Genomic DNA, 72,089 nt, shown 5'->3' with positions numbered 1-72,089 from the left:
AAGGGATGGGTGAAATGCAGCGGTGCGTGACTTTGCTGCCAGGAAGCACTGCCTGTGCCCAAAGCCATCTCATAATTTCTTTTCTCCCAGAAAACGGTATGAGGACCACCTAATGAGATTACAGAGAGTGCATGCGGATGGCCCCGGGCACTTCACCATCTTCTGCCAAGTGTCAGCTTTGATAACAGCACCAGATTGCCATGGCTCCTAAAATAAAGAAAATGAAATGAAATAAAATACACTGGTCTCAACAGGCAGGGCGCAAAGGAAGATAAGCAGCGTGGGTTCTCCCAGCACATCTTTGAAGTGACTGTGACCACGTTACTGCTTGTCACTTCCGATTGGGACTCCACCGTTTATTCTCTAGTGTTCCATCCAGGGCCCCACCTCGGCTCCAATGCTTCCATTTAGTGCTCAGAGTTTTCTTTCCAAAGCATACAGGGTTTTCTGTCATTTCTGAGACATGAAAATAATTTGGGGCTTTTTTTCCCCTTTGTAATTATTACATGAAGACAGGAATAACAGTAATGAATTATTTATTTCCAGGGGAGGGGTGGATAAAGAGAAGCCAAAAGTCACACTGGTGCCTGTGGCTTCAGCTGAACCCAGAGAAAAGATGGAGGTGGGGGAGGGAATGCAAAGCTTCCTCCATCCCTGTCTGCTCTCAGACCCAGACCTAACTGCAGATATCCCCTGCTTTCCAGAGACATCTGTCCTTCTGTCTTCCCTTGGATATGGGAACTTTAACCAACACAAATAAAGGGATTTAATGCATTTTCCAGAGCTTTCAGGCTCACTGCTGTCTGAAAGACAGTGGAGTAAATGCTTGGCAATCATTAAAACCTTTGGGAAAGCCGGGCGGTGGTGGCACATGCCTTTAATCCCAGCACTCGGGAGGCAGAGGCAGGCAGATCTCTGTGAGTTCGAGGCCAGGCTGGACCGACAGCATCCAAAACAATACAGAGAAACCCTGTCTCGTAAAACTAAAAAAAAAAAAAAACCTTTGGGAAGACCAGCACATTGCTAAAGGGGCAAATATTTTGACACAAGCGTCTACAGACCCATCTACTTACTATCTCAGCAACACCAATGTGAGCAATTTCATTTCTGTAGGCTCGAGCTTTCTCCTTGACTTCTTATGGTCTAAAGTCTTACATAGCATCCACTTTAGCATTGTGACTTTTCCCATCCTAAACATAAAGGGCTCGTTGTCCTGCAGAAAGTGTGTACACAGGACTCTGCAGAGTCATGCATCTGACAGGTAAGAAGAGCTACCACAGAAGTTAGCCTGTTCCACTGAGAGCCCCCGATCTTATCAGACAGGGCATTGTCTCCATTTGTGAGATGCATGGTGGCAAAAGCTGCAGCACAGGGGGCTCAGGAGGAGGGTGGAGGCTGGAGGCACATGCATCACTCTGAACATCTCAAACCCACCCCGCCAGCACAAATGAATCTTTCTGGGTTGGAGAATGTAGCAGTTGGTAAAGTGCTTGCTTGGCATGCACAAAGACCTGGATTTGATCCCCAGCACTGCATAAATTTAGTGTGGTACTGCATGTCTGTAATTCCAGCTCTGAGAAGGTAGATGACAGACCAGAAATTCAGGGTCATTCTTGGATTCCCAGGAGGCAGTAGAAGATGAGATGCACATAGGTATGCATAGCTGTCTGCTAGATTTATTAGCTTAGAAAGAAGTAAAAGAAGAAAAGAAAAACCAAAATGACACCATGGGATATGCTTCTACAAGAAAAGCACTCATTGCTTCTCTGAGGTTCGGGTTCATCTGAGCATCCTGCGACTGTTCCGGGCACTCCAGTTCACGCTTCCCTCTACCAAATTGTTTTAACAGGAGTTGTGATGCCTTGAAAACATTTTTAAATGAGGGGGATATCGCAATATGCTTTTATATAGTAGCTGATGTCTATTGCATCTGTGTGTATGTGACAAGAAAAGATGACTTATCTTTATCACTGTCCTGCAGAAAAAGTGGGGAGTCACACTTCTGAAAGTTGTGAAATGTATTATTAATGAGAACCTTAAAAATATTTTATTGTCACTTGATACATTCAAAAATAATCTACATGTCGTCTGTTGAACTTTTGGTTTCAATTCTTTGTCCTCTTCTGTATCCATACAAATTTGTCCTGTGGTGTTAGAGTTCTTCCTACCGTCGCAGTTTAGGAGCTGGAGAGATAACTCGGTGGTTAAGAGTGCTAGCTGCTGTTGCAGAGAATCTGAGTACAATTTCTAGCACCCGCATTTGTTGGGGGGTAGAGTCTCACAACCATTTTTAACTTCATCTGCAGGAAATCTGTCACCTCTGGCTTCCATGAGCACCTGTACACACACACACACACACACACACACACACACACACACACACACACACACACACACAATTTAAAACAAAACTTAAACTTTTGAAAGGCAGATTATATTTTACTGGCCAGTTTGGTTAATGCACCTGTTTGCCTGGACCAATAACTTACCACCTGCAGTATTTCATGATCAGGCTTAGCCCCTTGCTCCTTGACATCAATAAGAAAATAACATGAACAACAGGGGAGAGGTTCTCATTTGTCTCAGAAAAATAAGATAACAGTAAACAGGTATCTATGCTCATCGTTTGGAATCAAGTCTAGCTGAGGACAAGCCTATTCACATATCTATAACACAGAGATAGGTCTTTCCTTTAAATGACTGTCTTGGTGTTTCTATTGCTGTGAAGGGATACCATGACCTTAGCAACTTTTATAAAGAAAACATTTAACTGGGGCTGGCTTACAGTTTCAGAGGTTCAGGCTATTGTCATCATGACAGACAGCATGGTGGCATTCAGGCAGATGTGGAGCTGAAGCTGAGACTGCTACATTTGCAGGCAACAGAAAGTCAACTGATTATCACATCGAGTGAAGCTTGAGAATAGAGACCCCAAAGCCTACTCCCCACCCCATGACACACTTCCTCCAACAAAGCCTCTCCTTCTAATAGTGCCACTCATTTTGGGGGCATTTTCTTTCAAACCAATTCAGTGACTTAGAGATTAGGGGCATTTATTACAATAGCATCACTGTGACAAACACAGACTGGTACCTCTACTTTATCACCCTCAAGGATGCCAGATGCTTCAAACACACAGATTTACATGAGTGTGCATGACACAGACTTACCAACTTATCTCAGAAATTGTGAGCAGAATGCCAGGTAGACAACAAATTCCCAGGATTACCCCAGAAGCACAGAGAAACCATCTATGAAATGAAAGTGAACATCCAGCTTGCTAATGGGATTATCAGTGATCTACTCAACTTAAAGACCAAATGTTCTTCCTACGAGTTCCAAAAAGCATTTCAAAGATGCAAATGAGAATTAGCGACCATGAGAAGTAGTGGCACCAAACAGCTGTGTAGCAATTCATTCACCAGACTCAACATTTAGTCAGGCAAGAGTTGGTTGATATTTTCATGCAAAATATATGTTTCATTAAACTTGATATTTGTGGGATGAATCCAGCATGTAGCAGATGGGAAAGTTGGAGAATTGGTTTTAAATTTTAAGTTAGCAGCAATCCCCAGAAATGCCTGCCCTCTACCTTGCATAAGTATTTTGAGATTAATTTCTATGCTGTGTGCCTCCTACATCACCACCTTTAAATGTGATAAAGCCAAATATTTGGACAAATATTGCTAAACTACAAAAGAACGATGGTGTCTTGGTTAGGATTTCTGTTGCTGCAACAAAATACCATGAGCAAAAAGCAAGTTGGAGAGGAAAGAGTTTATTTGGCTTATACTTCCAGATCATAGTCCGTCATTGGAGGAAGCCAGGACAGGAAATCAAGCAGGACTGGAGCATAGAGATACAACCCAAGGAGGGTTACTGCTTACTGACTTCCTGTCCATTACTTGCCCAACCTGAGCTCTTATAGAGCCTAGGACCACTGGCCCAGGGATGGCACCACCCACAAGAGGCTGGGCCCTCCCCCCATTGATCACTAATGGAGAATATGCCTTACAGCTGGGTCTCATGGAGGCATTTCCTCAATTGAGGCTCCCTCCTCTGATGACTCTAGCCCGTGTCAAGTTATCACACAAATCAAGACAGTACAGATGGGAACTCTTTGAAAAGCATACTGTACCTAGCACTGTTAGATTTGCACATACTTGAAAACCATTCCAGTGGGGTGGTATCAGAGGCCACAAGCAAGCAGCTATGAAAATCCAGGAGATCTGATTTTTTTAAAAATCTGGACTGTAAAAATTAATCACTAGGCATCCCAGTTTGCTTCCCTGTTGTGATAAAACACTGACCAAAAACAACTCTGGGAGGAAAGGGTTTATCTGACGTACAGCTCTTCATCAAGGGAAGCCAAGAACTGAAGCAGAGACCATGGAGAAGCCACGCTTACCGCCCTGCTCCCTCTGGCTCGCTCTACCGTCTCTTATGCAGTCTAGACACATCTGCCTAGCGCTGGGGTTGGGCCCTCTCGCATCAATCAGCATTTTTTAAACTGCCTGACAGACACTCCCACAGGCCAATTGGATAGAGGCAAGTTCTCAGTTGAGACTCTCTCTTCCCAGATATGTCTAGGTTTTTATCAAGTTGACAGAAACTGTGACTCTAGGAAAACGCACCAAGAGATCTCAGGGAAAAGAAACAAAAACTCAATATGCAGTATGTAATCTGTAGGTGTTAATTTAGACAAGCTCAAAAATCTTCCTAAAACTAACATTCAGCTTCGGCTATGATGTCAAATCACAGATGGAAGTTGGCTGAATCCGAATGATGTTCCCCAAACACTTCTGGCAAAAATACAGTTTTCAGGTCGAGGGAGAAAAGACCTCAATAGATCTGACACCAGTATAGATGGCAATGGCTTACAGCAAGTTAGGTATCTTCTCCCCTTCAGAGTGCACAGTGTGTGTGTTCTTTTTCACAATGTGAATGTGTGGTTTGACATTAAACAATGTTTCTCACCACTAACAGACAAAGCTAGTTTCCTTTCAATACCCATCGGTCAATAACAAGACACAGAACATCTGTGTATTTCCTGGAAGCTGTGCAGGGGTGAACTCACGAGGCTCATGCCATTGGTGTCTGGCTTTCCTCACTTAGTCCTGTGTGCCTGAGGTTCACTCATGCTGTGATGTGTAACAGTGCTTCACTCTTTTATATGGACAAATGATATTTCACCAGACCTACTGGCAGACGTTTGGGTTGTATCCATTATGCTATGAATATTAGTGTACAAGCTTCACGTGAAGAAAGGAATAGTTGGTACCATGCGGTAACTTCATATTCCACTTTCTGAAAAACTTTTCTACATGACATGCTATTTATGTTCAGATTGAATTTGGGTTTTTGCTTTCCAACCAACAGTGCTTAAAGCTTCAGATTTCTCCAGTTTCTCATCAACTCTAATCTGTTCTTCTAGCTTCAGACACCATCATGGTTTGAGGTGTACCTCAGTGTGGTTTTGAGTTGCATTTCCCAATGACTAATGCTATTGAACATTTTAGTGTACTTATTTTCTATTTTGGATGTTGGTTCCTAAACTGGTTTCCTTACATTTTAATTGGGTCCTATGTCATTTTTTTTAATTATTGAGATGTAAGAGGTTTTTGTTTATTTGTTTTTGTTTTTTGCCAGTTTTTTCTACAATAACTTTTTATTTAATAATTTTTATTTAAATTAGAAACAATCCTATTTTGCATGCCAATCCCAGTTCCCTCTCCCTCCCATCCTCCCATACCCCCTACCAATCCCCCCATCCCATCCTCTATCCACTACCCAGGGAGGGTGAGGCCTTCCATGAGGTAACATCAAAATCTGTCAAGTCATTTGGGGCAGGACCTAGGCCCTCCTCTATGTATCTAGGCTAAGAGAGTATCCCTCCACAGGAAATGGGCTCTCGAAATCCATTCTTACACTAGGGATACTTCCTAGTTCTACTACGAGAGGACCCACAGACTGCTGAGTTCTCCTAGGTGACATCTATGTTCAGGGGGCCTGGTTTGGTCCCATGTTGGTTCCCTGGCTGTCAGACTGGGATCCATGAGTTCCACTTGCTCAGGACAGCTGTTTCTGTGGGTTTTCCCAGCATGGTCTTGACCCCTTTGTTCATCACTCCTCCCTCTCTGAAACTGGATTCCAGAAGTTCTGCTCAGTGCTTAGCTATGGATCTTTGCTTCTGCTTTCATCAGCTACCAGATGAAGGCTCTAGGATGGCATTTAAGGTAGTCACCATTCTCATTATAGGGGAAGGGCATTTAAGGAAGCCTCTCCACTATTGTTTAGATTCCTAGTTGAGGTCATCCTTGTGGATCTCTATACATTTCCCTAGTGCCAGATTTCTCTTTAAACCTATAGTGGCTCCCTCTATTGATGTGTCTCTTTTCTTGCTCTCCTCTATTCCTCTCCCCAGTCAGTCTTCCTGATTCCTCATGTTCTCCTCCTCCCTCCTCATTTCCCCTCCTCTTTCTCTTACCTCCCTCCCCACTCCCCCTATGCTCCCAGTTTTTTCAGGAGCTTTTGTCCCTTTCTGCTTCACTGGAGCACTGTGTATGTCTCTCTTACAGTCCTCCTTGTTTCCTAGCTTCTCTGTAGGTGTGGATTGTAGGCTGGTAATCCTTTTCTCTATGTCTAATATCCATATATAAGTGGGTACATAACATGTTTGTCATTCTGTGACTGGGTTACCTAACTTAGGATGGTTTCTTCTAGTTCTATCCATTTGCCTGCAAATTTCAAGATTCCATTGGGTTTTTTTTTCTGCTGAGTAATACTGCAATGTGTAAATGTGCCACATTTTCTGAATCCATTCTTCAGTTGAGGGGCATTTAGGTTGCTTACAGGTTCTGGCTATTACAAATAATGCTGCTAAGAACAGAGTTGAACAGATGTCCTTATTGTATGAATTTGCATCATTTGGGTATATGCCTCAGTGGAATTGCTGGATCCTGAGGGAGACTGGTTCCCATTTTCCAGAGAAACCGACATACTGATTTCCAAAGTGGCTGTACGAGTTTGCACTCCCACCAGCAATGGAGAAGCGTTCCCCTTTCTCTACATCCTCTCCAGCATAAATTGTCATTGGTGTGATTGATTTTAGCTGTTCTGATTGGTGTAAGATGAAGCATAATATTAATTATAGATGTTTGGCCTATAGCTCAGGCTTGTTACTAACCAGCTCTTACAACTTAAATTAACCCACATTTCTTATCCAAGTTCTCCCACATGGATCATAGCTTGTTACCTCATTTTGTACACATCCTGCTTTCTGTGTGTGTAGCTGGTGACTCTCAGGACTCTACCCTTCTTCTCAACATCCTCCTAATAAGGCTTTCCTGCCCAATCTCTTCTCCCTCGGCTACAGGCCAATCAGCTCTTTATTAACCAACGAGAATAATATATATTCACAGTATACACAGATTGTTTCACATCATAAGGTAGTACGCTCACATTGAGTGGAGTATCATTGTATTAAGCTACAATAATAAAAAGTATGTCTTTCAACTTTGATCTTTTTTTCTCAGCATGATTATGACTTCTTTTTCAAGGATTGATGGGGTTTTATATTTTCACTCAAGATTATCTTGTTTATTTCTGCAAAAAAAGTCACATCAGAGCTGCATATTAATGTAAGGAATGTTGTATTCTTAATCATTAGTTTTTACTCCATGAATTTAGTGAGCTCTGTCTGCTTTAACTTAGGTACTTAATTTATCTGAGTGATGTGTTTTAGTATTTCATTTCTTGGTTGAATTCCCTCTTATGAAGTTTATTACTTCTGATATTTAGTGTGCATGCTTTTTCTTAATTTGTACATCATCCATTTCTAACCCTACAAATATTATTGTCTTTGTGAGTTGGGGAGATTGAACAGGTAAGAGAGCTGCAAAAGAATGAGGACCTAAGTTAAAAAACCCCAGTACCCATATAAAAGGCTGGTGTGGTCTCATGTACATGAAACCAGCTCTGGAGGTGGGGTGGGAACTGAAGAGTCCATGTTAGCGTTTGTTTGCTGCCCTACACCTTAGCTGCAGGCTCAGTGTGAGATTCTGTCTCAAGAGAATGAGGCAGAGTGAGAGAGCAAGACATTTGATGTTCTCCTTCAGCCTCCGCATAGCATGCATCCTCAAGATGCATAACACACACACATACACCTCTGACACACACACACACTATATATATATATATACATATATATATATAAAACCTTCACTTCTGTATGTTGGTGGTCATTCCTGCAAGATTACTGAGCTTATTTATTTTTCTAACAAGTTTTTGTTCATATTTCCTATTCATGTGATCATGTCATCTGCAAATAGAGACTTCTTTCATTCAAGTTTTGAGCCCTTCCACTCAGGTTTGTTTCTGAGATGTGCTGGTTATAACCTCCAGCAAAGCGCTGGTGGGAAGTGGTGATAACCGACACCATTGTCCTACTCTGTGCATGTGAGGAGTATCATATGGTCACTGAGATGAGTGTAGCTGTTTGGCATATCATTTCTAGCCATGGACTCTGCTCCACTGACATCCCGGATGCCGTCTAGAGAGGATGGAAGTCATAGACACAGTTTTAGCCATTTCTGACCCTGTCTAGAAAGAACTTGGAACGGGTTCTAGCATTCCAAGAGAGTCTAGGTATATCACTCCGCCCTTTCAGGAGTGGATAAGGATGAGAATTTGGGTTAGTTTTTACTTTTGTCTCCACCCCCACCCTGTGGTTTTTGACTAGCCTAGAATAGTTATTGTCTAAAAGGTTTGGCTTGTTGCATCTCATCTTTCCTACTCTTAAAGAAAACAGGCTGCTGTTCTGGCTGTATGTCCATGCCCATGGGCATCTACACAGTTAGTGAATTTTTAGCTTTAGGGGTGGGATGTATTAAGCAAAGAGAAAACCTGAGGCGTGTACCACCACACCATTCTTTCGATGACAATCTGCACCTCCTGTGCTGCAGCACCTCCCTCTGCCCTCAGTGGAATGTCCAATGATAGTGGAAGGACTCAGGTGAAGGAATAATGGAAACAATAGCAACTCCATAGTCCTTTAGTAAGTTGATTTCTTTAGAAAAAATAGCAGAAGTGAGAACAAATTTCATCTCTCTCTCTCTGTCTCTCTCTCTGTCTCTCTCTGTCTCTGTCTCTCTCTCTGTCTCTCTGTCTCTGTCTCTGTCTCTCTCTCTGTCTCTGTCTCTCTCTGTGTGTCTCTGTCTCTGTCTCTCTGTCTCTGTCTCTCTCTCTCTCTCTCTCTCTCTCTCTCTCTCTCTCTCTCTCTCTCTCTCTCTCTCTCTCAGCCCAGTATTGATTTGCTAACAAAATCAAAGATATTACAAGAAAACTAGAGAGGGTATTTTTGTGAATGTAGACATAAAAATTCACCAACAAAATGCCATCACACCGAATCCAGTGATAAATAAAAAGAATTAGACTAGGGAAAAATGGAATTAATTCCCACAATGCTAAGGTGTTCTGTAATCTCTTAGTTAGGGTTTCCATTGCTGTAATGAAATGCCATGATCAAAAAGCAAAGCAAGTTGGCTAATACTTCCACAATGTAGATCGTCCTTGAAGGAATCCAGGACAGGAGGGATCAAACAGGGCAGGAAACGAGGGAAGAACTGATGCAGAGGCCATGGAGGATGCTTCTTACTGACTTGCTCCTCATGGCTTATAAGGCCTGCTTTCTAGTAGAACCCAGTACCACCCGCCCAGGGGTGGTATAGCCCACATTTAAGAAAAGGCTCTAAAGGTTTGCCTACAGCCTAATATTATATAGACATTTTCTTAAGTGAGATTCCCTCCTTTCTGATGACTTTAGCTTGTGTCAAGTTGACATAGAACTAACTTGTACATATAGTATGGGATATCACTAGGGCAAAGAGCAAACGTCACACACAGCAATCTCAGTATACATAGAAAGAACAGTTGTTGAAAACCAGACATGATTTCAAGTTAGAAATGCTCAAAATGCTGGGAAGAAAAGTTACTTTCTCAGCTGTGACAAACAGGCAGAGAACACACTTCCCAGTGAGAGGTTGATAAAAGCTCAACACCCATCCTGTCTCAACCAACAGCAGTAGGGGCATCATCCTGAGAATGTCCTTAGGGACTGAATGAGTAGGGCCCAACAATCGCGCCATCCAGCAGCAACAAGGCGTGGCTCTCAGTCCCCCACAAGAGTAACTCTAGAAGCAACCAGCTACAACAGAAAGGTTAATTAATGTCCAGTTTCACAGCACCCAGACATTGGAGTTTCATTTGGAAGCCATTTATCAAACCAAAAGCCAGGAAGCTCTCAACTAGATATATTTGTTTTTTTTTCCATGCTGGAGATTACACCAAGAACCTTCTATATGCCAGGCAAGAATCTCACTACTGAGTTAGAGCCCTAGTCTTTTTGTATTGTTCTGTTACAAGTGCTAATTAAATGGCCCAGGCTGGCCTTGACCCTGCAATTCTTCTGGTTCAAACTTCTGAATAGCTAGGATTATAGGACTAGACTACTAGGCCTAGCTTTAACCAGGGTTTTTGTTTGGTTTGGATTTTGAGACAGGATCTAGTTCTGTAACCCAGGATGGTCTTGAACACTCAGCAGTGATCCTCTTGCCTAAAACCCCTGAATATTGGAATTACAAGGATGAACTACCAAAACAATGCTGACATTGGGATGACAGAAAGATGTTGGGATTATCTGACAAGGGCTGGAGGCATGAATTACCATACTTGGCTTCAACCAAGTTTTAGAAGATATGCATATGTATGCATTTTATGTCAAAGTACCCCAAAACCTCAGGATGTGGTAGAGTAATCAGGGCAACCAGTTGAAGAAAAGCATGCTGGCAGATACAGGCTATTAACTTCCATTCCCATAGTGGGTGGTGAGTTCATAGGTATCCGTCCTATAATCAATAAGAGTTCTTAACTAAAGAACATAAAATTGGTTTATGGGTAAATTAAAGATAACAAGATGACATGAGGTATGGTGATGACTCACCAATATTACACTCCTGAGGTCCATTTAGGGAAAATAAATTCTGATAAACACTTGCCTCTGCCTAAGACAGCTTTCAAAGGCCTTTCAGTGGTTCTGACAATTTTTTTTCCTTAAAAGATTATAATTGCAAGCAAGTGTTTTTAGAGAAACTGTGATCTGGTTCTCACACTTCCAAATGAACACACCAAGAATGTGGGAAGCTTTCTCTCCCAGGGGAGGAGTCTTGGTCAAAGGTGTGATGGGGTCTGCTTTCTTGGATGGGCTGCCAGTCTGGGTGTGGGATGACCTGGCCCTCAACTCACTCCTTCAGACTCGGTTCCATCTGTGAGCATGGCCATGCATTTCTCTCATCATATAGTGCCTGCTAAATGCCCCATGCATCTTGTTGAACATGTCTTCAGCAGTTATTTTGCCAAAAATCCTCTGGAAGATAACATCTTTCCAGACAGCATTGTTATAAGTACAGCAACCTAAAACAAATCAAGCAAGCATATTTGTGCATCCCTGTGCCTTCCACCATTTGTAATGGAAAGGTTAACTCTAGCCTGTCAACCAGCTGTTTAGATGTGGGTGTTGAATATGTTAATATGTATCCTATAAATGAGTCAGTTACTAATTGTCTGCCATGCTGGTAGGCATGTGACATCCAAAACAGATGCAGAGTTTCATGCAGGACTCTCCTGTTAGAGGCCTGATGTGACTGAGCTGCCAACTGCTGTCCCTGAGGTTGTGACACACTCTCACAATTGTTTACTTAGAGATGGTGTTTTTTATTGTATTATTCTGACCCAGATCCATCTGGTTTTGACTAGACATTTACTATTCCAAATTAATATTACTGAGTTTTAAGTCATAGTTACAAAATGATATTAAGCGGTTTCTCTCATGCTTTTGACCTCTGTGCATCCTGACCAAGACTCTGAAGCACATCTTCTGCTTTGAGAACAGCTGTCAACCTGGCCCTGATTCACAGTTATCATGATTTGAATGAGAAATGTCTCCTCAACACGGACACCAGTTTGAACTCCTATTCCCCAGAAGGAAGTGCTGATTTGGGAGATTACAGACCATTTAGGAGGTAGATCCTGGTTGGAAGAAGTAGATTATTGTGTACTGTCCTCTGGAGGTTAAGACTAGTCTTCTTTCCAGTTCCACTCTTGGTTTCCTGGGGATTTAATGCATGCCCTCCCCATCATGATAAACTAAGCCCCCTGAAACAGTGAACCAACATAGAGCTGACCTCCTTAAGTTGTTTATGCTACAGCAATGATGCACACTATAGTAACAAGTGTTCTAATTAAAGAACCAATCCCTCTCCTGCCATCTGACCCAGTATGACTTTGAATACAGCCTCTGAAAAAAAATTTTTAAAAAGGTTTCTAACTTTCTGCCTGAGCCATAATGTGTCTCCTTTCAAAAACAGAATTTAATTTTTTGATGGGGTGGGGAGATAAGGAAATATGCTTCTGGCAAAATCAGTGCAGTAAGAAAAAGTGTATATTTGAAAGTCTGTCAGTTAAACAGTTTACCATCAGTAAGGCAAAACATTTGGAATGATTGATAGTAGCTAACTCTTTCGTTTGGCTATATGCATTAACATTCCCTTGTGTATACAAAGTGTGTGAAATCTACAAGCAAGTGAGAGCTGGTAGGTAACTGCCCATGTCTTTGAGAATGCAGGCATGGCCCTCTCTCCTTGGCAGTCCATACACACCCACATGAGCCAAGCATCATTTGTCATCATAATTCCTCTGTGACATAATTATAAGCATTATGAATGTTTCCTGAGAGTTCACAATCACTCCCTCCCCACGAGTTGTCTGACATATACACGTTGTGATGTCCTCAAGTGCACATGCATCATGAAGATATCTGAGAATCATCAGAACTCCAATCTTCACTTCTATAAATTGTCAAACAAAATTCATTTTCCAGGATTGTGGATTATTTAGGAACTTTTTTGTTACCTTTGGCTAAACTAGTATGAAATATACAACAGTATTAAAATATCAAGCAGAACCTCATGACCTTCAACAATGATAAAATACAAAGCAGAAAAGGAAATAATGCATGCATTTCCAAAGAAATGTTGTTTTGTAAGCCCTACAAGCCCTGAAGTGTAGATCTTAAGGGGAACAGACCTCACTTCATGTCATATGAGTTATGCTGGTGTGCCCACCATTTAAATATACTGAAGACCGTCTCTTCAATACAACAACAACATCCTTCAGTGACACAGAACTGCACTGGACAGCCTCTAGACTGGGTATCTAGTTATTGCTGCCAGAGACTTAGTAGTGATTTATCATCTCCTGGTTCCTATGCTCAGGAGTCTGGGCTTGGCTTAGCTAGGCCTCTGCTGTAGGATTCTATAAAGCTTGGCAGGATGATGCCACCGGGCTTAAGTCTCTCAGAGAGCTGGATAAAGGCCAAGATATTATTTATATGTCTCTAAAACAGCATGGCTGAGATCCAACTCCTGTCTTGCCCCAAGTAAGCTGCCCTCATCCAACTTCCCAACACAATGACACCTCCTCAATCTTTCCAGCTAGTCAAAAAAAATATTGGAGTTGTCGTATATTGTTGGGGTCTCTGAGATCAACAGGGCCCACAGAGAGTCAATGTTAGTATTCAGGCATCTCTAGTGGCCTGTCCTTGAGATTCTGATAGGATATACCCTCAACTGCAGCCATCAAGAGCACCACCTATGCATATTCACTGTTGCCTTTTAAAGAGACCTGCCCACCTTCCATCTCTGTCTCTGTCTCTGTCTCTGTCTGTCTGTCTGTCTGTCTGTCTGTCTCTCTCTCTCTCTCTCTCTCTCTCTCTCTGTCATCCCCCTCTTTTCTCTCTTTCTACCTGCTTTCCTCTCTCCTGATGCTCCCATCCCCAGAGGCCAGTCTTCCCCTCCCCTTTCCCTAATTAAAATAAAACCCTCTGCTTGAACCCTGTCTCATGGCATCTTTCTCTCATGTGCTGCTTTTCTTAAATTACAGCAGTCAATGAATATGAAGCAATGAGAAAATCCAGTTCAACAAGTCTTAGTAGCTGGTGCTGGTTCAAACTTCTATCGTCAGATACTGGGCAGTTTATTTTAGGCATATTGAACACACACAATTTGGGGTAGAAGTTTCCTGATGATAATTAACTCAAGCCCATATGTACAACAAAACTTAGGACGTGATTACATTGAAACTTTACAAAGCAATATTACCTCTCCCATAAAGATGGGTTCTATTGACTCAAAAACAATGCTCAAGATAAAGATCTAGGGAGAATGACTGAGATAAACGTAAGAGTCTAGGGGAGTCAGGCAAGGTCTGGCCCTACAGATAGCACAGAGGACACTGGGTTATTAACCACATGCATTGCCATCCTTCTGGGTGGAAAAGAGGTTAAATATCTCTTTCTTTGAAGAGACAGCCCTGCGTGTTTAATATTCCTGGTTTCTATGATGCTTTTCGGTGAACACAAGGACCTTTTGCCCTCTACACTATACCCCTCCCTTCCTCTCCAACACTACTTTAAATCTGTCAGCAAATTCCCACTCTACCTTCAATATGTACCAGCAACCACCATTCTCAACATCTCCACTGCTACTACCATCCCAGCCACCACAGCCTCTCCAGCTAGATTCTGACCCTGTAATAACCTTCTAATTGAGATCTCTGCTTTACTCCTTTAGATAATTCTTAACACAGGGACCCAGAGGGAGTATGTCAAAATGTTAGTTATTTCTACAAAAAATATTCTGTCACAGCATTCCTTCTGATTATAAAGCAGATTATAAAGGTTCTATATTGGTGACAGAACCCTTTATGTCCTATTTCCCATTCCTCCTTTGGTTTTGTCATATTCCAAACTTAGTTCCTTGATTTTGTCTGTTTGTTTGTTTTGGTTTCGAGACAGGGTTTCCCTGTATTGTTTTAGAACCTGTCCTGGAACTCACTCTATAGACCAGGCTGATCTCAAACTCACAGAGATCCTGCTGCCTCTGCCTCCCGAGTGCTGGGATTAAAGGCATGTTCCACCAATGCCTGGCTTCTTGTTCCTTGATTTTTGACATGCTCTTAGGTGGAGACCAGCACATTGTGGAGCCTCAGGAGGGATTGCAAAGAGAACAAGAGTGCTCAGTCCTATGAGTCACATCCAGGAGATGAAGAATAAGGAAATGGCTAAGGGGTTCTGTTGAGATGAACCTCACCAGAGACTTTGGTACTTGATACTTCAATGATGTGTGGCTAGAATCAAGTCTCAAAGAGAAATGAGGTAGGACTATGAAAAGGTACAAGCGAAATTCAAATTTCACAGAAGTCTTGCTCTAATGTGAGTGGAAAAATAGAGAAGAATCTGGGGAAATCAAGATGAAATATGTAAACTGTGTAGGGCTGTATATGCTTGTATTTACAGGTATGCTCATATGTGTGTATATTCAAGTGTATAAGCACTGGAGGCCAGATAGCAATAAAAGGTGTCATACTCCACTCTGCCTACCTCCTCTCTCCCTCCCCCTTCTCTTTGAGGCAGGGTCTTTCACTGATACAGTGAGGTTGGAAGATCCAGGACCCTCCTATATCTTCCCTCTGAGCACTGGGATTGCAGATGACACTACCAAGCCAGCTTTTTACATAAGTGCCTGAGAGGGCTGTTCTCCACCCATACGAAGTCATGATAACAAATTAAATCTGACTTGTGGGCACATTTTGTGATCCAAATTATTCTGCTCTGAATGCAGAAGTGTCTAGTAGGGAGGTGCATAGATTCAGAATTAGCATTCTTCTGAGAGGTTTATGTGTAGGGAGAAAGAGACAATGTGATAGAGAACAGATGTCAGGAGTTGATATTGCCAAGTTCCATAAGCAGGGATCAAAACAAAGCAAGGACAAGAGGGGAGACAGAATTGAAGGAGAAAGTGGATGGACTGGAAGCCATTTTGCTTGGAAACTTGTTGGTATTTCAGGGGAACCCCATTATGGTGGAGAAGACCCAAGTATAATAGGAAGCAGGAGCCCCAGAGACCAATGGATAGTACTGAGATGCCTCACCCCCACAGACCTGGTGAAACACAAAGCCCGTATCAAGCCTTAGAGAAACTGATGGATAACCCTGAGGTGTCACCAGGGTGGCCACTGTGATTCTGACATAGTCTATCCAAGGAAAGGAACTGGGAACCCTAGGAGATCATACTAATGAATGTGCCACTCTGAGGGTCTGACCTCTGAGGCTCAGGCAATGAAAAGCCACTCAGAAGAACTGAGATTGTGGATAGCAAGGACATACCACTGTCTGGCTGTCACTCCAGGGCAATCCAGGGTTGCCTGACTTCCCTGGAAATAAGCTGATAGGCTATTGGAGACATACATTTCTTTGGGGATAGAGAGAAGAATATTCACAATAACACAAAAGGAAAAAATAAAGCAAGTGCTCTACCCAGGTCTCCTAATAGAGCTGAAAATGACCACATAAACATCATTCCAAATTAGTAGCCTGGAGACAGAGCATCTCTGTGGGCCCTGGAGTCCTGACAAACACCATCCTGTCTAAAGCACTTACCACCCTCTGTGGTCAGAGACCATGAAGCCCTCTCCAAGCCTGTGGCTATCCTGTCTTGGTGCTGGAGCCCATGCAGGATCTGACGAACGAGAAAAGATGTGCTAGATTACGTTATATCAGTGGAACTTAGCGAGTGCATGTGTGTGTGTGCGTGTGTGTGTGTGTCTGTGTGTGTGTGTCTGTGTGTGTGTATTTGGTTTTTCAAGGCAGGGTTTCTTTGTGTAGGCTTGGCTGTCCTGGAACTCACTCTGTAGACCAGGCTGGCCTTAAACTCACAGAGATCTTCCTGCCTTTGCCTTCCAAGTGATGGGGTTAAAGGTATGTGCCACCACCATGTAGGTATTTTATGGAATTTTTATTGTTTATTTCATTTACATTTATTTACTGGGTTCCTGTGTATATATCTGCATACACATGTGCCATGGCATGCCTGTGGAGGTTAGAAGATAGCCTGTGGAACTCAGTTTTCTCCTCCCATCTTGTAGGTTACAGGGACTGAACTCACATCTTCAGGCTTAATGACACACTGTTACTTACTGAGTTATCTTGCTGACCCCAGTGAGTGTTTTGTGTGTTTGCTTGCTTGCTTGCTTGCTTTTGAGACAGAATCTCTTACATGGGGACATAGGGCTTCATCTTTCTTTCCTATCCCAGCTCTGGAATGGCAACCATGAGCCATCATAACCAACTCCTTCATATGGGTGCTGGGGTTTGAACTCAGGTCCTCATGCTTGCATGCAAGGATTTTACTAACTGAATTAGCTCTCTAGCCCCAGGAAATACCTTTTCTGACTTTATGTACATGTTCCACAAGGACTGCCTGTTTGTCTGAAGGGCAAGTTCAGTCTGTATGTGATACAAAATGTTAAATGAAGAGTGCAGAGAAGATAAATATGCATGAGCATGGTTCAAAAGGGATGTGCTGCAGTTGATGCCGCAGGAAATGCATTGTCTGGAGTTATCCACATGGGTCATGGCAGGCTACTATGAATGTGTGAGTGAAATTCTAGAGTGAGAGACAGGAAAAAATAAACACGCCATCCAGAAATATGTATACATCCACATTCTCCCTCCTGGGACAAGTGCACAGTTTTATTCAGCAATCACAGTGGTGGTTATTGCACAAAAGGCAGCACATGTGGGAAAGACTGGGTTCTCAGTTCTACCCAGTCTCTGGAACTTACTAGATTTGCAATTTATCACCTACTCTTCACTGTCCACAGAAAGTTTCCAGAAATATCTAGCCCCTGAGAGTGAAATCATAGAAGACAAGTATGGATCCTGGCTCATTGTAAATGCTGAATAAATGCTAGCTATTATGAATTAACAATCAGTCTAGTAACAGCCTCATACATAATCCCAAACACAGCAAAGCAAAGGTTTATATAACACAGCACACTAAGGAAAACAAGGTTAAATGAATGGTCCACCCAAGGCTCTAAGAAAGAAAACTTGTTTGAGTCAGAAGCTGGCAGGACCAAGACAGGGTGTTACCAGTACACAGTATAGGACAAGGCTTATTAATAAGGGAAATGAGAATACACTATACTTCAGACTTTCTACCTGGCAAGCATCTGGCTCACTATCTCCACGACACTGAGTTCCCACCAGACACACACCCACCTCATCTAATTCAGTCTGGCAGCCATTTGCCCACTCTTCCTGTGACGGTGCTGAAGACTGGAAAGTACAACATGATAAAGAGGAGGTAGACTGTGACAAGAATACCACGGTCAAGAGCGCAGCCTGCGGTGCCAAGAGCAGCCTGCAGGGCAGGTCGTGTTGAAACCCAGTGTCTCAACAAAGCTCTACTTCCTCACCCACAAGTGAGAGAAACCTCCTGCTTGTCTCCATGGAGTTGCTGTAGTGACAAAAGGGGATGAGAAGCTAATGGTTTCCTGTGGTGTGGTGAGGGCAATGCATGCACGTTCCCCTTGTTTTTTGTTTGTTATCGTTTTATTTTTTCCTGATCACCACGCTCCTCCCTCATTCTTTTTTGTGGCAAAGCTACGAATGCTTTCCCAGGTTCTCAGTTCACTATCTACTCTTCCATCAGCAACAGTGGGTCTTCCTGGTTCCCTCTCCTCTCCCAAACACAAGCCAGATGCTGTTCTTCCAGGGCATCCCCATGAGCGCCATACAAGCAGCTATCTGCTGTGCTTGAAAATAATACACACACCTTCTTCTACATCTGTCCAGTCAGCCCCACAGTCCAGACACCTTTGTCTTTCTTCTGAACCTTGGATGAAAAGAAGCACCAGGCAGCATCCCGCACCCGGTGGCATATGCTGTTTCTTCTACAAGAAACACTTATCCTGCATGCCCATCACTCACCAGCACGCATTCAAGTCTCTACCAAAGTGATCCTCCTAGGGTCTTCTCTGATGTGCATTTCTAAACCAGCAACTCCCTTCTCTTCTCCTCACTTTATTCTCTCGTTTTCTTTCTCAGCACCCCCTGCTTCAGCAGGTCACAGGTACTTGTATATTCTGAAGTGTTCTGTCTCCTTTGTTAACGGTCTGTGGCTGAAGACTCCACAGCATCCATTATTGCAGCGCTAACATCCATTACTGACTGCCTTCTACATGAATCCTTAGAAAATATTTAAATGGGAGTTTATTAAAGCTATTTTGAAAAATCTAAAATCAGAAACTGCTTAAAAGTTTGGAATCTCTGGCTCTAAGTGAAATAAATGTTTTAAAAAAACCAAATTACAACACAGCTGTGTGTTTTTAAAGATTCTGAACTCGATTAAAAACCTGTGTTAACTATGGTTGTCTCTGAATAAAGGTAATAAAATTCATTTTCTGTTCTATTTTCATTATTACTTTTAGTTACTCTTTAGTAAATAATTTGTCATTTTAAGGCTTTAAAATAGAAACAACTATCCAATAATGAATAGCATTATTAAACCTTTGAAAATAGAGAATTGGTATTGGAGAAATGACTCAGTGGTTAAGAGCATGTGTTCCACAGTCATGAGGACAGAATTTCGATCCATCACCCAGGTAACAAGCCGGGCATCTTCACAAATTCTTGAATAGCATGGAGACAGAAGATCACTGTCTTGCTGGCTTTCAGTCGAGACGAGAGAGAACCTCAGGTTCAGATTCAGAAAGACCCTGCTGAAAAGTAACATGCAGAGAATGGTAGAGGAGGACACCCAATGTCTTATTCTGTTGCGCATACACACACACACACACACACACACAAATCTGTGTACGTCTGTATATATACACACACAGAGAAGTATATACCTGTATATACACACATGTATGTACTCTTGTATGTACACACAGAAGCAGGCACACATGTTGGGATTGTCTTTTTGTACACTGTGTAAAGATGTGTCTCTGTTTAACCTCACCTGCCTAAGGCACCTTCTGATTGGTTTAAAGAGCTGAATGGCCATCAACTGGGCAGGAAAGGATAGGCAGGGATTTTTGCAAGAGATGGAAACTCTGGGAAAGAATCGGAGGTGTGAGAGACTCACCAGCCAGATGCAGAGGAAGTCTGACATATGGTAAGGAGGAGAGGTAATGAGCCTACGTGGCAGAATGTAGATTAATATAAACGGTTAATTTAAGTTTTAAGAGCTTGTTGGGAACAAGCCTAAGTAAGGCCAAGATTTAATAATTAATGAATTAATAAGAAGTCTATGTGTCATTATTCAGGAGCTATCAGTCCAGAGGAAGACTTGTTAAACATACATTCACACACACACACACACACACACACACACACACACACACGTATGTACCTGTATACACCCACAGCTACACATATACTCACACACAGGTAAGCACATATTCTCACATATACATACCTACAGAGAGAAACAGACAGATGACAGACCACTCCTCTCAAGGCTCAGGGATCACTGAAGACGATGGTTAAAGAAGTGTCCATAAAGCAAAAGGTAATATTATGAAAACACTGAAATGAGGTTGTACACTAACAAAAATAAATTCACCAAATAAGTGTGTAATAATATTGTTTTCAAGCACACATATATCATGCATGAACTTTAGTTGTATTCTAAATTATAAATGAAGTTTTAGTCTCTTAAAATTAGGATAATATACTCTGAACTCTCTGTCTATAGCAATGTCAACTTATAAATGACCAACAAAAGATAACTTACAGCCCTTACATTTAAAACATATTTTTAAATCATTTACAGTCCAAGAAGAAATTTGATTAAAATTGGAAGTTAAAACTCAATTTTAGTTTCACATCAAGGTTTATGATCTAGATAAAGCATTAAATACATGGAAATCACAACTTTATTCAGTTAGAACAAAGAAGGGAAAGTCTAAAGCCCACAGGCAGAGCCCCCATCTTAGCTGTGCCAAAAAGTCCCCAAAGAATGTGGAAGGAATTACAAGGATTGAAGCAGATGTTATGAAATGGAATATAAAAATACAATACAAAGAAAACCATTGACAAAATTAATAAACGAATATCTGGTAAAATGAACAATTTGTGGCATGGAAGGAGGATAGAGTATAAACCCTACCAGATTAAGTAGGGTCTACAGTCTCAGAAAGAAATAAACCACATATTCTCTCTCATATGTGGAATCTGGCTAGGACTATGTGCACATATATAAACAAGTGTGTACAGGATGAAATGAAGGAAAGAGAACAAGAAAGACTAAATATAAAAGGCCGAGGAAGGACTGCAGGTAGGAGATGGACGTCAGTTATGAATGAAGATACAAAGCTAATTGCTTATCTAGTTTCAAACCTGCCTTGAATTATTTATTTATTTACTCATTTTGGCTTTGATCATGGATAAGTGCATAAAATATACTCGATGCTGGGCCTGGACAGATGGCTCAATAGTTAAGAACACTTTTTGTTCTTGCAGAAGACCCAGGTTCTATTTCGAGCATCCCTATGGTGGCTCACAATCATCTGTAACTCCAGTTCCAGTGGATCTGACACCCTCTTCTGGGTGCACTGACAGACATGCAAACAAAACATGTATATGCATAAAATAAGGCCAATTAAAAATATATTCACTACTGGAAGTATAAACTTAATGTGAATTTGCAACTTCCATTTTGAATGCCAAGTCTGTATGTAAGTTTGTTAAGTTCTATAGACTTTGGATCTGATTAATTTTGCTGTGTGTTTTATTAATTTATTTGCAAGGTTTTTTATAGTAAGGTTCATTTTTAAAAAGCCATTGGAGAATGAAAAGACAAGAATATGAATGACTTAGGAGAACAATAATCAGTATAAATTCTCAGAACAGATAACCTGTCGAGATAGAGGAGACAAAACAGGAAGTTTGCATAAACTACAGCTGTAACCCAAAAACAAGCCAAACAAAACAATTTTACATCTTCCTACAATACAAAATACCAAGCTAAAAACAATTCATAGAATGCTATGAAGTAGTCTGTAAAGAGGCCATCTCATTATTTCATTAACTTTCCTTGGTAACAATTAATCCTCCACTCACTTTATGAGACAAACAACACCATACTCATTCTTTCACACACAGATGTCTCTGTGACAGAGTTACATATGCACAGAATGCATGTGCAGATCACTAACACACAGATGTCTCTGTGGCGGGGATACATACGCACAGAATGCGTGTTCAGGTCAGAGGACAGCTTGTGAGAGTCAGTTCTTTCCTGGGACCATATGGGTCCTGAAAATTGAACTGAAGCCATCAGGCTTGGTGGTAGCCATCTTGCCACCTTTGAAAATGGCCCAGCAATCAATGTTCAGGACCCCAGAAGTCAACCCCAGCTACACGTAATCTAACTCTTTCACTCTAGTATGACAGGAGGATTCCATACTCTTTTAGCACAGATTTTGAGACTGATCTGAGGTTTTGACTTACTTTTTAAGACCGTGTCTATTTACAATTAAATCCATTACTAGCTTCTTCTTTGTTTTGAGGAAGTGGTTCTTTCCAGAAGTAATCTGCTAAAAGTCACATAAGCATGAAAAACCATTCTCAACCTAAAATAGTTACTATTTAAAAACTTGTGTACAAAGTGAATGCTATTGTGTCTGTGTCTGTGTGTGGAAAGTGGTGAGAGAAAAGCCCTGTAATAACCCATTCAAGGGAAAGCACCCAAGACACAGACACCAAGGGCTCTGCAAGATCTACTGTGTTTCAGGTTCCATCTGTGGAGGAGTAGTCTCCATTCTTCTCACATCATCTTCATGAAACCCATAAACACTTTAAACATTATCTAGCCCTTTAGAGTTCTCTGGATTCAATGTAAGCATAACCGTTTATCCTAATATTTTCTGAGGATGTTAACTAAACTTTACTCCGTGTCTTCTGTGTTAGTCAGCTTTCTGCTACAATAGCAGAATACCTGCAATTACTAACTTATACAGAGGAAAATGCTATTTGGGCTCACAGTTTTGGAGGCTGTAGCTCATGACTAATTGTTCCATCTCCATGTTTTAGGTCTGAGGAGAGGTATCTCCTAGAGGCAGGAGAATGAGAAAAAGCATGATCTTCTCAGCAGTCAGAGAACATAGAGAAATGGAAGAGAAGGTCAGGGTCCCATAGACTCTTCCAAGAGATTGTATTAATAACTTAGGACCTCCACAGGTTCAAACTCTCCCATGTGCCACACTGGAGATCAAGACTTTAGCACATAAGGGATATCCAAAGATATCAACAGTATCCTCCACTTAAACTCAAATCACATGATTATCTTAAGCTTACTAGTTCACTTGAAAACTAAGTCATAACTTGAACAACCTGACAGTCAATGATGCTAGAAGTCAGTCACAACAGGACTAGTGTGGATGGCTGGGCAGTAACAAGAGAGCATCATAAGATGACAGAACCAGCCGGGCGGTGGTGGTGCACGCACGCCTTTAATCCCACCACTCAGGAGGCAGAGGCAGGCGGATCTCTGTGAGTTCGAGGCCAGGCTGGACTGACAGCCTCCAAAACAATACAGAAAAACCCTGTCTCATAAAACCAAAAAAAAAAGATGACAGAACCAGAAAGAATAACAGTGTCTTTTTTTGCAATGAAATGGTTGTCATTGTCAATAACTTCTACTTACATACAAGCCTATCCAACCCTGGGAAATCTGGTCATAGAGAAAAGGATAAGTCTACTCAAATGTAGAAGCATGTCTATTCTTTCTCCTCATATTGAAATGAAGATAGTCCACCCAAGGCTTCACACTGTATATATGCATATATCTCACAAAACTTCACAGAAAAAGGATATATATATATATACACACTTCTGTATATATGCTATATAGAAGTATATGTATAGTATACTATATACTTAGTATATACACTATATATATATATCCTTTTTCTGTGACATTAAGTAGTTTTGTGTGCTTGAGTTGTATGATCTGTATTATTTATAAGACACACAGAAAAACATTTTTACCCTAATGTCCACTTGATGAATTCATTCTTAATCCTTTGGAAACTCACATTTGTTAATGATGTCTGGCAAGGGACAACATTCTGGTCTCACATTGCCTCAAGGAGAAAGGCACAGGGCAAATCAAAAAAGGGAGGCTATGAGGTAGAAAGGGGTGCATGGCATTGTTTCATTTTGCTTAGTTTTTAATCCCTGCAATTCATTTCTGCCAATGAAACAGGAGTCCACATCACTCCATTTTCTGCCATTGTCATTATTCTTGTTCCCATTTTAACTGGTGAATGAACAGGCATGCACGGACCTTACTAATTATTTGTGACCACATAACTGCTAAATTGGCAACTTAACCCCTGAATTCCTGACTCTAAACATGACGTCTTTTTCTTTTTTCTCTCTCTCTTTCAACTAAAGTGTGGCTCTTTTTCTGTTGTTTTATATCCAAGAATCTGCATCAGACAACTGAAATGGTATTCTGTTTTTCCCAGGTTTCCAGACAGGTTAGAAATGAGGGTAGTGAGATATTATTACTAGCCTTTAGTAATTCTGCAATAGGCTAACGTTTTCCACCTCTAACTGAGTAGGGGCCTCCAGGGCTCCTGTCAGCCAGGACTGCAGTCGGTACTTGATAGAGAGGCCCACCCTGCCTGGGAGGTGCATCCTGAGAAGCCAGGGCTAGGTTTGAGATGGAATGTAGTCCCAGGTTGGTGGATTTTTCCTAAGATAATAACAACTGCTATTAAAATGGATGGCTTATTATATTTTCCTCCTTGGCAGGGAGATCATTAAAACACGAATCAAAGCAAGGAAAAGACATTAACCTGGGACTACACAATCTCGTCTTGAAGGTTGATCTGTTTAGTGGAGCAGCTGGCTTATGAGAAGTTTTCATAGACACTGGGAGGTGCTTGGAAAGCATGGGTGGGCTAAAAGAATTTTCTCAGAGATTGAACTATACAGACTTAGATCCAATGAGAAGAGTCAGACTTGGACATGTCAGACAGCCGCCCTGCTTCAAAAGCTGAGGACTGCTAAGAAGACCTCTACCCTACCACCCTACCAGCCCCCACCTTTCCACCCCTCCACCTTTCCATCCCTCCACCCCTTTCCTAATACATGAAATAATACACCTGAGTTTCACATGAAGGTCCTAGAGTCCGTCTCTTCATATTTGGCTCATTTTAAGGACAGAATTATCTTAGGAGATATTGTTGACTTGGTGGGAGGGCATGGGAGGAGGGGAGGGAAACGGAGAGGGACCTGGAATTGACATGTGAAGCAACCTTGTTTCACATGTATATTTGTAGTATCTTTACCCCAGTTGGAGGCAAAGCCCGCAGTTCCAGGTCATTGGAGAAATGATGGAAGAGAATGCCTGTTGGTATGGTAATGGCTTCCCAGCTTTCCCATTCTACTTGAGACATCACCAAATAACAGGGTCTTAGTGGTGTTTGTTACCAGCAGAAGCAGTATCTTAAGAGAACTCTTCCTGATGCTATGGGAGAGAGCCATGAATACAGAAGAAATTTCAAGTTGGAGTAGAGTAGAGCTGAGAAGAAACACAGTGAACAGCTTTGCAGCAGACCCATCCCCAGCCTTGGAACCAGATCTAGAAGACCTGGAAGGTATTGCTGGTTACAGACAAGGGGATGTGGTGGTTATGACAGACTCTGAACTTCTGCTCCAGAGGGTAGTGTGTTCCAGAGCATCATCCAAATTGGACATTCCCAATTACAGACACTTAGAGCAGCAGAGAACCTCAGAGGTTTCCTGGTCTAGATGTTTACAAATATACTCAACAGCAAGTATTGTTAGACATATGTCACTCTCCTGCCTTTCAAGAAAAGCCCAGAAGCAAACTCCTCTTCCTTTTCCTTTCAACATTCAGAGACAAAACAGACAGGTGGGTGAGGGTCCTAGACAGTGTCACAGGAAAACTAAACCAGAAAGAAGTCTCTTTCATCTTCTTTGGTACCAGGAAAACCCACCTGAAAAGACTGTTAATGCTAAGTATTACCATTCTTCTTAGGCATGGTGTGTGTATTGGCACACAGACCAAGGGAATCTCAGATTTTTTACATATATGTGATATTTATTTATTATTATTTAAGTTAGAAACAAGCTTGTTTCACATGCCAATCCCAGCCCCCTCTCCCTCCCCTTCTCCCCTACCCTCCTCACCAGGTCACCCAGTCCCCCTCCCAATCTCCGCTCCAATTGCTAGGGAAGGCAGGACCCTCCATGGTGGATCTCCAGTGACTGTCAATTCATTCAGGGCAGGGTGTAGGCCCTTTCCCAAGAGTCCAGGCTGAGAAAGCATCCCATATTGTGGCATGAGCACTCAAAGTCTATTTGTACACCAGGGATAAATACTACCCAAGGTCCCATAGATTACCTAAGTCTCCTCACTGACACCCACATTCAGGGGGTCTGGGTCAGTCCCATGTTTTCCACACAGCCATCAATCTGAGGTCCAAGAGCTCCCCCTTGTTCAGGTCAACTGTTTCAGTGGATTACACCAGCCCAGTCTTAACTCCTTTGCCCATCAGTTCTCTCTTTCTGACACTGGATTCCAGGCGTTCAGTTCAGTGGTTATCTGTGGGTATCTGCAAATGCTTTCATCAGTCTCTGGATGAAGATTCTGTTTCCCAGACACTCTGGCAGTGGGATTGTATGCTGGCACTCCCCTGATTCATGTCTAAAATCCATTCATGAGTGAGTACATACCATGTTTCTCTTTTTATGACTGGGTTACCTCACTCAGGATGGTTTCTTCTAGTGCCATCCATTTGCCCGAAAATTATAAGATTCCATTGTTTTTTTCCACTGAATAGTACTCCATTGTGTATCTGTATCACATTTTCTCTATCTACTCTTCAGTTGAGGGGCATCTAGATTGCTTCCAGGTTCTGGCTATTACAAATAATGCTGCTATGAACATAGTAGAACAGACATCCTTGTTGTGCATCTTTTGGGTATATGCCTAAGAGTGGAATTGCTGGGTCTTGTGGTAGGCTTATTCCCATTTTCCTGAGGAATCTCCATACTGATTTCCAAAGTGGCTGTACAAGTCAGCAATCCTACCAGCAGTAGAGGAGAGTTCCCCTTTCTCCACATCCTCTCCATTATTGGAGTTTTTTATTTTAGTCATTATGACAGGAGTGAGATGGTATCTCAGAGTTGTTTTGATTTGCATTTCCTGGATGGCTAGGGATGTTGAGTACTTTCCTAAGTGTCTCTCACCCATTTTAGGCTCCTCTACTGAGAATTCTCTATTTAGTCCTGTACCCCACTTTTTGATTGGATCCTTTGGTGTTTTGGAGACTTGCTTCTTGAGTTCTTTGTAAATTTTGGAGATCAGCCCTCTGTCAGATGTGGGGTTAATTAATATCTTTTCCCAATCTGTGGGCTGCCTTTTTGTATTGCTGACTGTGTCCTTTGCCTTACAGAAGCTTCTCAGTTTTAGGAGGTCCCATTTATTAATTGTCAATCTTAGTGTCTATGCTACTGGAGTTACGTTCAAGAAGCTGTCTCCTGTACCAATTCGTTCAAGAGTGCCTCCCATTTTCTCTTCTAACAGGTTCAGTGTGTCTGGATTTATGTTGAGGTCTTTGATCCATTTGGACTTAATTATGTGTATGGAAATAGACATGGATCTGTCCGCATTCTTCTACATGCCAGCATCAAGTTATGCCAGCACCATTTGTTGAAGATGCTTTCTTTTTTCCATTTTATAACTTTAGCTTCTTTGTCAAAGATCAGGTCTTCATACATGTATGGGTTAATGTCGGGGTGTTCAATTCAATTCCATTGGTCTATCTGTCTATTTTTGGGCCAATACCAACCTGTTTTCAGGACAATAAGTCTGTAATTGAGCTTGAAGTCAGGGATGGTGATGCCTCCAGATGTAGCCTTGTTGAACGGGGTTGTTTTGGCTATCCTGGTTCTTTTGTTTTTCCATAAAAAGTTGATTATTTTTCTTTCAAGGTCTGTGAAGAATTGTGCTGGGATTTTATTGGGGATTGTGTTAAATCTATATATTATTTTTGGTAAGATTACCATTTTTACTATGGTGGTCCTACCTATCTAAGAGCATGAGAGATCTTTCCATCTTCTGGTGTCTTCTTTAATTTCTTTCTTTAAAGACTCAAAGTTCTTGCTATACAGGTCTTTCACTTGTTTGGTTAGCATTACCCTAAGGTATTTTATGTTGTTTGTGGCTATTGTAAAGGACAATGTTTCTCTGATTTCTTTCTCAGCCCTTTTATTGTCTGTATATAGTAGGGCTACTGATTTTCTTGAGTTGATCTTGTATCCTGACACTTTGCTGAAAGTATTTATCAGTTGCAGGAGTTCCCTGGTAGAGTTTTTTGGGTTGCTTATGTAAACTATCATATAATCTGCAAATAGTGAAAGTTTGACTTCTTTCTTTCCAATTTGTATCCCCTTGATCTCCTTTTGTTGTCATATTGCTCTAGCTAGAACTTCAAAGACAATATTGAAGAGGTATGGAGAGAATAGACAGCCTTGTCTTGTTCCTGATCGTAGAGGAATCGTGTTGAGTTTCTCTCCATTTAGTTTGATGTTGGCTGTTGGTTTGCTATATATAATTTTATTAGGTTTAGGTATGTTCCTGTTATCCCTGATCTCTCCAAGACCTTTATCATAAAGGCTTTTTCAGCATCCAGTGAGATGATCATGTGATTTTTGTTTCTTAGCTTGTTTATATGGTGGATTACATTGATGGATTTTCATATTCTGAACCAACCCTGCATGCCTGGGATGAAGCCTACTTGATCATGGTGTATGAGTTTTCTGATATGTTCTTGGATCTGATTTGCCAGTATTTTATTGAGTATTTTTGCATCAATGTTCACGTGTGATATTGGTCTGAAGTTCTTATTCTTAGTTGTGTCTTTGTGTGTCTTGGGGATCAAGGTTATTGAAGCCTCGTAGGAAGAGTTTGGCAAAGACCCTTCTGCTTCTATTGCATGAAATACTTTAAGAAGAATTGGTATAAGCTGTTCTTTGAATTTCTGGTAGAATTCTGCACTGAGGCCATCTGGACCTGGGCTTTTTTTGGTTGGGAGACTTTTGATGACTGCTTCTATTTCCTTAGGTGTTATAGGTGTATTTAAATTGCTTATTTGTTCTTGATTTAATTTTGCCAAGTGATATCTATCCAGAAAATTGTCCATTTCCTTTAGATTTTCAAATTGTGTGGAATACAGGTTTTCAAAGTATGATCTGATGTTTCTCTAGATTTCCTCATTGTCCATTGTTATGTCCCCCATTTCATTTCGGATTTTGTTAATTTGCATGTTCACACTCTGTTGTTTGGTAAGTTTGGATAAAGGTTTGTCTATCTTGTTGATTTTTTCAAAGAACCAACTCTTCGTTACATTGATTTTTTGTATTGTTTTCCTAGTTTCTGCTTTATTGATTTCAGCCCTCAATTTGATTATTTTCTGGCATCTACTCATCCTGGGTTAATTTGTTCTTTGTGTTCTAGAGATTTCAGTTGTGCTGTTAATTCTCTAGTATAACTATTCTCCAGTCTCTTCATGTGGCCACTTAATGCTATGAACTTCCCCCATAGCACTGCTTTCAAAGTGTCCCATAAGTTTGTGTATGTTGTGTCCTCACTCTTATTGAATCTAGGAAGTTTTTTATTTCTTTTTTATTTCTTCTTTGACCAAGGAATGGTGCAATTGTGCATTATTCAACTTCCATTAGTTTGTAGGGTTTCTGCAGTTTGTGTTGTTGTTGAATTCTAATTTTAACAAATGGTTGTCTAATAAGGTACATGAAGTTATTTCAATTTTTTATACCTGTTGAGGTTTGATATTTTGACATGTATGTGGTCAATTTTTGAGAACATTCCATGTGGCACTGAGAAAAAAGGTATATTCTTTTTTATTTGAGTGGAATGTTCTGTTAATCCCAATTGGGTCATAACTTCTATTAGTTCTTTTGCTTCTTTGTTAAGTTTCTGTGTGGTAGTTCTGTCTAGTGGTAAGAGTGGAATGTTGAAGTCTCCCACTATAAGTGTGTGGGGCTTTATATTATTTGAGTTTAGTAATGTTTATTTTATAAAAATGTGGGTGCCTTTGTATTTGGGGCATAGATGTTCAAAATTGAAACTTCATCTTGATGGATTTCTCCTTTGATGAGTATGAAGTACCTTCCTTTGTCTCTTTTGATTGATTTTAGTTGAAAATCTAATTTGTTAGATATTAGTATTGCTACGCCCACTTGTTTCTTGGGTCCATTTGATTGGAAAATCTTTTCCCAACACTTAATTCTTAGGTAATGTCTGTCTTTGAGGCTGAGGTGTGTTTCTTGTATGCAGCAGAAGGAGGTTGTGTCTTGAATCCATTCTGTTAGCCTGTGTCTCTTTATGGGCAAGTTAAGACCATTAATATTGAGGGATATTAATGACCATTGATTGCTTATTATTGTTTGCTTTAGAATTGTTGATGGTGGTGGAATTCCACCTCTTTTCTTTTGGCTGTTGGTAAGGTGGGATTTTCTATTGCCTATGTTTTTCTGGTTGTAGTTAACTCCCTTGTATTGGAATTTTCCTTCCAGAACTTTCTGTAGGGCTGTGTTAGAGGATACATATTGTTTAAATCTGGTTTTGTCATGAAATATCTTGTTTGCTCCATCTATAGTGATTGAAAGCTTTGCTGGGTATAGCAGTCAGGGCTGGCTACCGTGGTCTCTTAGTGTTGGTTGAATATCTATCAAAGACCTTCTGGCTTTCAGAGTTTCCATGGAGAAGTCAGGTGTGGTTCTGATAGGTTTGCCTTTCTATGTTACTTGGCCTTTTTCCTTTCTGTTCTCAATATTCTTTCTTTATTTTGTTTGTTTGGGGTTTTTACTATTATGTGGCTAGGGGACTTCCTTTTGTGGTACACTCTGTTTGGTCTTCTGTAGGCTTCTTGTACTTTCATTAGCATGTTTTTCTTTAGGTTGGGAAAGTTTTCTTCTATGATTTTGTTGAATATGTTTTCTGCCCCTTTAAGGTGGATTTCTTCACCTTCTTCTACCTATTATTCTTAGGTTTGGTCTTTTCACGGTGTCCCATATTTCCTGGATATTTTGTGTTAGGGATTTGTTGGAGTTAAGATTTTCTTTGGTCGATGAATCTATTTACCCTCGTGTATCTTCAACACCTAAGATTCTGTCTTCCATCTCTTGTATTCTGTTGAGTATGCTTATATCTGTAGTACCTGACTATTTGCCCAGCTTTTCTATTTCCAGCATTCCTTCAGACTGTGTTTTTTTATTGTCTCTATTTCAGCTTTCAACCCTTGCATTGTTTGAATTGCTTCTTGTAATTTTTGCTTTGTCTTTTCCTCTCTTTCTTGCATTTGTTGATTTTTTTGGTTTGTCTTTTCTTCCATTTCTTGCTTTTTGCATTTTTTGGATTTTTTCCTCCATTTCTTGCATTTTTTGAATTTTTCCCCCATTTCTTTGTTTTGTTTTGTTTTTCTTTTTTGGTTTCTTCCATGTCTTTAAGGGATTTTCTCATATCCTCTTTGAGAGCCTCTATCATTTTCATAAAGTTGTTTTTAAGGTCTTTCTCATCTGTTTCCTCTGCAGTGGGCTGTTCTGGTCTTATGGGTGTAGATTCTCTAGTTTCTGGTGGTGTTATATTGGTTTCCTGTTGGTGGGTGTGTTTTCATATTGTCTCCTTCCCATCTTTTCTTCCTGGGAGTGCAGAAGGAGTCTCTTCCTCTGCTGGTAGGTATGTGACCATGGTTCCTTTCCAGTGGGTGGGAGCAGGTCAAATACCTTGGTGGCTTTCCTCTTGCATGGATGGAGCCCGTCCTAGTATCAGGACCTTGGCAAACTCTGGGTAGGCTGGACCTTCTCCTCGCCTATCACGTGGGTGGAGAATCAAACTTGGAAGCTGGCAGTCTCTGGGTGGGCTGAATCCCTTTGGGTAGGGATCCGGATCCGCTGTGCGCAGACCTCATGTCTCTGGTGGTTCTGCTCAGGCCACCGGAAAGCAGGCTGGAGACACACCCATGCCTACCTTGCCTGTCCCGTGGCTGGAGAATGGGACTTGAATCTCAGAATTTTTATGGGATCAATCTGCTCTCTTAGTCAACCTGATTCAAGTTATTGGTAAAGCCTCACTTGGATTCTGTTAAAGAAGCCAAGGTCCTTCACAAAGGCAGCAGAAAGATCTATTTGCCATCTGGTTCTGGGCCCCTAATCAGTGGTCCTGTTTCTTGCTCATCTTTATGTGTATAGGGAGGGTGTGGGTGGGAATCTCTGAACCTCTCTCTTTCTGTCTATACTTATATGTTTGCATATACACATGCATACCTATACACACATACATACATGAATCTACAGAGAGCTCAGGATTGACAAACAAGAAAAACATAATAGATTTTCCTATAACTTCCTATTTAACCACCAAGAAGACTGATCTAAGTGCAAAAAGTCAAGATGAAACTGGAAGCAAAGTAGATTTCAATTGTATGATAAAACATTTCAACCCAGTCCCATAATATTAACTGGTCACATCATTTATATATGGCATATAAGGTATATGACATAACAACTCAGAGAGAAGACTTAATTCTCAATAATCAACTTATATGCAGAAAGTCTAACACAACACTCTTTTCTCTGTGGCTATAACACATTGAGAAATGTAGCTTCTTATCCAAAAGTGCCAACGCTGAGGCATAGCCATGAAGAGTAGAGACAATGCAGGAAAGGCTGAGTCTAAAGAAATGGGGATGTGGTCTGGGACGACGGCTCAATGGGTTAAGGCACTACATGTGCAGTTCTAACAACGTTGATCTTAGAACCCATATTAGTATTCTGTAAAGTTGTATGTAATGGCATACATCTGTAATGCTAACACTTCAACATGAGATGGGAGAGACAGAACAGGCAGCTAGCCAGAAGCTCATAGCACAGTTAGACAAGAGTATGTATCATAGCAGCAGAAACAAGAGGGACCCTGCTTCAGTAAAGGGGAAGGAGAGAAATGGCTCCTAAAAGTAATCCTCTGACCTCCACTTACACATAATGGTACACCCTGGAACACACGTGTGTTCACACACCTCTGTACGCATCTGTGAGCACATACAGAGTGAGTAAATAAAAAATTTATACTCCGTATAAAAACTGTCCGCCAAAGAAATCAAAATAACTTGAAAATCAGTAAAACCAATACAAAGAGGTAATCCAATGAGACGAGAAAATAAGGAACCAGAATAAAATTTTCTAGTAAAATGAGAAAAAAATTGTCAAGCAGAAATCCTAAAGCTAAAAACTGTAACAGTAAAAAAGAAAGAAAGGAAGGAAGGATGGAAGAAAGAAAGGACGGAAGGAAGGAAGGAAGAAAGAAAGAAAGAAAGAAAGAAAGAAAGAAAGAAAGAAAGAAAGAAGCAAAGCAATGTTAGCATCACCAATAGACCTGATCAAGTGGCACATAAGAACGGCGTATACAAGGGAGTTCCAATACAGTTAGCTGGGCTAGCTGCAAAACTCTCGGCAAAGATAGATTATGCCAGAGCAGAACAACTGCTGTATTTGAAGTGCTGAATTAAGGCAGCCTACTAAAATCCAAATAGAACAGCTAAGCTGTTCTTCAAAATGAAGCAGGGCTGAGGCCGTAGCTTAATGGTAGAGCACAAGCCTACCATCTACAAGGTCCTTGGGGGAATCCATCCCCAGTGTTACAAGAGAAAGAAAGAGATGGTGGAAAGGGAAAAGAGTGATAAGGATCCCCTCCCCCCCCATATAAGCAAAAGCTGGAGGATTTCATCACTACCAGATCTGGTTTTTTAAAAATGCTAAAGGAAACACTCAAGCTCAGAGAGCAGGTGGTAATGAGTAGTACAAAACAATCACATCATTAATAGTTGAGAAATTTAAGATCATATTCATAATCATGCACAGTGTGGTAGGGTTCACCTTTTATTCCAACACTTGGAAGGCAGAGGCAGGTGGATCTCTGTGAGTTCAAGCCAGTATGTTCTACACAGCAAGTTCCAGGTCAGCCAGAATACATAGTGAGTCTCTGTCTCAAAAAAAACCATATCACAATCATATTATCCCCCTCTGTTAGAATGTCTATAACTAAGAAGAAAAAATGTATTAGCAATTATGTACAGGAAAGGGAATGTTGTGTTTCAGTAAAAATGTAAACTAGTGAACGTACTGCAGAAAACAGTATGGAGAGCTCTCAAGACATTAAAGCCATAGCCACTATACAATCCAACATTCCCACTACAGGAGATGAAGCTAAGGGAAATGTAATTATCATGTTGACAAAATGCTTTCTCTTTTATTATATCACAACTCACAGGAGCCAAGCTATGAAATAAATTTCAGTATCCATCAACAAGTGAGTGAATTAAAACAAAAATGTGATATATATGTGTATGTATGCATAATAGGATACTATTTAGCCATTAAAAAGAAACGAGTGAATTTTAAAAGCAATTGACATACACAATAGGATACTTACTTAGCTGTAAAGAAAATAAGGGAAATCTGTCATTTGGGACAATATGAATGAACCTGGAGGACTCTGTTAAGTGAAATAAGACAAAGGCAGATGCCCCATGGTCTTTCTCACATACGGAATTTAAAAGAGACTCTCACTGAAGTTTTCAAATAGCAGCTTCCAAAGGCTAGGGCAGTTTGGTAATGTGGAGAAAGGGTTCTGGAGATAAGTTAATCAAAGGCAACTTCCTCAAAATACTTTGCTTTGTCTACTTAAATACTGATTCACTTGGACCCCAGACCGACAGTTGGGAGGCCAGCATGGGACTGATCTGGACCTCCCAAATGTGAGTGTCAGCGAGAAGGCCTGGGCAACCTATGGGGCCCTGAGCTGTGGATCAGTGTCTATCCCTGGAATACAAACAGTCATCGTGTGCCTATAGCACAGAGAGGGATGCTCTCTCAGCCTGGACTCTTAGGGGAGTGCCTGGACCCTACCCAGAGTGAGATGACAGACTCTAGATATCCCCTATGTGGAAGGATTTGGCAATAGGGTGGGAGGGTGGGGGGGAAGGGGAGTGCGGGAGGAGGGGAGGGAGATGGAACTGGGATTGACATGTAAAACAAGCTATTTAAAATTAAAATAAAAAATGATAATAAAAAATATCAAAAAAAATACTGATTCAGTCAGTTAGATAAAAGGAACAAATACAGGAGATCTCCCATAACACATGATGACCATGTTAGCGACTATAAAAGACCATAAATGTATTGTTTCCTTGACAAGCTGCTAAGAGAATTGAAGCAAAGGATCATCCCTCAAAAATGAGGACCAGTGATGGCTGGGAACACAGCAGTAGTGAGCAGTTGCCTAGCACAAGCAAGACCCTATGTCCATCCCCAGTGCTATTGTGGGGGAGTAACGCCCATGCTAATTAGCTAGATATAATCATTCCACAAGTCTGTGTACTTCAAAGCATCAAGCTTTTCATAATAAATCTATGCATTTTTATGTTAATTACAGATAATAATAAAACAGAAATATGCACAATAAATAAGATTTGATATGTGAGATTCCATTGCAAATTGTAGTCTGGGGAAAGGGCTTGCCACTAAGTGTCTCCAATATCTTGAAGAGTTACCCAAGGAGTATATACCCTAGAAATATTTCAATCTTCAGAAAAATTCAAGATATTTTCATAAGATACAGCAATAAAGCCATCCATGAGCAAAGGACAATGGTATTTTTCTTGGGTCCCTTTCAGCTCCAATTCTTCCATCTCTTCTTGGCTGAGATAGAAGTCTGAATGAGCCAACTATGGAATTTTGCTGACAATGGAAGTTACCCGTTGGCAGAGTAGTGCATTTCCTGAAAAATGATCTCTGCTGGACCCTGGCCTCACAGATAAAAGAAAACTGAGAAGAATCCTGGTCCTGGGCACAATCCAAACCTACACAATACAGAGCCTCTTGGCGTTCTGATTACACTAGAGACAGGTTCAAGGTGTTAGGTCTCTGACCATCCATTAGTTTGGCTTAACTGGGATTTTGCCAGGATAGCACTGGCTCAGACCAAAAAGATTTGTCTATAAAAATAATTACAGATAAGCCAAAGTCTTCATAATTCTTCATTTTTGTGTGGGAAGGATGTACATGTGCACACTTGAACCAGGGGAGAGCGCAACTCCCAGCACTGCCCCATTCCTGAGCAGGGGCTGTGTAGTCTTCCTTATTCCTGCACCAATCACTATACTTGTCTCTTCTCTTGTGACTTTTCACCTAAAATGATGTCTCATTTGTGGAACCTTTGTCCCAATTTTCCTAATCCCCCCTCCTCTAGAATCTTCTGTGTACCCCCCCAATGAAGCCACCCTGAGCCTTTACTGGCAATCAAACACCTTCCTTAAGGCCTCGAAGGACATGGATGGCCCTACCCACTGGAGCATTTTCCTTCTGTGGTGGGGGCTTAGGATCCGGTAGTGACAGAAGGCAGTCCCAGGAGAGGGAAAACACTGTCCACGGCTTTATCACTGGGTTCAGATCTCTGCCTATCCACCCGACACCTTCAGCAGAGGATGAAACACAAGGTCCTGTGCAGGCTAGACAAGTGCTCTACCACTCAGCTCAGTCACGTCTATGAAAGTTTTAGTTTGAGATAAGGTCTTGTTAAATTACCTGGGTTGGCCTTGAACTCACTGTAGAGTCCAGGCTAGCCTTGACCTTACAATTTAGCCTTAGCCTGCAGAATAATTGGGATTTCAATTGTAACAGGCTTGAACCCTGGCAGCTTGTGTACTCAAGACACTTTTTTTTATTTGGTAAACACACAAAATCTTCAGTGTGGATCCAGCTATCAGGGATAGGAAGTATTAAATGTAAAACATTTAGTTCATAGACAAAGGTAAAGGGAAAGCTCAGAAAATGTTAATTCATCGCCTGATTGAGCCTTGCTGATACTACAAGAATCACATGACATCTTAATTTTTAAGTAAGGAAATATATTCAGACATAATCCTGGTAACATATGGAAGCCAAACCTCAACTGAAGCTTTGGAATGCCCGCTTCTCAATGAGAGTTCACCTGGCAGTGGAAGGGCCCTGTGCTTCCTGCAGCCTCTAACACAGAGAACATTCTTCCATGCCCATCTTTGTCTGGTCCAGAAGCAAATAGGAATGCATGGTTTCTTCATCGGGTGACAAAGGCTGCATTCCAGCTGATATCCAATCTCCTTGTCTTCAAGATAAAGCAACAGCTGGGACAGCAGTGGTATAGCCTGTTTTGTTTGGGTTCCCATGCATCACTGAAGCCATTTCTCCAAGTACTGATCAATGAGATCCAACTAATAGCAGTACAGGATTGCTTAAAGATGGCAGGCTCGCCACCAGCTATGCTGGCTCATGCCTGTAGTCCCAGCATGTGAGAGGCTGAGGCAATGGGATCATTGTGAGCTTAAGGCTAGCCTGAGCTACATTCATAGTGAGTTCCAGGCCACCCTGAGATACAGAATGAGACCCTGTCTCAACACAAAATAAAATACCATAAACAAAAAGGAAGCTGACTCACACGGAAGGTGCAGCCTTTTGTCACAGAGAAGGAAAGCTTACTGATTGGTGTCCCAGCAACCATTGTGGAAAATAAACAGAGGGTAAGGTTGGAAAATGTGTGCAGATGATGATGGAACAGCATTATAGTTCACCCTAGATGATTGTGGAACCAGCATACTAGCCTGTGAAGTCTATCCCAGGATTTCTTCTGTTTAAAGGACAAGCATCCCTTTAACTTATTTAAGCTCCTATTATGTTTTATATTGCAGCCAAATATAACCTTTACTGGAATAGCCATTTTTAAACAATGGAAAAGTGGTTGGGGGCCATTTGTTACTGTTTCATTCTCCAAGTGAGAACCTGAGATAAACCTGTACTTTCTGAGACACATTCTGAAGCAATCCCTTGAGATTCTGAATCATAAATACCCAAAAGAGTCGGTGCGACTGCATCTGTGTGAAATGTGACCTTTAGGAACTCATCAGGGTGAGATTTATGAACAACCTGGAGTCAGGTTGTTCAGCACCACGCCTTCAATTGGCAGCATTTTGAGAGAAGGTTCTATGCCAATGAGGAAGAGAGTGAATTTCAAAGTACTGTCTTCATTTGCAAGCAGTGGAATACGAAATTTTAAGCAAGATATTGCCTCACGAATGCTTCATCCCTTTGCTTTATAAACATAAAAATCAAGCAGTATTTGTTGTAAGGAGCTTGACAGTCTCCCTTTGCTTTGCTTTGTTCTCCTAACCCACAAATCTGCAGAGAAGGATATTCAGCTAATTTAACCAACCAAGAGTACATCATAGAGGTGGCCCTTCCACTATTGTGTGGGGTCACAAAGCATCAGAGACCATGTAAGCCATTAGCCTCCTGCATCTTCTGTGTATGTCAACAGAAAAATTAAGCCAGATCTGCCTCAATGGAGCATGTCAAGTAGCTACCTCAGCCTTTCTCTGATTTGGAATTTCTTTTTAAAATGAGAGCATGTTAACAAACTTGGAACCTGTCCTCAAGTTTTGGGCCACACACACACACACACACACACACACACACACACACACACAAGCTGATGGTGTAGAATAGCTCCCTCTACTACAGGACTGCTACAGGAAACACCCCAAAGTTACCACTTAAGAGTTAGGGCAAGGTAAATTGTATTCACTGAGGTTACCCACGTAAATATCATCCCTTAACCCAGAGTTTCCCATAAGTACTAGAAATCCAGGGTCTGCTACAGTGCTTGCAATCTCATTGGCTTCTGTGCCCTGAGTGTAACTGATGCAGCAGATGGCCTGTGTCTCAGGTGGGACAGGTAGAGGAAGGGTAGGACAGAGCCACAATTATAGGCTAGCTTCGCTATGGGCATTTCAGCTTCTCTGCTCTTACTATCGTGAAACATTTTCAAAGGCTGATACTACTCCTTATGGTCAGTTCATCTGCCTGTGTGATATTCAGTCACTTGAATGAGTCAGTCTAAACAGCAATCGATTACAACGGCATTAAAAACATTACGTGTTTTCTTCTACCCCACTCTGACTTTTCTCAAAATGCAGGGGTGATCGGGAAAACACAGCCTGCTTCACCTCTCACATTCAAGTCTTTCTTCTTTATCCCACATGTCTCTCCGTCCCATCACTGTTTCTCGAGTCCACGTTCCAGGCCTAGCTGTGGCATACCAGGTAGAGTCCTGTGAGCTTGCTCTGCATTGATTAGACAGTAAATATGCCTGGCTTCAGGACACACTACTGTGTGGGTTCTCCCACTTTCTGGCCTATTCTTCTAATACAGCAGCTAAGTCTTGCCTGTCATGTTGCCCCCACCCATGGCAATAACTCAGAATCAATGAAGCTGAAGGGCACATGATGCCAGGGAGCAGGTGGTTATCTGGGCCCCCTTCTTCATATCCTTACTTATGCAGAAACTGTTTTAAAGAATGTTATATCTCGAATTGTGTGTCTGAGGTGGGTCATGAAAAATTTGGCAATAGTAAAAGTTTTCAGAACACATAATGGCAAAAATGAATGAATCTAGGGTATCTTTAGTGGCACTCACCTATGTTGTACTCAGTGGCACCACTGCAGTCTTGGTTCTGAACCCACAGCATGAACTCTTACCATTGCACATACCCTCAAACCAGGCAATGCCTATGCACACTTCTGGAAAAACACGGTCTCGGGCTCAAGTCGAGAACTGTCGAGAATTGCAAGACTTTTGCTGCACATGCAAAGCTTGCTGCCTTTCTAGGAACACAGTAGCTTAATTGCAGAGAACAAAGACTGTTGATACTTCCCCATTACCATTTCCCATCATGTAACAACTTAGTATATGACATGTCATAATTAAAAATTGTTGTGTTTTTCACTTGAGTTTCACTTTTAAAAAATCATTACTGTGGTACGTTTACACACTGGAGTACTACTCAGTGGAAAAAATAATGGAATCTTGAAATTCGCAGGCAAATGGATGGCACTAGAAGAAACCATCCTGAGTGAGGTAACCCAGTCACAAAAAGACAAACATGGTATGTACTCACTCATATATGGATTTTAGACATGGATGAGGAGAGTGCCAGTCTGCACTTCCACTGACAGAGAGTCTGGGAAACAGGAAAGAACCTAAGAGAGATATGCATGGTACCCCAGAAAAGAGGAATGAGAACCTTCATCCAGTGACTGATGGAAGCAGAGGCAAACACCCACAAGTAAACACTGAACTGAACTGAACCCATGGAACACATACACACACACAGAGAGAGAGAGAGAGAGAGAGAGAGAGAGAGAGAGAGAGAGAGAGAGAGAGAGAGAGAGAGAGAGAGGAGCAATGAGAAAATTGGCAAAGAATGGGCAGGCAAAACCAGCAGACACAGCTGATTTGAACAAGGGGGAGCTCTTGGACCCCAGACCGACAGCTGGGAGGCCAGCATGGGACTGATCCAGACCCCCTGAGTGTGAGAGTCAGTGAGGAGGCCTGGGCTACCTATGGGTCCCTGGACAGTGGATCAGTGTTTATCCCTGGCATACAAACAGACTCTGTGTGTCCATAACACAAAGAGGGTTCTCTCAGCCTGGACTCTTAGGGGAGTGCCTGGACCCTGCCCTGAGCGAAATGACAGACTCTGGATATCCCCTATGTGGAAAAAAGTGGGGATAGGGTGGGAAGCTGGGGGCAGGGGGTGCGGGAGGAGGGGAAGGAGAGGGAACTGGGATTGACATATGAAGCAAGCTATTTAAAAATTAAAGTAATAAAAAATCATTAAATGAATTTCGCTTAAAATTAGCACATAATTTCTAATAATCTCTAACATGCCCCTAAATGTACTTCTGCTAATTTATACTACACACTTGTGAGTATTGTGATGTGATTATAAAATTAAAACATCAATCAACTCTGAAAAAAATTACTGATCTACTATGCCCTAATGTATCAAATATCAAGAGCTAATTCATTATGTAAAAATAAACAACTGTATCCTCCTCATTACAAAATGAACTTCCTTTTATCACTATTAAGTAGTAAAATCATATGTACACCAAATAATTATTTTACAATAAAAATTCTTTCTGATTTATTATCATTAAATATTTTCATATTTAATATAAATATGTCTCATATACCTAGGTACCCAGATTCACATAAAACTTTCTCAAGTAAACAGGGCCATGAGTGGCAAAAGTTTAAGAAGCCCTGATCTACACTATGGATCACCAACTACTCACCCGTAGCATGCCGCATGAGCATCACAGAGTCCACTCTGTACTTTGGATCAAATGTACCCAATGGTTAAGGCTTCACTCTAGCTTGATGCTATCTGGTGTGGTAGAACCTTTAAGATATAGGGACTGGTAGAAACTCAAGATAATTGGGAGCATATCCTAGGATCATATGTGAGACACCAGCCTTTTTCTCTTGTTTGCTTTCCAGTCATGACATAGCAGGTTTTGTTTACCAGGTGCCAGTTTCAAACCAGTGAGGACAAACAATCATTGACTGAAACTTATGAAACCACAATGTGCAATCATAAGCCAAAACAAGCCTCTGAAATGTTAACTCAAAATAAACTTTTCTTTTATGTGCTCAGTTCTTTATTATAATAGCTGAAGGCTGACTTATGTAGGTGGATTTTAAGTTGATGTCTGTGATTATTGTCCTAATAAAATTTTACTGTGGACTCTAAAACCTGAATTTTAATAAGATGTTTCCATGTCACAAAATATTCTGATTTTACCATTTTTGTTTAAACTATTCAAGATGCAGGGAAGTTGTTCTTAGCTTTAAGATTTTGTAAATAGGATCGAATGTGACCCATGGACTACAGCTTGCCAACCCTGACAGACATACATGAATACATTTTTCTTGTATGCCTATGAAACACATTTGGAGGCCATTACCTACATCGCTACTACCTTTAATTCATACTCTATCATCCAACAATTGAACAGCCTCAGAAGCTAGCTCCAGTTAATTTTGGATCAAAGGGGGATACCCAGAAAACAATGTGGGGGAGAAGGGTTGCTACACATCAAATCTCCCTCACATAAATTCCTACACAGGTATTCATCTTGAGGATTCTTAACCACAAAATTGAAGCAAACATCAATCATGGCACACCACTAGCTTGCTTCCTTAACTGCTAATAATCCCGGTCATATGCCTTATTTTTCTCTGCGGTATTACTTATTTGATTTTTGACATGTCAAAATCGTTATGGGCTCCAATATATCTCCTTTTTCATATCCTCTTCATAGTAATAAAGTCTTGCTTAGGCAGTGCTCAGAGCTCTTCAGGAAAATGTCCAGGATGAAGTGGCAGATCATGGACATTTATTAGAAATACCTCACAAGACCTTCAAATAGCCAATGCACAAAACCACCAAGGGCATCTATTCTCTCATGAAATAGAATAAACATAGTTGAAAACTTTAATGGCTCCTTTTGGATCCTTTATAAATCATAAAGTAGATGTGAAAATCATTTATCTGGCAGTTTGCTCCTTTCATGGGGGCTATTGTAAATGTGAAGACAAAAATAAATAAATAAAACGGAGAGTGACCCTTCTGTAGAAGTCCATGTCTGAGTTAAGTGACTCGATTCTATATGTCATCCTCACAAAAAGCATTACTCAAGTTAATGTCCCAGCAAGATTACAAGTTAGACCGTTTGCCAAGCATTTAAAGACCATGATGAAATTACTGATGCTAAATCTATGGCTGGTGTGTGTCCAGGGAAGAAGGATTGCCTGTATTGAGTCATAGCACCATGTCTATTGGGTCAGGTAATAGAGATAAGTGATCCTAAGAGTTGTCTATACCTGAATAGGTAAGCTGCCTTCTTCTATATGGACATTTGAGGCTGTGACCCAGGAGTCAGAGGCAAAGGCTTAGCCTAAGAATTTTCCAGCTATGACTAAGAGAGCAAAACTTCTTTCTACAAAGCCTCCCCAGGGAGTCCAACACTTAAACCAGAGCAATTAAAACACGAGAGGACAGATTGCCCATAAGAGCCATTCCAACTCCAAGATTTAATGGCTGATATGTGGCTATAGCTGAGAATTACGATGAAGTGAATGAAACTAATTCTGGAGAAGTTAATTTTCTAACCCATTTCCTGGCCTTGATGCAGACATAAGTATGAAGAAAGGTAGAACAGTGGGTCACTGGAGAAACTGAACCAGGCACCACTTACGAAACTCAGCTGCCAGCTTCCATTGGTTTGCCTTTTAACAGCAGGAAGATGTGGTGTCAAACCACTATCCCTAGATTCCCTCTACATCTATGACACTTAGGCAAGAAAGGGGACTGAGTGGCAGCTGATGTGCTCAGCTTTTCCTGCTTTCATTTTTCTTTCTCAGCACAGCTCCCTAAACTTTTAAAATACCACCATTGACATAAAAGGGTGATTCTCCTCCCATCTCAAAAGAACTTTCATTGCTCATGCCCAACAATGAAGACAATCTGTAGCCCCAGTCAGACAAGGCAGGTGCTTACTGTGACAGACCACAAGGTGATGGAGGCAACCAAGGGTAAGTTACAGAATGCGCTGGTGGCAGAGATGCCCTCCCCTTCCCTGCCTTTACCCAGTTCCTCAGCACTACTGGATTTTGTTCTCCTAAACCACTTGGATCTCACTCTGTTTACTTACCATATCCCCAAGGTCTCCCCACCCACCCAGCTTTTATTTCTAGTCAATGGCTAGTTTCCATTTTTTTGCCACTAGAGAAGTGCACAACAGTTTTAGGAATATAATTTACTTACATGGATAAATGAGAGGTAAGAAACTATATTACTAGAATCCTCAAGCACTTCCTAAAAGCCAATGTTTATTCCTCATTGGAGAAGAAGAGTATTAGTTGGGTATAGTGGCATGTGCCTGTAGTCTCAGTTACTTAGGAAGTTCGGGCTTAGAGAGGAGGAATAGCTGATGCCAGAAACTGGAGATCATTTAAGTAATCTTACAATAGAAGGGGTTTTCTTCAAGTACATGAGTATATCACCATGTAATGGCAAAGCACTACAAGTGATTTCATAAGGGTACCTCTATGGCAGCTACATCCTGCAGCCCTACTATCTAATGTCCTGTGGGTCCTGGCCATCCCTCTAACCCAAGTCCCCAAGACAAGACAAAACAAAAATTATTTGCAACTGTAACAATGACCTTGAAATGTACAGTTTTGTAAATCTTTTAATAAATAAAAGATCTTTAAACTTTAACAACCAAATAGAAATGGAGGTGATCTATTGTGATAGATGATGGAGATTTTAATGTGATCTTGCAAAAAGAGAGAAAAATATAGAGTAATTTTCTGTCTTATAAATACAGTTAGCGTTCTTTTGAGAAGAAAAAGATGTAAAACTTTAATGAAGGTTAAGTTTCTTTTTATACCTGGCTTAGAATCAGAAAGATGTGCAAGGGAGAAAAGCTGATGAACATTATCCTGATTTCACCTGTAGTCAAGCAAAGGGAACAATAAATAAAGAAAGATGAAATTATGTAGGGTGTTGTATCTATTGTTCCATTTGGAGTTTTGGGAGAAATTCAATTTATAGGTGCCCTCCACTCCATAATGAGATCAAAGCATATTAAATAAGTATATTTATCAAATAAAATTTTAGATACATGCGGAGAGAAGCATTTTAAGATTGAATTACATGAAAATATAAAAATGATACATATTAATGGGGTACCATGTAAACTTTTGAGGTATGTTTACACTGTATAATGTTTAAATCATATGAAAGCACAAACAACCCAAAATAACCAAAGCAATCTTGGAAAAAAGGAAAATCAGAGAAGTTGTGCCTCCCGATGTCAAAGGCAGAGTGATTAAATCACGTGGCATTGGTACAAAGAGGTACACAGACCAGTGAAAGACACCTGAGTCCCCAGAATATCCCGACTCACCTGCAATCAACTGATTTCCAATGAAGGTACTAAGGGCACATTGGAGAAAGGTCAGTCTCATCAAGAAGTGGAGCTGAGACGAGGGGAAGCCACATGCAGAAGAAGGAAATTAGATTCCTATTTCTTGTCAACCTCAGAATGAAGCTTGATATTCAGCCTTCAGAAGCCACAGTCTTACCAAGTGAGCCACAGGGATGAGACTGAAGAATTATTATCTAGATGCAGAAGCTGGGGAAAACCATCAAGACAGGGTACCAGACCGAGGACAAAGCCGGGGTTCAAAGGTTATAGCCAGCAAGAACTGAGAGAAGTTCATGCTGATAGGCTGAAGGCCATTGATGGTGGTTAGTGCTCATTCCTCTTAGTCAGGAACACATGAAAACCGTTGTCTGTCCAGGAAAGGTGCATGAACCCAGCTAAAAATGCAGACAGGTAGGGTCCAGACAAGGTCTAGAGGATGCCTGGATTGTGACAGCCCCATAAGGGAGGGGCTCAGGACATGGACTCTAGATTAGTTTGTCTGTATTTGCAGAACACACTCAGATCTGAGTTATTCACTTCTCCACGAGTCAGTCAACCCCAGGAGAGGGCATTCTCCTCGGACTCTAGATGTCAAAGTAATGCAGAACAGAATAGGCATGGCTGATACCTATGGCATTTCATCTCATTGGGGGTATTTATTGGTCAGTAAATTAGGAATCGACAATCATCACCTTTGCTTTGCTGTGAAAATTCCAACTTCTGCAAGCAAAGGAGAAACATTAAAAAGAAAAGGCATCTAAACTACTGCCAGTCTAACTGAGGTAGAAAACGAGTCCCAAGCTGTACTCATACCCAGTCGAAGCTCAGCTAAGGAGTGTCCATGAAGGATTTCAATGTGAACTGTTCCCCCTCCCCGTGATATGTTTAAACACCTGGTACCCAGCTGATGGTGCATCCTTAAGTGATTGTTGGACCTTTCAGACATGGAACCCAACTGGTTGAGTAAAAGCCATGGGAACAGAGACAGAGTGTCACAGTCTGGTCACTATTCCACATCCACCTCTCTATTTCCTGATCTACTGATGTCACACTGGAAGCTCCTGTCACTTCAGATGAGTCCCAGTCATTATGGCTTCCCTGCCATGGAACCAAAAGCCAAAATTACCCTCCCTCCATTATACCGCCTCTTATCTGTTGTCTGACTCAACAACAAGATGAGCTTCGTTTGTCCAGTGCAATTCCAGGCATGGTCCCTGGTATTGCACTTTGATCTAAAGGTACTATTCTGTTCTTAAAGCAATTAAGTGGAAATGACCTCACCAGCCAGCAAAGTACATGGCTGCCACAAAAAGGGTTACAAAAGCCTTAGGATGGCTCCCCAGCACCGTATATGACTTTACAATTCTCTAAAGATCCATTCACAATTCTGCCTTTGTTTTATTAATGACACTGTACCAATCAGAAGTTGAGAGTAACCTGAGGTTGAATTAGTTTAACAGAAGAAATAATGCAAGCAGCTATGGACTGGGGTCTGAAAAGTTATGTCAAAGCAGGCAGGTTGATAGGCAACTCTAACACTCAGCCATGTTGCTGATGACTGACTTGAGGTATATCTAAAATCAGGACCATAATTCAGTTGAGTAACACTGTTGGCAGGGTTCAAGTCACACTGCCCCAAAATATGACATCTTGTCACTTGAGAAAACAGCATAAGCAAGATGGTGTCTCTGACCTCCTCTCTCCCTTCTCCCTTTAAAGACCCCCAAGTGACAGGTGTCATGTCCTGCACCGATGAAAAGGGCACAAAAGCACAGAGACACTAAGAGGAATCGGAGCACACAGGCCTTGCATTTTCCTCTCTCCAGTTAATTGCTATTGAAGCATACCCCCTTCTGCCAATGCATAAGCAAAAAATACAGTTCCTCACATTTCTCTGGGTCTTTGCTTCTGAAACTGCCTCCACATCACATAAAACCTATGTCCACATACTTGCCTGCTTTTCCCCTGCCAGTGTGCTTTATTGGTTTTATTTTCAGGTCCACCAGAACCCTGGATATGGTTAAAGTTTTTCTTTACTGCACCTGTTGTCATGAAGACTAACAAAACTACCCAAGATGGACATTGTGGGATGAGACATGCAAGATACGTAAATATTGAAAATACAGTTTTAAAATAATACATGAGATAAAAGTGGAAAGGATGATGGGCTTTTTCAGTCTTAGAGTCAAATAGCAATAAATCCTCAAGGCAAAAATTGTTAAGAAAACTGAGAGGAATAAGAAAGTGTGCCGCTCTTTTCCTTTGTCTTTTCTCTTCAGTCAATACCTTGATTTGTGGGAGACTCAACTTAAGTATTTTCTTATTCTCACTTGCATAGTTTTAAAAATGCTATACAACCTTTTTCATAATATAGCTTGTAGTGGTGGTATGTTTGCATGTGTATGTGTATGTCTGTATGTGTGCATGCCTGCCTGTGTGTCTGTCTTTTTTGTGCGTAACCACATGTGCATGTATCTGTGTGTATATATGTGCATGTATGCATGTGTATTTGTGTATGTGTGTACATAGTCATGTTTCTTTGCTCTTGGTAGAGGTTATTTTGCACAGAAGAGGTATCATGAACTAAACAAACTATATATCCTATTTCCTGGGAATCACAGTATTTACAATTTCTCTTGCTTCCTTTATGATGTTCTTGGCTGTGTATCTCTCATGTGCTCTTCCAATTACCTTCTCATCTCAGACACACTGTGAAAGGATGCCCAGTACAAGTTGTTTTGGGGTTGATGCACATCCTCTCCTGCTGTCGCCAGCCTGAAAGATGGATTACTTTTCCCTTGAGATGCCCACAGGCCCTGCTGTGGTTGACTAGTGAACCACAAACTCATACCCCAAGCCACTCTGCAGTCTGCTTGGCCCATCTCCTTGTAATTATCCCTCTCCCTTGGTCCTGCCAACATTTTAGCAGAGCTTGAGAGGTAAAAACATCATGGTGTTCTTAAAGAAGATATGTAAGTTCTCCAAGCCACAGTTTCCTCATCTACAAGATAGGGTCACTGAGGCTGCTATGTCAATAACAGAATCATGTAAATTCTAATAAGTTGCTGGCTCATAATTTCTCTAGTAAATAATATGAACTAGGTAAACAGCTGTAATGGCTGATGTAACCATTCTTGTTATTACTGTTTGGTCAATATTTCAGTCTTAGAGGGGAGAAAGATTTCCTAACAGGAGACCAAAGGCAGAAACTATAAAAGTCAAGATTTATATATTTAATTATAAAAATTTAAAATTTCTCTGAAGCAAATAGCACCAAAAACCCCATTAATATGCAAATAGGGAAAAATCTTTTGATATATACAAAGCATAAATTGGCAAAGGATATAAACAGGAAGTTTACTACAATCTGATGAAAGGACCAAAACAAATCTGTCCTTGGAGTGACTGCAAACTGCAGTGCTCTCCGCCAACCTCAGACTTCCCTGAGACCACACTGAGCTTCTGCCTTATATTCTCTCTAATGCTGGGTTTAAAGGCGTGAGCTCTGTTTCTCTTTTAGACTGATTCACTTTCATGTAGCCCAGAGTGGCCTTGAACTCACAGAGATCCATCTGCCTCTGTCTCCCAAGTACTGGGATTAAAGGTATGGCCACCACTACCTGTGCTCTACGATTAACTAGTGGCTTAGCTCTTAACTAGGTGTGTTGTTAACTAGTGGCTTAGCTCTGCATTCTGATCTTCAGGCAAGCTTTATTTGTTAGATTACAAACAAAATCTCACTACAGAGGATCATTCAGCTTGCTTTTAACAGCCTATATTTATGCTTTTAGCAATCACTTCCAAGTGGTTTATTTTATTTTGTTTTTTATTTTTACTAGCTATCCAGTATGACTGGTCCCAGAGACATGCCTTTAGCGTCTACATTGGCATGAATTCTTCAACATCCCTGTTAGTTAGTGCCACCACTCAGAGTACTTAAGAACAATCATACAACAACAACAACAACAAAAGAAACAACAGAAATCTCTGAATTATATTTGAAAGAAACTGTATAGATTTTTTTCAAATCCAGAGTAATTACAAAACAAAACATGCCCATGATCTTGCCAATAGTGAATTGTGGTTATAAAAGAATTTTTTCTATATTTTTGATACTATTTTTAATTTTTTTGATTAGGCTTGTTAGGGGAAAATTTTATCTCTGCTGAAATATAAACTTTTCCTACAAAGAAGTCATCAGTGAACACAGACTAAGACAGAGATGTTTGGGGCCTAGGCAATTCTGAGTCACATTTGTTGACTGAATGCTTGAGGACTAGTTCAGGAAAGTGAGGAGGGGAAATCCACAGGGCACTGCCGCATCTCTTTTGATAAACCAGACTCATTCATGGTCACTGGTTCCATGAAAGAAGAGCAAAGGGCTGAGAATCACACTATCAAATCACAGAGAAAGAAGGAGCCAGGAGACCACTATGGGAGCAGGGCCTTTGTGTGGGCAGAAGGGGAATGGGTTAGCATGGCCTGTCACCTTGCCACTGACCTCCGCGGACTCCAGAAGTGAAGGACACTGGTCCACTAGACACCATAACAGGTTTATCTGTTGGAGGCAGTTTCTCTAATAAGAACCAGAAATTCATCCTTAATGTTAGCTGAGCCTAGTCTTTGAAAGTCCATAGGAAGCGTGACAGTGTGCTACTGACAGAAGACACTGAAGACAACCCACTGTCAAACTCAGATGCAAGTGCTGTCTGCCGTCCAGCCACCCAGAGACAGGACACAGTCCAAGCTTGAGCTGAATGGGAGGGCAAGCTTGCCACACACAATTTGCCTTGGACCGTTGTCTGATCTGGTTATTTTCCACAGCCCAAAGAAAAGAACCTTGTCTACTCCAAACCACTGTAGCCAAATAAATGACACAGGAATCACCAAAACAGTGGCCCCATCTCCTCCCCAGGTTAACTGAGGATGCTTATCCTTCAGTAGTCTCAGGTGCACAGTGAAAGGAAAGGGAGAGTGATTTCCCAAGAACTTAATGTTTTAAAACAATTGCAAAACTAGTACCCAGAGTCCCATGTATTCTTCACCAACTTCTTCTAATTGCTACATGGTAAAAAGCTATAGCCTAGTTAGAATTGCCAGATAAAATACAAGATATTCAGCTAAATTTAAATTTCACTTAATAATCTGAGTACAAATATGTCTTAAAATTTCTTGCTGCTTCTCTGAAATTTAAGGGACAACATACTTTGCATTTTTATTTGCTAAATTTGTCAAGTGTAATTATTGTGTCAAAACCAGGAAGCTTTTGTATTGGTAACAGATAAGAAAGGGACAATAAAACTACAGCCCATTCTTCATTTCCCATCATCATACATGAATTAATTTATATATGTATACACAGATATTTTTAAATTCAAGAATAAAAATGAAAAGTAGGGCTAGGAAGATAACATAGTCAGTTAAATGTTTATCACACAAGCCAGAACCCACATTAAGAAAAAAGCCAAACACAGTGGCATGTACTTGAAATCATAGCACTGTGGAAGTGGAAATGGGATGATCCCTGGGGTTCTGGCCAGCCTAGGCTAATCAGCAAGTTCCAGACCAAGCACGAGACCTTGTTCCCCTCAAAGAAGGTAGACAGCATCCAGAGAATGGCACCCAAAATCAAACTGTTACACATAAAATGACCACACAAACACGTGGCTTATAAACACTGATGTGCATGCATGTTACACATAAAATGACCACACAAACACTATACACAGAGAGAGAGAGAGAGACAGAGAGAGACAGAGACAGAGACAGAGACAGAGAGACAGAGAGAGATTATCTGAGGACTTTCAAAATCTAATTGTGCCTAATAGCAACCTGGTTTGTCCAGCAAGGGATGGCCTCATGCCATGTGCCTGGCCAAATGAACGCTGAGGTACCACACTGGTGGAAAGCAACAGGTACGGCATCTCACTCCCCTAGAGAACTCAGCTCTCTGCCTCACTGGTGAAAAAGGTCTTTTGCTTGACTTTTCTGTATTTTTCTTGTCCCCAGGCTGTGATTTCCTGTGTCAACAGCCACCTTCATGCTTTATTACAAGAGAAAAAGTTGAATTCTCTCTCTGGATCCGTAATTTATATACTGCAGCCTGTGATTCTCAATTCGATATTCAATCTCTTGGATGATTATCTTCATGAGGAATGTTGCTAAAAATAAGAAAGGAAAGCAATGTGCAGAAAACAAATCCTGCTTTACCTGTTTGAGCCAGGCTGATACAGCAGCTTTGGATAAAAGCCACTGGGCAGAGGTGGGCAGAGACACTAGAGTGGCAGCAGCCAGACCCTCCATGAGAAAAGGAACTACCCACTCCTTTCAGAGATGACCCATCCCCTTGCATGGTCCTCCTGGATATGACAACCCACCTCGGCTCCCAGAAATAATGTTTACATATAAGAGGTGCTGCTTGCTCCTGATTTAAAAAGAGAATGTCATGAAGCATGTGGTCTGCCCAAATGGCCTTGTGACACACAAGGGAAGACACATGAAAGAACTTGGATTCACATGCACAACCTGCACCCTGACACGCCCCATGGTAGAGCATACAACCCCAGATGGCTGCAAGCCAGTGATGAACTCTCAGTATATCAAGAAAAGATAGAATTTTGATTTTTGTAGTCAGATATTTTAATTAAAATGAATAACGTTTATTATAAATCAGGTATTTGGGAAGTGAGATAAGACACCATTTTTATTATTGAATGATTATAATAAAAGGTTTTTGTACTTTGTGTGTGTGTGTGTTGTGTATGTGTGTTAATGCACATGTACCTACAGGCATGTGAAAGTCAGAGAGAAATCTCATATTTGCACTCCTTAAGTGCCCTCCACCTTTTGCTTGAGACAGGATCTCCCAATGGCCTGGAAGTTCACTCAATAGGCAAGGCCAGCTGGCTAGCGAGCTTCAAGAATCTACATGTCTCTGCCTCCCTAGTGCTATGAGTACAAGCATATGCCACTTTTCCCAGAATGTTTTTTTTATGGGGACCTAAACTCACATCCTCACACTTGTAAGAAAACAAGCTCTTACAGATTGAGCCATTTCCCCAACCCTAATGTTAGCTTCAGCAAACTCAGCACCACATGACAACAAGTACATATTCCTTGCTGGCCACAGAATGACTAGGGAAGCTTTGATCCTCCGGTTTCTCAGTCTTCTGAGTCCTCCTACATCCTCTGTGATGTTTGGGGTGTGTATTCCCCACCACAGTGGCAGAAAAAAAAAACAAAAGTGCAAATCCATATCTCCCTTTGGTAAAAGTAAATTGTGTGGTTGTTCCCAAAGGACAAAGTTAAGAAATATTCCCCAACTCTCCACAAGACCAAGACTGAGAATGTGCAACCAGACTGCTGGAGCAAGAGCAGTGGGACTCAAGGCTCCTTCTACAATGTGATGGCAATTATATCCACCCTTACTTCCACTCAGCGTTAACTGAGGAATACACTTGCAACCTCAAAGGGAAATTCTAACCAGGAAAACGTAATGAACTGAGAAAGAAGCAATGATTAAACCTAGCACCATTACTGGAGGGTCTCCTTAGGCTCTGTCTGTGCCAGTTGCCAGCATTCTGATCATGTGTTTCTCATCCTATGAAATATGACACCAACATGGTAATTTCCAATGACCTCCCCACATCTGTCACTCATAAGACATCTTTGATAAGGTGTTGAAGTGCTTGTTTACTTTGGATCATTGGAAAGAAATTTGCTACCTAGAATTCTAAGTGAGAATGTAGATACAGAATTAATTCACCTGCTCACCTTTCTCTGCGCATACACAATGAATGAAATTTCCATTCAAGGAAACTAATATCATTACTAAGTCCTCATCCAAGTTTCCTTGGGGACATATGACATGCTAACTTTTAAGCTTATTCAGGATCAGTTTTGTCAGCAAAATACTCAGTGACTTTGGTTGTGTGAGCATACACGTGGGCATACGTGAGTGTGCAAGTGGGTGCATGTGTATATGTTTGTGCATGTGCGTGTATATGCATGTGTGTGCACATGTGAGCATGCATGTGTGTATGTGCGTGTGCATGTGTGAATGGAGGTGGAAATGTGCCACCATGCACATGTGGGTACCAGAGAGGAGAAACTGGAGTGTTAGTCCTCATCCTCGTTCTTGTTTGAGACAGGATCTGTCTTGCTCACTGCTCCTGCATACACAAAGCAAGATGCCCTAGAGTTTCTGGTGGCTCTCTTCCTTCTGCCTCCCAACTCCTCTAGGAGAGACATTCTTGGATTACATATTCATGTGATGGCATCCAGCTTTTAATGTGGGTTCTGGGGGTCTGCACTCAGGTCTTCAGCAATTGCTTTGCCCACAGAGCCATCTTCTCATTCATTCATCAATGCTGTCATACTTATTTCATGTTTTTAATGACTTAAAACACCCATGTAAGAGAGTTTAAAAAGGACACAAAGTTAGTTGTATAGGGAAGAGGGAGACAGAACTGAGAAGAAGCAGGATCAAAAACCATTGTAGAAAACCCTCAAAGAGCTAATAAAAAAATCCACCCCAACCCATTGTTATCTCAAGACACACAGTTTAATTAACAAACACTGAGAAGTCTAAGCAATAGAACATTTTAATATTATTTATTCACTCACTAGAACTAGTCTCTGGAAAATTTAACAAAGAGCAAAGTAACCCGAATGCCACTCCAGCATCAGGGTCTGAACTAGGAGATGGAAATGGGTTTGTTGTCAAATATCTCTGTCTGCCTGGCTCCATGTCCACAAACTAGGTTGTAAATGGGAATTGAAAATTCTGTCTTTATGTACTTTGAATATTGTTTTTATTTTATTAAAAATAGATTTTTTTCTCACAAAATATATCCTGTTATTGTTTCCCCTGATTCTACTCTTCCCAGTTCCTCCCCACCTCCCTTCTCATCCAGATCTACCCTCATCATCTCTCATTAGAAAACAAAGAGGCCTCTAAGGGATAATTATAATATAATAAGACAAAAAGCTAGCACACAGGAATAAGACAAAACAAACAGAAAGAGTTCAAGAAAAGACACAAGAAACAGATATAGAGATCCACTTTTTCCCACACTTTGGAATCACATAAAAACACTAAACTGGAAGCCATAATATATACCCAAATGATCTAAAGGGCATATAGAAAATAAAAACAAGAAATAAAATAGCCCATTGTGGTGACACAGGCTTGCACTCCCACCAGCAATGACCGAATATTCTGCTTACTCCACATCCTAGCTAGCCAGCAGGAGCTGTCATTTGTGCCATTGATCTTGACCATTCTGATGTGGAGGGGTATGTAAGATGAAATCTCATAACAGTTTTGGTTTGCATTTCCCTGAAGGCTAAGGATGTTGAACATTTCTTTAGTGTTTCTCATCCATTTGAGCTTTCTCTTTTGAGAATTCTGTTTAGATTTGTATTCCATTTTTGATTGGGTTATTTGTTTTCTTGATGTCTAGTGTTTGTAGTTCTTTATCTATTTTTGATATTAGTGCTCTACCAGATGTGTATCTGGTAAAAAAAAAAAATTTCCTATTCTGTAATTTGTGTCAAGTTGACTTTATTTTTTTTCTCTTTTTTTTAACATTTCTTAAATTTTAAATAGCTTGTTTTACATGTCAATCCCAGTTCCCTCTCCCTCCCCTCCTCCCGCACCCCCCCACCATCTCCCTCATCCTCCCACCCTATTGCCAATTCCTTCCACATAGGGGATATCTAGAGTCTATCATTTCATTCAGGGTAGGGTCCAGGCACTTCCCTAAGAGTCCAGGCAGAGAGAGCAACCCTCTTTGTGTTATGGACACACGTTGTCTGTTAGTATTCGAGGGATAAACACTGATCCACTGCTCAGGACCCCATAGGTAGCCCAGGCCTCCTCATTGACTCTCACATTCAGGGGATCTGGATCGGTCCCATGCTGGCCTCCCAGCTGTTGGTCTGGGGTCCAAGAGCTCTCTCCTGTTCGGATCAGCTATCTCTGCTGGTTTTGCCAGCCCATTCTTTGCCAATTTGCTCTTCGCTCCTCTCTCTCTGTCGCTGGATTCTTTGGGTTCTGTTCAGTATTTAACTGTGGGTGTTTACCTCTGCTTCCATCAGTCACTGGATGAAGGCTCCAGGATGGTTATAGACATCAAGTTCACTATCAGGAATAGGCATTCGAGGTGGTCTCTACACTATTGCTTAGCTTGCCAATTGGTGTCATCCGTTTAGATCACTAGAGGTCACAATGGTGCCTTATCTGTCTTCTAACCTATGATTCCTTCTTCCCCCTATCCTACCCCCCCCAGTCGACCTTCCTGTTCCTCCACATCCTACTCTCTCTTCCACTTCTCCCCCTCTCTATTTCCCAGGTTCCCCTCCCCCACATCCCTTGCCATGTTCCCCATCTGTTCAGAGGATCTTGCCTCATTTCTCTTCTCTTGGGTACCATGTATATCTTTTAGGTTCTTTCCTGTTTCCCAGACTCTATGTCAGTGGAAGTGCAGACTGGTACTCTCCTGATCCATGTTTAAAATAGCCAGAACCTGGAAGCAACCTAGATGTCCCTCAACTGAACAGTGGATAGAGAAAATGTGGTATATTTACACAATGGAGTATTACTCAGCAGAAAAAAACAATGGAATCTTGAAATTCGCAGGTAAATGGATAGCACTGGAAGAAACCATCCTGAGTGAGGTAACCAAGTCACAAAAAGACAAACATGGTATGTACTCACTCATATATGGATTTCAAGTTGACTTTAAAAATTAACCAATACACACAGAGAGAGAAAGGAAATCTGGGGGAAGTAAGTATATTGCCAAGATTAGGAGCAATTCTTTATCACCAAAACCAATGTGGAAAGGGTAGCCTGGGAAGATTCCATTGGAAAACCTGTACACCATTTTAAGAATTGAGTTTGGAGCCAGGTAGTGATGGCATTCGCCTTTAATTTCCACACCCAGGAGGCAGAGACAGATGGATGTCTGTGAGTTCGAGACTAGCCTGGTCTACAGAGAGTTCCAGAATAGGCTCCAAAGCTACACAGAGAAACTCTGTCTTGAGAAACAAACAAAAAAGAATTAAGTTTGGATCAATGTTTAATGCTATAAACTAAGGAAGGCATTAATTTACTAATTTGAGAACTTAAGTTCTAGCATTAAGGGGAAAAGTCATGAAGTTTGAAAGAATACAAGCCAAGAGTTTTCTCATGAACTAGATGCAGGGAAATACTTCTTTAAATAGCATTAAGTACCACAAAGAAATATTATTAACTAGATGACAACATCAATAAGGGCTTCTGATGAGCTGATTCTCCAAAAGAGATTGAGAAACTGAGAGAAGTATTTTCAACATTTCAAACCAATGAGGGGGCAGGACAGATGGCTCAGTAGTTATGAGTGCTTCCTGCTCTTGCAGAGGAATGGGATTTAGTTTCCAGAAGTCACATCAGGAAGCTCACAGACACTTGTAACTCCAGTCCCAGGGGATCTCGTACCGTCTTCTGTCCTCCCCAGACATTTGCACACACATGCACACTCAGGCACACACACATGCATGCAAAATAAAAGGCAGCATCTTGGGTGGAAGTGTAGTTCAATAGCAGAGCATTTCCTAGGAATGCAATAAACAAAATGACCCAAAGCCTTCTTAGCCCCTCGGGCACACTACAGCTCATTTTTCCTGATTCATTTTTCTTCACACTTCTCATCACATTCTGATATACTCTGTCTTCTTGCCTTCATATTCCTGGAATGTGTATTATTCATCTTTCTAGTTCCAACAATGCCTATAAACTACTAGGTTCAGCAAACATTATTGAATGATCAAGTACATGAGTGAGTGAATGAAGTTTTCCTAGCTTAGTGAGGCATAATGGTACATGCTCATGCGTATAAAGTCCCAACTACTCGGAAGGCTGAGGCAGACACAAGAAAGTCCTCGAGCTTGAGTCTAGCCTGGGCAGCATTTACTGATATCTCATCTCCAAGTGCATATGCCACAGTATTTGACCGCTCGTTAACCAAATTCTAGACCAAATGAAATTGACAGTTATTGCACAGCCCTGGTGATTTCTAGCTGATTCCTCGTGAGGTTGCAAGAAACATGCTGCAAGTGCCTTCCTCTCCTTCACTCAACTCCTGAGGGCTGTGTGGTTGCCCCAGAAGCTGGAAAGTATGTTTTTGAAACTTGAAAATAAGACGCTGTCTCTGAGTGAATTTCCTATTTCTCTCCCATCCCTGGTATAAGCTCATTGCCATTTGTGAGGATATTAAAGGCTAAGAGTTAAGTAAGGTTTACGGGTGAAACACTCCATTGCTCCATTGTATTTTGTCTTTAAGAGTTCAAGTGGCATATATCACTAATATTCCACTTAGAAAAAATAGTTAAAAGACAAAAGGCCAGATTCCCCTCACTCTACATTCTTCCCCTTGTTGGGAAATATCTCCCCTAACCTGAGAAAAGCTTAAATGGTATGAAATTTATAAAACTAATTGCTTTGTCAGTAAATGGGTCTGTTTTCCATGGATCTGAGACACAGATTTTGTTATTCAGTATCCATGGGGGGAAATGTTTGCAATGTGGCATGGAATAGTCTCAGGCCGCTTCACTAAAATGAAGGGGATCAGAAGGAGTGTTTGCACAGTGACATAAAGTGTTTAGCAGGAGATCTGGCAGCAAGGTGGGCGAGGGAAGGGCTGTGACTCTTATTGCTGATATTTTCCATTAAACCTGTGGTTTGTGGTCATTTTTACTGTAGTAGGCTTGGAAACTTTACCACAGTTCAAAGGTTTCATAAACTATCCACTCAAAAGGACAGAAGTCTCCAGATACTCTTAATGATCAGGGAGATGTGAATGACCAAGTCACTAAAAACATTTTTTAAATCAGTTGGTTTCATTATGTACTTTGTTCAATCATTGAAGTTCCAATGTTTTCTATAGCCGATGAGCTTTTAACAAATGCAGCAGGTGAGAGGAATGTTTTCAGTTTTTAATCATCTTCTCTGTGCATATTTCATGGCTTCTCTTTAAGTTCCATTCACATACTCTCCTTGAATCTGTTTATGGTGCTGTTTTATCACGTTCAAATGCCATAAGTGAGGTATCTTCAGCATTTCCAATAACTGTTAGGTTCTTAAAGGCAATGTGATGTGGAGTGCGTGTGTATGTGTGCATGTGTGTACTTTAAAGAAAAATCCTGGAGTTTTCATGTACCACTGAGTTCAGAAGTATTCAAAACCTAATCTTAGAATGCCTGAATCTTTCAGTGGAAAAATTCTTGGAATTTTCAAGTTAACTACTAGTTATTAGTATGTATGTGCATGCTTTTATGTATGTGCAAACATGGATATGTATGTGCATGTGTATGGAGGCCAGAAGTTGATAACATCTAAATCACAAATCACATTACTCCTTCTCTTGCTTCAGAACTTCTTGCAGTCTCCTCTTACTCCTGACACAAAGTGTTAGCTCTTCATCTTCACAGTTGTCTGGAATCCCAGTCTCCCCCCTCATCCCCTCCACCATCACCATACCACCTTTGAGAATTCTGCATTAGTCCCAGGAAATGATTAATATCACTTTTCTCACAAAGTTATTGCCATTGCTTATCCACCTGGCAATATATTGCTTTAATTATTGGGAAATCTCTATTCATACTTTAATAGCAATCCAAATGTCAATTCTTTAATTCTATGTTTTTGAAACAGTTGGAGAAAAGGTCAACACATATTTGTCCCTTGTAATAATGACTGCTGTTTCCTAGTCCTACTGTCCAGTGTAGATGATGGGGCCACGAATAACCTGTCTTGACCATCAGTTGAGTCCTGACAAACCCTCCCAGATCCTCATGTGGCTCCCACTTCCCTTGGAAGGAAAACAGCACAATTTGGAGTTGGTTAGTCAATATAAAAGGACAAATAAGAATAGCATGGTTCTTAAATTACCTAGTGTTGGGTTTTGCCTTGCATTACAAGTTTTCATTAAGCATCACTTTTTGAGGTACAACTCAGTATGTAATGAGGTGTTAATTAGGGATAGAGATCACCCAAGGAGTGGGTTGCCATCTGCTAATTATCCAGCTAGTGCTGGCCTATGGGCAGTAAGTCATCAACCCAACATGTCATTAGCTTCATTGTTTTAGCAAGTAGGTTCTGGATAATGGCTTAAAATTGGTTAAATACAATGTTCTCTGGCAGCAGCCCTAGGAATGATAAGAAAATAATGGGTCACTCCCTTAGGCAAAAAATAATTAGCAATAAGGGGCTATCCAGGTTCAATTAGGTACTGATTTGCCAGCACAGTGAGCAATACATCAGAATACAGAGTCAGGACAGATGTGAAGCATAATGAAGCCTAAACAAAAGGACACCAGTAGCTTGTTTCTTTTTCTTCTGTTCAGTTCAACATCAAAGCATTTGTCAATCAAAAGTGCACCTACCTGAAAGAACAATAGTGAAAATGCCCCCTTTCTTAAGAGGTAAATCATTAGAACTGTAGAGAGACTGAAAATCCATAGGTTTATGACTGATTCTAAAAATATTTTATCAATGGTATCCACCCTATAAAGACTGGATTAGGAAGCATCCTAAAGAATTGGAAATTGCTGGGTAGTAAAACCAAAAGCTGCCTTTCACATATACATCCCTGGTTAAGAGGTCCACGAATTCACAAGATAGTCAAAGCCAGCCTTGAACTTCTAATCTTCTGACCTGCACCTTCAAACCTTTGGTATCATAGACATGAGTCACCAAATTTGGCCTCCAACTAAGATTGTAAGAATAACAAAAGTGACAAGAGGCAATAACTGCTGCAGATATCTTATAGCAAAACATAAATAGAATTTATTTTTAAAAACTCATTAGAAAAATACCTAGAAAGCTAGTTTAAGAACAGGTAACTCACATGGGAAAGAACTAGATTAATTATCATATTAGCCAACTTTCTGTCACTACAATAAAATACCCTATATAAGCTACTTGTGAAGGAAAGTGCAGTTTAGTTCAGCTCATGAGTTCCGGAAATGCAAGTAGGAGATCTGGAGACTCTATTGCCCTGGACTTTGAGTATAGTTAACACATTGTGGTGAAAGTTCAAGTCATAGCAAGTGCTCACCTTTTAATTAAGGAAGGAGACACATAGATCAAGAACAAGAATAAGAGCAACAGGGAAAGGGAGAAACCGGGATCACACAGTTCCTATTAGAGCATGTTTTCAGTAACCCAGGGCTTTCCATCAGGTCACACCTCTGTGAGGTCCATAGCACCTGTCTGCTAACACTGGCCCCTGGGGACTAAGCCACTATATGTGGACCTTGCTGAAGAAGCATCCAAACCACAGCTCTGAGAAATAGCCAAGGGAATCAAACAGGAACTGGGGAATCCAAGTTCAAATGTGAAGCTACTGTTTCATGTCCCTTGGACTAACAAAACCATATGCCTCACTCAGTTCTGACAAGAAAAACTCCCCTAATGTGGAGGCTGTAAATAGAGAAGGGGATGTGCAGTTTCTGGGAAGGACAACACTCTCCTCTCTGTGATCCTCCAATTGGGGAAGACTTAGGAATGAATATTCATTGCAAGATCATTTATATGAAAAGATAATGACCACTGAACTAGCCAATAATTTATTTACCTGCCTGATTAAAAAAAATTTGCAAACTAAGATTCTCACTGAGTTCTTCTCAAAGAATGGAAAGTCTGAATTATGATTAGCCCCTCTGCTCTGGATAGGACAAAATGACTACATATTGTGTGTGTGTGTGTGTGTGTGTGTGTGTGTGTGTGTGTGTATGTGTGTGTGTGTGTGTGTGTGTAAGCATTTACTTGGGGAATTGCCTCTAGTTCTAAAGGGTTAGTTCATGAACTTCAGGTGGGATGAAGACAGACATAGAGCTGGAGCAGTAGCTGAGAGCTTTGCATCCTGATCCGTAGATAGCAGGCACACAGAGAGACTAAAACTAGCATGGGCTTTGGAAACCTCAAAGCCCACTCACAATGATATATATCCCCAACAAGGCGACACCTACTCCAATGAGACTGCACTTCTTAATCCTTCCCAAACAGTTCCACTAACTGGGGAGCAAGCATTCTAATATATGAGTCTACAGGGTCCATTCTCATTCAAACCTCCACACCTTTCATAGAAAATTTTGTAGTTACATAATAGAGTACCATGATACATTGAGATGATTCGCTGATCTTACTAAAATTTATAGTTTTCCTTATAATTAGTTGGGTGATTGTGTGAGAGAGGAACAGAGGCATAGAAACAGACAAACAGAGACAATGAGACAACAGAGAGAATGCAGTCCACCATAACATAGCTCGGATCCCCCATGATACTCTTTTACAACTGAACTCATTTCCCTTGATTCATGTTCCCCAAAACTAATCCTTTGCAACAGCCAATCTCTTCTCCATTTGTAAAGAATGGAGAAGAATGCTCAGTCATTTCAAGAATGTTCTATAAATGGAGTCATATAGCATCTAACTTCTAAAGCCTATTGTTTTTCCCATTGATTATAATTTTCTGGAGACTCAAAAAGGTTGCAGCCATCAAAACATTGCTCTTTCTTACTGATGGATTTTGTTGCTGAGTTTTCCAGGTGTGCATTATAGTTTGGTTAGCCAATCTCCTGCTTGAAGGAGCTAATTCCTATATTTAATAAAGCCTATTTCATCATATGTGGGCAGGCTTTTGTGTGAACATAATTTTTACATCTCTTAATAACTGAACAAAAATGAAGCAAGAGATACCACTGAGTTTCTATTGTTCCATTAAAAAACATTGTTAGAACCAAGGGCAAAGAGGTTGGGTCAGCTGCTAATATGTTTGCCATTCAAGAATGAGTACTTTTGGATTCCAAACACCCATGCAAAAAGCCAAATGTGAAAGTGTGTTCTATAATCCTAGTATTCACATGAAGGTCCCTGGGGCTTGCTGGCCAGCTAGTCTGGCAGAAATGATGAGTTTAGTGAGGAATGTCTCCTCAAAACAAATTAATAAGGAGGAAGAAATCAAGTGAGAAAGAGATCTGATGGTGATCTCTGGTCTCAGTGAGGACATGAACACATGCTCACACATAGTTACACAAACACACACATGTGCGATGCACATACACACAAAATTCAAGTGGAGACAAACAGAATGGTGAAGAGTATGAGAGATGAGGTCAGATTACTTTGGAGTTGAAGCCCTTTCCCTGCACTGGAGTTTCTGTGCTTTCACTGAGCACCTACAGCATCTGGGCACTAGTCAGCACGGTCCTCAGACTTATTAAGTCCCTACAATAAGTTTAAGGGCAAAAATGAGACAGAGATTTCATTTCCTACCCCTAATCACACACCGAATGTTCAAGCAAGGGTTGACATCCAGAAGAGCCAAACCCAGAGCCACCTTAACCATACTACTTTCCTGCCAAGCCCCCCTGATGCTTCAGAAGACCTCCCCTCCCCATCTCTAGCGAATCAACTCATGTCCTTACCTAAATAAACACAAATGAAATAAGATGCAGGAAGCACTAAGTATAGTGCCTGAAACTCTGTAAATCCTTAACATCTCAAAGCTCCTCTTCAGGCTACTGTCTTTTTTTCCCTTTCACTGGAGTTCATTCAGTATTAAGAAGAGAAACGTAAGGTAAGTGATGCAAAAATAGAACAAACTCTGTCCCAACCCTGATAAGGACAAGTATGCTTGGTGTCTGACATCTCAATACCTCAAGGTTTTAGATTTATAGGTGTTCATGTTCCCTTCCCTAGAACACTTTGCCCGATCCATCAAAACTGGCGGCAGATTAACTGAGTGTGAATGATCTATAACAAACAGAATATGAGCTATGAACTAGAAGCAAAGACAAGGTATAAATAGCTAAAGTGTGAAGAACATTCAGGTGGTGTAATGTGCTTTTCATTGCAGCCCTGGTGAGCGCACAGAGATAGGGGGAGATAATGTACCCCTACTGGCTAGTCTCTCTCATTTCTGAGATAGAATGTTTGACCTATAACAATTCAGTGTTCATCTGTGTGTGCACAGCTATCACAGGTCAGTATACTAAGCTTCAGTTTTATTTACAACAACATTGTAAGCACATAAACATAGCCCCCAAACTATGTTTCCTCCTGACTCATAAAGTATCAGGGTGGAATTTTCTGATTTATACATATCAAAACCACTCAGGTCTAATTTTTTTAAATGACCAATTGAAAAACACCAATTTGAGAAATAATTTGACAAAATCTCCTAAAGTTGGAGATGTGAACACTCAACCATCCAGCATTTTCCTGCTGAATTTGACTATTGGTACTAAAATCAATACTCAGAATCTTTCCCTCACAACCCAAGCACTGATTTTTTTTCTTCAGGAAACTGCTGTTTCTGAAAAGAACTGCCATTTCATAAATAAATATGTCTTAGAGTCAATCAATAGCCAACAGGGTGTGTGTGTGTGTGTGTGTGTGTGTGTGTGTGTGTGTGTGTGTGTGTGTGTGTGTGTGTGAACTTAAAGGGCCCTCTGCATGCTGGAGCAGAAGTTTCTTTTACAATGAAATCACAGGTGAATTTCTCTATTCAGATCATGTTTCAAAGGGCACCACTGAAATTCCCTGTTAACACTTCAGAATCTTTTTTCCTAAAGAGTTGAATCCAGCTAATTCTGTAAAGTGAAAACTTCCATCCAATTTACACCACAATCCATAAGCAAAATATAGAAATATCATAAAAAACATGGTAACAACAAAAATGGGACATTGATAAGAAACTGAGTGAATAAACTTAAATATGTAAACACTGTCACAGTGTGAAATATTGAGGGCCTATCGGATATTAATCTCTTGACAGTAATCACTAGCCAAAACAAACAAAAGCCCCACCTTAACAGAAAGTAGTGCTAGTGAGAAAAAATAGAATTTTTTTGTATGTTAGATAAGTGGATGGGTGAAGAGATGGTAGATGATGATGATGATGGTAGTGATGATGGATAGATAGATAGATAGATAGATAGATAGATAGATAGATAGATGATAGTTTATGTAATGTGGTCAAGACAAGTCTCGCTAAGAAACTATCATTGAACAAAACTTTATGGAAGTAAGGAATTGGAAATAAAGTGTCAAGGTCAAGAGCAGTCTACACAGAATTATCATTTGATGTGAAGATCCTAGAGAAGAATCCTACTGTGTGTATGAGGATCAGTGAGGAGGTTGGAGTGGCCTGCATAGAGTAAGTAAGGAGTGAAGATGAGAATCTGTGGGAGTGGAAGGGTTTTACCTCTTGCCCTGAGAGAGGCAAGAAGCACTGGAGGAATTGTGGGCATCTGAGTGGCAGGCTGCAACTAGGAATGAACAGACAATTCTAGCTGCAGGCTGTGAATACAGTGTAAGAGGCAGTAGGGAAACCAAAAGTAGTATATCGGACTGTTTACAATTACCTAAGCAAGAAAGGATTGCCTTTGTAGAAGCCTGATAGCAGAAACAGTGATAAGCGGGCGAATTCTCTCTATATTTTGAAGTAGGACCACAAGATTCACTGGTTAAACGCGGTGGCAGATGGGCAGAGAGAACTGAGAAGGAGGCTGGTATGATGAGCACGAGTCCAGAGTTGCTACTGACTACAGTGACACTGACCCCGGGAAGCACAGACTCAGGGGACACGCGGAACCTTGACTTTGAACTTGTTAAATCTGAGATGCTCTTATGCATTAAAAGAGATGTATCTAACATATATGATTCTGAGTTGAAGGGGAGGTCTGGACTAGAGATGGAAACTGAGGTGTCCTCAGTATGTAGGTGTCATTTAAAGTCGTGAGACTGCATGAGGCCATCCAGACAATTAGTTTAGACGAAAAAAGGAAAAGGGATAGAAAGCCTGACATGAGCCCTTGGAACAGATATGTATGAATCAGACATGCATATGTATTTGACACATAATATGTATGTCACAAAAAGGATAATATGTAACTATCTTTTAATAACTGTGCTATTATTGCTCAGGACACTGAGTGTCCATTGACTATGAACTTAATAAATAAATTGACATATAAATGAATTAATGAATGAGTAATGTCTTCTATATGAATTTTCACCTGAAAAATCACTTTTTAATAAAAATTTATAAAGTACTGTATACATTTATGTACATTTAAACTAATATAAAAGACTAGTTTTATCTGCAGTATTCTGCTTTAATAAACTTTTAATCATATACTAATTGGAACTAATAAAAAAGGGAAAATGATATGTTGGAACTGGAGGACCAGATCAAAATAGGAAATAAACAGCGTTGCTAAATGTCACAAAGAGTTTAAAACAGGAACCGAGGACACACAGAGATGGCTTATCCTACAAAGTGTTTGTGGTGCAAGCATGAGGACCCAAGTTAGATCTCCAAGAATCACAGGAAAAGCCAGGTACAATGGCATGGATTTGCAGTCCTGCTCCAGGAGGTGGAAACATGAGCATACCTGGAGCTTGATGGCCAGTCAGCCTGGTTAAATCAGTATACACCAGGTGCCAGTGAGAGTCCTTGTATCAAGAACAAGGTAGATGGGACAGAGAGATGGCTTGGTGGTTAAGAGCACATACTGTTCTTACAGTGGCACCCACACTGGGTATCTGACAGCCTCCAGGAGCTCCAACTATAGAAGATCCAAGACCCTCCTGGTCCCTGTAGGTATACTCACTTTGGGCACAGACATACATGCAAGGAAAACACTTATACATACAAAAATAAATAAACACATAAATATTTAAGAAATATTGCTAACTAAATAACTGTGAACGCCCAAAACTAAATGAAAATGTGAAATGTGACTGTAAATTGACAATGGCCAGATAAGGAAGTTACAGATACTGCTGATGGAAATAAAATAGAAGGAGCCAACAATTAAGGATAGAGGGTGCTGATGTGAGAGGGTAAAGATCCAGATGAAACTTGTCTTAGCTCAGGGAAGAGAATAATGGATTATGGATGTAGATTCGAGAACATTGCTTTAAAGATGCTCAGAAATGTACGCTATTTTTTTTCAGTGAAGTATATGCCTGATGCAAGTCAAATGGAATGAATAGAAGAGCAGATTTTAAAAGAATGATGAATATGTTCAACAGATTGTACAAATGATAGTGTAGGCTGGAAGGCATCACTGTGAGTTCATCTATGATCAGAGGCAATGAAATCATAATGGCATCCATTTAAAGAACGGTGTGAATTTTGTTCAGAAATTCTTAGCAATGTGGGTGTAGGAGCAGAGAAGACAACTGTGTCTTCTTTCTCAAGATTGGGGATCAAGCCCAAGAGAGTGACCAAAGGGATAGGAAAATCACTGGATTAGCCACTAGATGCAAAAAAGGAGGGCATTTACTAAGTGGAAGGTGAAACAGTATAGAATTGAAATCGGCATTAACTTGATGAGAAGATAGTGTGAGAAATGAACTAAAGAGAGTCGGTAACTTGCTAGAGCATCATACAGTTCAGATTTTCAGAGATGGAAATGTTTGGGGCAAAATGTCAGGGAGTCTTCAGGTAGGTTTCATATTAGTGAAGATGAAGATTTACAGAGCCTAAGAGCTTAAAATACCCACAAGTGTACTTGCTAAGTCAATTGTTTCCTGTTTCCACAAGAGTAACAGGAAGACCAGAGTGATGGAGGGGACTAGAGAACATGGTAGGAAGGGTGGAGACCAGGAAGATCAAACGATTGGATTAACTACACAGAGAAGTCTGTGATGTTCAATGTAGAAGGCAGGTAAGACATTGAGTTATCAGTCTCAGACAGCATGGGTAATCTCCTGTAAGGTTGTCTATAACCAAATCATGCTAAGGTCCAGGTATCTATCAGAAATCAAATGACCTCCCCATCTTTCCAACTAGAAGATGCTTTACTGTCTTTCAAATGGTACACAGCCCATGGGGACAATGAAGGAATTGGAAACCAGGTTTCTAGTGAAATCTACAGTGTGTGAAACACTGCTGAGAGCTTCACAGTGGTTTCCAAGATGCAAATCTCACAGTAGTCCTCTATAACAGTTATTATCACCCCTGCTCAAAAACAAACAAAAATCCTGAAATTCAAGCAATTCCTAATGGTTATTAGAGGTTAAGTGATGCAGCTGGACTTAGAATCGGGATATTTTTACTCTAAAGACTGGAACTTCTGCCACTTCTGAAGTATAAAATGTATCCGGTTTAGGAGTAGCTATCCCTCAGGGCCTGCATTTATACCCAGGCTCTGGTTCATTTAAGACAACCTGTGTGGCCCTTCACCTTAACAAAAGTGATTGGCTCAGGACTTGGCATGTGACATTCAGATTCAACCACAGGAGACTTGTACACTACTGGATGACATCAAGATAGGAAATGCTTCAAAAGCTTCTGGAAGACACCACAGTGCCATCAGGAAAAACCATTATTGAGCCCAGAATCAAATCAGCAAGAGACACTGAGGAAAGAGGGAGGGAAGAGAGGCTTGAGTCCAGGGTTTCTGGGTGAAGGATTAGACTTTGCTGCAAACTACATCTGTTGCATTACATGAACCAGTAAGTTCTCTATTTTGCTTAAGGAAGTTTGGCTTAGAGTTCCTAAGTCAAGACCAAAATATGAACTGTAAGATTTTGCAAGCAGACCAAGGCCTTGAGAAGATACATGTAAAGCAAACTCTTCCTTGGGTCGACACTTCTCATTTGGCATCTCATTCTTAGTTCTCTACCCATCTGACAATGTCCAAACATTCTCTGTGTGGTTGCCATGGCTGTTTGCTCTGGTCATGAATCATGCTGTAATGTAGTTTCCATTATGAGAAATTAAGAAGGTGAGCCTCAAAGAGGTGACTAGGGCTCTGCCTTCACACATAGACTGACCCTCTCATGTGGCCAATGGGCTATTTCAAGAGTGGGTCTGACATGAAACCAGGTTGACAAAAGTCCTCCAGCTTCCCTATCTCTAGCCATGTGACCTACTGTGCCATCTGAGGACTTTACAAGAAGGAAAGTCACAACTATATGTGGTCCCTAGGTCTTGGACTAAACCATTTTTTATATATAAAAACAATATTTGTTTTTTCCTGATTCTTACCTACTGGGTTCTATGATACCATTATCAATAGAAAATGGGCTAAGGTGGTAATCGTACTCTTTGTTTTGGGACTGGAACATTGCACAAGGCATACTCAGTTTTCTCTAGGGTCAGGCCCTCCTCCATACTCTCCTGAATGCCTTTAAAAAATCAGATATTAATTTAATAGTTTCCCTTTGGTCCCAAAAAGGCGATCCTGTGAGAGATTATAATCTCTAAAAGTCTGACTTTATCACACAGACTTAGAAAAAGTTTGAAGAAGGGAAAGGAAAGGAGAAGGGAAAAGGTACAGGGAGGAGGAAAGAAGAGGAGGAAGGTGGAGAAAGCCAATACACAGATTAAAGAGGGTAGCACTTGACCTCTCTTGAGGTGGTGAATGACTATATGTACTCTGTCAGTCTTAGTTAACAGGGACAGCGGAAGAACAGAAAAATAAATGGTAATTTCTCCAAAAAATGGTGTATTTTGAATTTTTCTTTATTTTTGAAAATTTCATGCATGTGTAAAATGGAATATGATCATCTATACCCATTTTCTCCCTCCAGTTCCCCTCGTTTCCCCTAACATGCCCATTCTTGACTTCATATTTTTTAAAATAATCCATTAAGTCCCATCAATACCACTGATATTGGGCGTAGGTCTGGAGCCAACCATTGGAGTATGGGAAACCTACCAATGTTCCCAAAACAGAAAGACACCCCTGCCCCTACCCCAGTAACTATCCACTGGCAGCAGCTCCTTAGTTATGAGTAGAGCCTGGAGATCTACCTTGTCTGTGCCAGAACCTTTGCTGCCTTGATCCTGTGCAGGTAACCACAGTCGTTATGAGTTTATCATGGCATCATTGCAACAGCTATGTCATGTCCCCAAGACAGCATTTTACAGCTCACCTACCTCCCGTATACCTCTTACATTCTTGCTATCTGTGATGTCATAGCAATGGGCCTAACGGAGATGTCCTGTTTAGGTCTGACTGTTGAGTCTCTCACTCTCAGCACTTTGACCAGTTATTCTTCCACCCACTGAATGCTGCCCATTGCAAAAACAAGCTTCTCTGAGCAAAGTGGAAGAGCAGCCCGGGTCAGTTAGTCGTGGGAACTTCTGGCACCAGCAGCCGGAAAGACAGAATGATTGGGTCCTAGGGACTCTTTACTTGTATGTATTGGGAATTGGGTAAATGGGGAAAGTTTTAAGAGATGTTTTTAATTTTAGATGATGTTTATTTTTAAAATAGGTAAACTATAGAATATTTGTAGATATTCTAAATATTTTCTAATTATTGAAAGTGTCTACAAATATCAACAAGGAACCATGCAATATGTGAATTGTCAGCAAGGGAAAAAAATCACAAAGCTGGGTCAGTCAGTATTTGTTGCAGATATTCTGTTTCTTCTCTTCCTCTTTCTCTACATCCTTTCCCTTTCTCTCATTTTCCTGTATTTTCTTTCTGTTGTACTAGGGTGGAAGCTTGACAAACGCTGAACAAGTGCCCTGCAGCAGAGCTGTGTCCCCAGTCCTGTAATGGACCCCTAAAGAGCATGTCAGGCAGTCTGAGCAGGTAGGCTGTTCCCTGACTGTTTAAGTCATAGAATAATAAACACAATCACTAACCCAAAATTTCTCTAGAGTAGAACGGAGTAATTGAGCCGAACATTCATCCAACCTTTAGAAATCCAAGAACTATGCAATCAGAGTTCTAGGGCTCTGCTGGGCAAATGGGACACAGAGATCATGTAGTCTTGAGGAGGTAAAACGTATTTTTTAAAAAGCTGCTACTTGACTGGGAGGTGCTGAATGACAGACGTAAGGCATTTGCACAAATACCTTCAGTTAGTTCCTATCTTTTCCTCTGTCTTTGACCACACACACATTGAGCATCTTTTCCAAATGCCCAGAGACCATCCCTAACTCTATATCCCCACCCCAACACCTCACCCATTCATGTATCCTTGGGGAAAAAAATGCAGCACAGGCATCACAAGGGTGATAAATGACAAGGACCCTGAGGCTCTGACACTTAGTAACATAAATATTTATGTACCTAATAAAGAGAGAGACATTCTGATTTGGTTGATGAGGTACCTGGAAGGAACATTAGGATGAGCTTTCATAAACAAGGATCCCTAGAGCCTCCTGGGAAACAGATGCTCAGGCATGGACCCTGCTGACAGCAGCCTATGTGAAACAGTCCACCCATACTAGGGTCGGCTATTTTTACCATCTCTGTGGTTTATAGCTAACAAATGCTTGATACTCTTGAGTTTCCTCACACAATTCGGATGAATCATTTTCTCCAACTACAATTCCAAAAGGAACATTCTCCTACGCATTGATGTTGGATGGAGGCTTTGCGGGGAGTTCAGCTTCCAGCTATGTTTTGGACCCATACTCCACAGGCTCAGATTTGAGGTCAGAACCCTGAGTTCTGGTTCCTGCCTTGCTTCTCAGTGGCCTATGAAAGACTTGGATTTGATGCTTTCTTTCCCCATGCAACAACAGTGTGTCTTCTACTTGAAAGAACACGAGAGCTAGAGATAATGAACCATGTTTGGCTCTCATTGCAATAGATATGTTTCCACACACCTAATAGTTTGCAGGAAGAGGAAAGAAAGGAAGGAAGATGACACAGAAGAAACTGAGTGGATCTCAGTGTTTGCACTGCTTGACTATGGCACGCATAATGCCCTGGGATTCTCAGCACTGCATAAAACTGGATGTGGTGTGCAAGCCTGTAATCACAGCACTTCGGAGGTAAAGGAAGGAGGATCAGAAGTTCAAAATCACTCTTGGTTATATAGAGAATTTGAGGCTAGCATGGTACTCACTGAGACACTGTCTCAAATAAATAAATAATAAATAAACAGTCAAACCAATAAATAAGCAGAAAACAATGTACGAAAGCTTGATAGAGTGAGGAAAATGTTACGCAGGTGGGTGAAAAGGGAGTTGGCAGCATTGCTTTCAGTGTCAGCAGCCAGGTGGAGTAAAGAGGGACACTGGGCTGTTCCCTCTGTCCCTACACACTGTGCGATGTGTTAACAACACTAATGCTTCAGTTTCTCCACTCCTGTTCAAGGAGAGGAAACAAAGAGATATGCATGCATGCAAGTATGACACTGATATTGGAAGAGACAGAAATCTACCACAAAAATCATTTGGTGTCATAAAACTGTTTTAAGTTGTTTGTTTGGGGGGGGGGAATGTCTTGTCACATTACATCTGGCTTTATTGGTTCTGGTTTCTTCTGTGTCTCAGCCATCCTCATACTGAAGCAAAGACTCCTCGTGCATGTCTATCTGAGTAGTCTTGTGGTCTCAGATGTATCACCCTGGCATCCACGCTCAGGCAAAGCGAAGGCAATTAGGATGACTGAGCAGCCCGCAGAGCTCTGATAAAGGAGACGGGCTTGGGAAATGAGAAAGTCAGTGAGCACCCATTATCCAGTCTCACTTGATTCTCACTTCTGAAACAGACACTGATAATGGGACAAATACTCTTTCCCACCAGGACCCAGTGCCCCAAATACTTCTTCAATACAGGAAGTTTTTACGACCAATGAAGGCAAATTGATACAATTTGTCAACCTTGATATAAAAATAATTGAAATTTGTATTTGACATGACCTATTTCTTATATTAATAATGAAACTAGAGCAAACTATACCAAAATTTCCCCAGCCCTTGTGAAAAGTACAAAGATGGGAACTTACAGCTGTGGAGACTTGAATTTCAGATTTTGAAACCTTGTCAAATTAAACCTGAGTCGCACCAGACTCTAATGAACGCTTTGTGTGATCACTCAGCTACATTGGAGAGAGGACGCAGATCATCTGGAAGTTTCCTATCATGTCAAAGCCTACTTGGCCTGCCTGCCCAGAGGTGCATCAGTCTTCCCCAATCCTATGACATCATAGCCATGTGACATCCGAGCAGTGAACTCTCACACAACTCTGTTTCAAAAGATAAGCAAGGAACAGAAGAATATGGAGGCCGGGAGAAAAGCTGGGAATAAAATCACGTGATGGCTCTCTGTGACATTCGAGAGAAGGGATGTTAACAGCAGTAAAGTGTTCAGTCATAATGGCAATCACGAACATTTATAGGGGCATTCTCACAGTCGGGACATGCTGGCAGCACTGTGTCAGCA

The sequence above is a fragment of the Mesocricetus auratus genome, unplaced genomic scaffold, assembly GCF_017639785.1.
Source record: "Mesocricetus auratus isolate SY011 unplaced genomic scaffold, BCM_Maur_2.0 Super-Scaffold_100676, whole genome shotgun sequence".
NCBI lineage: Eukaryota > Metazoa > Chordata > Mammalia > Rodentia > Cricetidae > Mesocricetus > Mesocricetus auratus.
Note: the sequence above shows the minus strand (reverse complement) of the source record.